Source organism: Eleutherodactylus coqui, chromosome 2 (genome assembly GCF_035609145.1).
Source record: "Eleutherodactylus coqui strain aEleCoq1 chromosome 2, aEleCoq1.hap1, whole genome shotgun sequence".
Lineage (NCBI taxonomy): Eukaryota > Metazoa > Chordata > Amphibia > Anura > Eleutherodactylidae > Eleutherodactylus > Eleutherodactylus coqui.
The window spans coordinates 64,586,028-64,657,385 of record NC_089838.1 but is presented as its reverse complement, the minus strand read 5'-3'; the positions used below and the strand labels follow the sequence as shown (position 1 = coordinate 64,657,385).

Here is a 71,358-nt window from a genome sequence, read left to right as displayed (position 1 = left end):
ACAAGGCTATATCTGTTTTTTCTTCTGAAATAACTTACTAATAATATTACAAATGCATAACAAATATATTCCTAGAGAAAAATATAAAAGAACATGTTTTAATTTTTTCCCACAAGCATGGGGGAAAATATGAAAACTTGATTTCGAGATCTGCTCTTGTTTTCAGCAAAAGAAAAACATAGCTATATACATTATGCAAGCCTATACATATATACACATAGAGAAATGTGTGTATATATATATATATATATATATATATATATATATATATATATATATATATATATATCGTAACTTTTGGAGAATGGAAAATACCACACTACCCCCGTAACAGTTGGAGAACAAAGAAGCTTATAACGGCCTTCATTCACATCAGTGTTAAATAGTGTTCCAACTGTCTGTTCTGCTCTATTTTAGGAGTAGAATTAGTTAGTTAACAGGAGTGCTGGATCCGACATATGTCGGACACCAACAGTGCCCAATGGTCCCTAATGACTAAAATGGGGTCTGGCATTTTATTGGAAAAAAACTGTGTTGCATGCTGCACTCTTTTACTCCTAATTTACCAGTGATAAGCTCATTGCTCATTAAATAATGGACAATGAGCTCATCGTTCAGTTTAATTAGCGGCCGTTCAGTATTGAACAGCCGCTGTGTTATGTCAATGGAGAGGAGAGGGGGAGCGATAGGAGAGATATCTCCTGCATTGCCGTACCCCCTGCTGGCTGCTCCGTGAGCGAGCCAGCACTAGTAGCTCCCGTGTGACAGCACAGGAGTGCGGACACACAAGGACGAGTGTTGGGCATCAATTGCCTGACAGTCGTCCCGTGTAATGGACCCTAAGACTGAATTATCAGAACGGAACTTCTGACACAGATGCAAACGAGGCCTTCTGGTTCTTTTACACGGGCCATTATCAGGCTTGAGCACTCTTCCAAACGCTCGTTCACCCAAAAATTGGGTTGTGTAAATTGAGAAACGTTTGACCAAGAAATAAGCAAGTGCTCACTTCTGTAAGCTTAAAAATCCTCAGTGGTACATCCCCTTGTGTGAACATGGAGGTATACATCCAACCGATGTGGACGGACAATCGTATTGGTGAATTGTTTGTCCTCATAAGCTGATTCTTGGCCCCTGTATTGGCGCTCGTTATATCAGACTGTAAATGCAGCCCATGTACAAAGAGCATTAGAGCTTCTCTGTACTGTACGGTTGGGCAGAACATTCCTTTGTACAAATGTGCCTCCTGTGTAACCACAATCCTGAGGAAGGTAGCGGCACCCTATGAAGCTGCCTTCCTTTAGAGCGCAGCAGACAACTGAGCGCCAACTGTTGCTCTTCAGACATCAGTTGAACATCGTCGTCCTGTAAATTAATATCCTTACATTTGTTCTGATCAATATGCATACAGGACATTGCTGTGTCTAATTTCTCTTCTACTTTTATTTCAGATGATTGACACACTTGTAACATCAGAAGCTCAAGACCTTCTTTACCAGCTGGACTCACTCTTGGAGCAGGAACTGAAATGTCAGCCAAAAGCTTGCGGTTTACGGTTGATTGAAGCTGCTCACGACAATGGCCTTCGGATGACTACCAGACTTCGTGACTTTGAAGTGAAAGATTTACTTAGCTTAACTCAGTTCTTTGGTTTCAGTACAGAAACCTTTTCATTAGCTGTGAACCTTTTGGACCGATTTTTAGCCAAAATGAGGGTAAGAACCATTTTTGTAACCGTAATACAAGTCTTGCTTATGGAATAAATGTAGATTATGTTCCCACACTAAATGCTCACTTCTTATTAGTTATGATAGCTGTGGCAGAAATTACTTTTTATGGAAGACTTACCCCAATATAGTTAATGAGGTCAGTTGAGCGCCACTTGGGTCCAGTATTTCCACTGTTTGACTCCGAGGTTTGAGCCGAACAATGGAAATAGACCAGAAATGCAAATGCTTAATGTTTGTTTTTTTTCCTTTAATTTCAGGTACAACCAAAACATCTGGGCTGTGTCGGCTTAACATGCTTCTACTTGGCTGTAAAAAACACAGAAGAAGAAAGAAACGTTCCATTGGCAACTGATTTGATCAGAATAAGTCAGTACAAGTTCACTGTGTGTGACATGATGCGGATGGAGAAGATTGTGTTGGAAAAGTTGGGCTGGAAGGTGAAAGCTACAACCGCATATCACCTGTTACAACTTTACCATTCCCTTGTTATTGAGAACTTGCCAAGTGAAAGGTAAATACTTATCAATACTGAGATTACTTGAAAGTGTGTAATAAATACTATATTGTGTCTGTCAAGTAACTTTGTAGAACACATTACGTCTGTTGAATTGATCCTGAGTTATAGTACAGACTGTATTATAGCACAGAGCTGCCTTCATTTCTGCTGATTCTCGATACCAGAACCAGTCTGTCAACAGGCAGGTCTCTAGCAGCAAGGCTGAGCTCCAGTAATGGAAATCTCTGTTATGCAATGCATTCTGGGAGGTAATGCAGCAGAATTTCAGCTTAGAAGCCAGCAGAACTGGGAATGCTGCTGTAGATGAAAATGAGAGATTAGCGAAGTCTTTTAGAAGTCTGAATTAATATACACTCACCGTCAAAAATAAAAAAATCAAGCATCTAGAAGGAGTTATTGGAACGGAATAAAACTTTCTCTGTGTGATTGTAATGTTGAAATAAGTAAGTAATTACAATATCAGAGCAAAAGGAGAATTTATTGCGGAAAACTGAACACCTGAAGGGAGGCTACCGTACCCTGTTGTACCGCCTCTAGCTTGGATACAAGATGTGATACAGACAGGCATGGAGGCTCTAGTACCCTGTTGTAGCACCTCTAGCTGGGATACATGATGTGATACAGACTGGCATGGAGGCTCTAGTACCCTGTTGTACCGCCTCTAGCTGGGATACATGATGTGATACAGACGGGCATGGAGGCTCTAGTACCCTGTTGTACCGCCTCTAGCTTTGGGTACATGATGTAATACGGGGGGGCATGGAGGCTCTAGTACCCTGCTGTACCGCCTCTAGCTTGGATATAAGATGTGATACGGGAGGCATGGAGGCTATAGTACCCTGTTGTACCACCTCTAGCTTGGATACTAGATGTGATAAGGGCAGGCATGGAGGCTCTAGTACCCTGTTATACCACCTCTAGCTTGGATACAAAATGCGATATGGGCGGGCATGGAGGCTCCAGTGCCCTGTTGCACCGCCTCTAGCTTGGATCCAAGATGTGATACGGGGGCATGGAGGCTCTAGTACCCTGTTGGTGGAAACATTGATGTGACCCATCTTTGGCTGCAAGGGCTCACTGAGTGGTGTAGTGTTAGCATATCTGGTGCGATTTATTTCTCTCCGTTCTGTTCAGCAGACTCAGACATACATTCTTAACCGTATAAGGGTGCTTTGTCCTGGGCTTTAAATCCATACCACTGGTGAATGTTTTAGGTTCCTACTATCTAGCAGGAGCACGTCAGGTGCCTGGCTGTCAGATGCCTGAGGAGAAGACAGAAGTAGTTTGTAACAGCTTCCATGTTCTCTTTTCGGTCTAAGTGGTACTACATGAGTGTTACCCTGTTTCTCTGAAAATAAGACCTACCCCGAAAATAAACCCTAGTCTCTTTTTTTTTTCGAAGAGGCTTGAAATATAAGCCCTACCCCCAAAATAAGCCCTAGTTACAGTACATAAAAAAATAAAAATACATTACCTATCAGGCTCAGTCCAGATCCCACCCGTTGCTCTCTAGAGGTTCAGCGCACTTCGGAGTGGTTTCCGCAGTCCTCAACCGCTCGTACAACATCACTTCCTGGTTATGGAATTCATAAATCCCACCTCCAGGATGTGATTGCTGTGATTGGTTCTTTGACCGCTGCTCAACCAATCAATGCAGCATTGAATGATCCAATACGATGACTGTGATTGGCCTCGGCTCGGCCAGTTCATAAATCCCGCCTCTATCTTGTGATGGCTGTCAATTGGTTTCACCACTACTTCTCAACCAATCAATGCAGCGCTGGATAAACCAATCACAGCCATCGCATTGGTTCATCCAGTGCTGCAGCGGTCGAAGAACCAATCATAGCCATTGCTTCCTGTATGCAGGATTTATAAATCCCGTAACCAGGAATTGATGTTGTATGAGCAGTTGAGGACTGCGGGAAGCACATCGGAGCTGTGGAGAGCAGCAGGAGGGACCTGGACCGAGCCTGCTAGGTAAGTATAATAAGACCTTCCCCGAAAATAAGACCTTTGGGGCAAAAATTAATATAAGACAGGGTCTTATTTTCAGGGAAACATGGTATGTACTGAATAGAGAAAATGGCAGTAGCATTGCCTTTATTGGACCTGGTGATCGCTGATGTCCCCCAGCACTGCAGAGCTGCTGGGTCTTGGCAAACCCAGCTCAACTCTTGTCAGTGGCGAATATCACCATAGGGGGATGTTTTCACCTGTAACTAGGGCTCCTATGGATGCTGCAGTTACAGTGAAAAATTATGAAATAAAAAAAAAGAATGTTCCCAGAGGACTTCTATCATGTCATGTGGGACATACATGTTAAAAAGGATTTACAAAAATAAGAAAAAAAAGAAGAAATGCTTATTAAAAAAAACACCCTCAGTCTGTGCTAATCCAGACCATTGCCATAGCTGCCCTGTATTCCGAGACTATACAAGTTATATATTAAATGACCAAAACAAAATTGGGAACCTATTTCTGTACTTTATTGTAGCATAAATATACTCATTTTAGACATGAAGAGCTATAAATAAAAACATTTTTAACTTTTTGTACAGAATTTCCATAATAAAAAAGAAAATTTGAAAAACTGTATTAAAAAAAAAAAACAGTCCAATACCAATGTAGGCGATATTAACATAACTTGATAACTTATCAGTTCTTATCTTATGGCATTAGAAAGTTAGTATTCTCCTTAGACAAAAACCCTTTGTAAAGCAATCAAAAGGGTAACTAAATGTGGCACAGAAGTATCATAATGTGTTAGGAGGCAAGCTAAACTTGGCTACATCAGTATGTCACACAAAAAGTAGCAAAACTAATTTTGGTGGCCCAAAAAAAGAAACTAGGGCTATTAAAACACCACATGTGTAAAATGTCTAAGGGCGCGGTCACACGAGCGTAGGCGTATTTACGTTCGCACGTGCGCAGTGTTTAATCGCCGGAAAGAACGTTTTTCGGCGATCATGACCAGAGCTAGAAAGCGTATTATCGTTTGTTCCTACTTTGCAAACTATCTTTTCGGCCATCGAATATGCGTTGGCGCGTATTTCGGTCGCATATGTTCCGTTTTTTTTTCGGGTTGCCGTTTTTACGCGCCGTAAAATCGCCCGTGCGAACGAATACATTGGAAACCAATGCCTCAGATGGTCACGTTTATACCATTGGGCGCAAAAACGCGCCGTTTATGCGCTCGTGTGAACGCACCCTAAAAAGCATCTGGTCACTTAGGGCCAAATCACGCTGGTCGTTAAGGTGTTAAACTGTAGAACGAAGCCATACTACACAGTGGAAAAGAGGTAAGACTAACCTACAAGCCTGTAGGTGTCCTGGGTATAGTGAAGGGGACACCAACCTTGTAATAAAATCAATCTGAATATCTCTAGGTGTTGATTATAGAAATCTCCACAGATACACTGGCCGTTATTCAATAATTGAGCTTCATAATTTCCTAACCGTTTTTCTTCTCCCTCCTCTCAGGCAAAAGCTCTTTACATTGGAACGTCTTGAAACCAATCTTAAGGCTTGTCATTGTAGGCTTGGCTTCTCAAAAGCAAAGGTAGGTCAAGGAAGAGAAATAGGTAAATTCTGTGATCCTCCATGTTTGACTCATAATATGGATAGGCTTATCAAGACTTCTTAAAGGGATTTTCTCACAATAGACATTTATCATCTAGCCAAAAGATAGGAGATAAATGTCTGTTCACTGCAAGTAACACCAATCACTAGAATGGGGTCCCTAGGAGGAGTTTGAATGGAGCATCAGTTGAGTACTGCCCTGCCACTCTATTCTATTTCTATAGAGCTGACAAACAACTAAGCGCTGTACTTGGCTATCTCAGCCCCGTAGACCTTGAATAGATTGGCGCCATGCATGCTCGACTACCGCTCTACTCATAGTTCTTCTCACTGCATGACTGGTAAGCGATGAGGTCCCCACACTTGTGAATGACGCTCATTATCTATCCTATCTATAAGGTGGTTGATATCTAGAAAAACCCTTTTATTAAGCATTCCAAAAACTGGAATCTCAGGACTGATATAATCAGGGTTTTCTGGAACCAGCAGCAATATTAACATCTACATTGGCCATCCATACGTGGGTGAAAGCAGTTGCTCAGATCCCTCTGATCGTGGCTTTCATGAGGATCAGTTCACATTGCTGTTAGGTTTCATTCCGTCAGGTTTTCATTACTTTTGGACAGAGCTATGCTGCTCCCCATGAAGACAAACAATGGAAACTTCATGGACCCATTAAAGGTCAAAGAGATCCATCAAGTTGTGTCGAAAGAAATCCTTTATATTCATAATGGATGTTGTAAAAACAGAAGCCATTATTGCAGTCTGGTCAGATCCACAATGTGAATGTATCTCTGCAATGGAAATATTAGCAGCGTGTGTTTCAATATTTGACATATTGTTCCCTTCTGTCTCTCTTAGCCCTCATTGTTGGCGTTGTCTATATTGGCAGTTGAGATGCAGGAACAGAAGCTGCTTGAATTGACAGATGCAATAGAAAGTCTACAGAAACATTCCAAGGTCAGAGGATTCATCAATGTATTTATCCAATCCAATTAACATTTGGGCTTTCTGGCTACATTTTGTTACAATACTCTGTGGTATATAAATGACTGTCAGGACCGATGCCCTATGGGTATTATTTATACCTTATACCTTCCATAGTAAACAGCAGAATAGGCAGTCATTTAGTGTTAACACTTTACTCTGTTATTTCCAGATCGGCGGCAGAGACCTAATCTGCTGGAAAGAATTTGTATCAAAGTGCCTTGCAGAATATTCTTCAAGCAAATGTTCAAAGCCAAATGTTCAAAAGCTTAAATGGATTGTATCTGGCCGCACAGCGAGACAGCTGAAGCACAGTTACTACAGAATAGCACATCTTCCCACAATTCCAGAATCGGGCTCCTGAAACCCAATGAAGGTAATTGATCATCCTCTGGAATTAGATTTTACAGGGCATTAAAGGAAGGCCGTCAGCACTTTTAGCCTACTGAAATGGTAGAAACGCTAGAATGCCGACACAAAGGTGAACATACCTCCCACGCTGCTCATGCTGGGGCATTAACCCAGAAATCGTTCTATTCCATTCTACGCTATATGCTGATTGGATGAGCGCAGTCCGATGGAACGTTTTAAAATGAGTGAGTGGTCCTGTGGTTTCTTCACTAAACACTCCCTATCATCATCTCCCTTTGGCTCCTGATGGACAGCTTAAGTGGCACATCTATGGGAAGTAGTTGCCACATGGTATGATGCTATGGAACAAGTGTCGGCCAATACGCCTTTTTACTGAACACACAGATGGGCTTTTAATACATACATTTTAAAGGCGGTGGCTTAGCTGACTACTGACAGCCAGGCTCCTGCTCTAACTGTCAGATGCAGAGAAACCTCAAATACTGGCAGTTTAATCCCTTTCATGCCACAATCAATAGCAACTTCAGCATGTAAGCAGATGACAGGGGGAGAGGAGTATTTCTGTCACCCATTGACACCACACAGTGTGATCGCAAGATATCACTAGGTTCCAATGGCAGCTGGAAGACTGAAAAAGGCCTCCATGTGTGCTATGAAAGTCAAGCTATTAGAACTTACCTTTGCCGTAGTCTAGTAGGCTGCTGTCATAGGCTTAGTGGAATGCAATACATAAGTAATGCAGTGTACTATCCTAGTGATCGAGTGGTCACATCTTCAAGTCCTGCTCAGGGACTAAAAAAATTGCATAAAAAAGTGGGGGAACAAAGGAAAAAAAATCCAGTTTAGAAAAATATGCCTTTTCTCTCAAACTTTTTTAAAATAGATAAAATTCCTAAAAAAATTTAGAGAAGCAACAGGTATGGCGCTGATAGGGGATGTGGCAGGGAGTCGGGTGAGGTATTATTTATACTCACTTGCTGCCGTGGCCCAGCGATGTGCCCCTCTGAAGTCGGCGCGCAGCATGAAAATCCGACAGTTTTCAGAGTTTTGAGCGCACACTCTCCCATACACATGCATAGGATAGTGCATGTACGGGACTCGGATTTTTATGCCAAATTCAGAGGGGCACACCACTGGATCGGGTAAGTATAAAAAAATGCGTCACCATATGGTATAAATATTATACAAAGTTATGGTGCAGTCAAGGAAGATGACGGGGAGCCGGCTGATGTAGTTTTTATATGCCTGCTTTCCTGATGCTACGCTAGCACCCGCTGAAGTCTGCGTGGCACAAAAATCTTACTCCTCTCAGATTGCTGTGTGTCTACTCTCCCATACAATTCTATGAGAGAGAGCATACATGGCAATCGGAAGAGTCATATTTTCATGCTGTGCACAGAATTAAACGCATGACAGCGCAGGATCGGGAGAGCAGGCGAGTATTAAATCTACATTGCCCAGCTGCCCATCATCTTCCCTGATAAGTTGGTTTATGGTTCTGTGGGGACATGACCGGCGCTCTAGAGATTTGATTACATCAGCGTTTAAGACCTCCGTCACTGAATTCCATGAAAATCGCAGACACAATAGTTCATGCTGCACTATTCTATCTGGAATAACGCCAGCAACAAAACAGACCCCACAATAAGCAATGGGTCTTTTCCACTCCCAAAAGTAGAGCATAACACTGGAAACCTTCATGCTGAAGTGAAGATGGCCTGAGGCTTTAGTGTAACTTTATGTAGACACTCAATGCCTGGCAGCTGCTCTCAGGAAGTGGCGAGCAGTGTATAAGGATATGCGGAAGGTCCTATGTATCTGTTGTCAAAAATGGGATTTCTACCTTATTACACTTTCAATTACCTAAGTAGAAGAAATCAGACTGGACCATTATATATATATTAATGCGCTTTATATTTCCTCTGCAGAGTCAAAAAGGAGAAAAGAAGTGTGTGAATATTTTATACGGAGAATGGCGTATGTTTGGAATGCACTAAATGTGAAGCCTACAGCTTACATGGCAGCTAGTTTATAGTTCTGTTTCTCAGTTTTGAAACTTCAAAAGACAAAAAAAAACAAGAAACACGATAGAGAGGAGTACTTGGAGAATATGCACGGGACGAGAGGAGCACTCTTCAGTAGGAGATCAAGCGAAAATGTGAAATCTGATGGACTCAGGCTTATAGGACCCCACACCTCAATGACTGCTGTATCTTCACTGTAAGGTCTAGTCTGTGGGCCAGACTATGCAGGAGGGCTAATGAGGTGTTTTACAGTAGCAGCAGCTACTGTACGTTGACTTGTAACTCTCGGTCAGATGTCAAGGAATATTCTTTAACAAGTCTAACCCAAAGAACTTCTCAAGCAGCCATACTGTGTCGGACATCAACTGCAAAGTCAGTTCGTCATGGAGAGTTACAGACAGGCCCAATGACATATAATGAAGACATCAGGGTTTCCAGCAACAAAAGACGATTTAGGGCACTTTTACATGAGCCAAAATATATATATATATTTTATATAGGATTGGCCAAAAAAAACACTAATAGGAGCAATTTTCACCAATGGTTGTCCTGTGTAAGAGCAGCACCGGACAGGGTACTAAATGAGGAATCGCTTGTTAGTCGCTGGTCACTTTGTTTTGGCTCACTGAAACCAAACGACTAATGAGTGACTTCTCGTTCAGTGTAAACAGGGAGTTCTTCATCTTTAATCTACTGCCTGTTCACAGTCAATGGGGGGCGAAGGCCAGAAGAGATCTCCAGCGCCCCCCGCCTTCATTCACTGAACATCTCTAGCTCTGGTGTGAAAGCACAGGAGTGATAGTTGTTGGTGCAACTGTTGGCACTTCTGTACCTGACAATCGTCCCGTGTAAAAGTACCCTTAGGGTGGCATCACACGAGCGTATGAGCAAATACACTTGCCATAGCGCAGCATATTAGGACCATAATCAGTACATTGCAGTACATGTATGCGCATCTGTCATTTTTACGCACGCACGCGTGACCCTTTCCATAGACCTTATTGGCTATTTAAGCCTAATAAAGTCCAGCTGTCTTCTTTTTCCTGCATTTTGCGCAGTGTCACACCCTTCCCTGTGCGAATTTTAGCACCTGCATAGATTCAATAGCACTTTTGCTGTGCAAAACGCAGGCAAATTGAGCATGGTCTATTTTATTTTGCGCGAGCATGAAATACACATGTAAAATGCGCTTATTAGAATAAACTCATTGAAATCAATGGGTTCTTTTCTCTGTATTTAGCGTACGCAAATGCCTTTGCACCCACGGCCGTGTGACGCCGCCCTCAGTCCGTCATGGCCACTAATGTCTGCAGTGAAGATTGTGCTCGTAATGGTATGTTGTCTGGACATAAGATAAGGGTGCGTTCCCATGGCTGTAGCCTATGGTTTCCCCTCTGATGCTTCTGCTACTGTTTTTAAATGACATATAGCCATGTGAATACACCCCTAGCGGCATCACATCAGCCATTAACACGAGCACGCACATTGGCGGGTGGAGTATAGAAGCCTGAGCGAGTGTCCTGTGGATTTTCTTGAGAAAAAAAATGTTTAAAAAAATGCACTTTACTAGTTTTAGATACATTTTAAGTGGTGCCGCAAGATGTTTCAATGTTAGTTTTCAGGGGCTCAAACTCTTCAGTGTTAAGCAATACACAACTATCACACATAAGCTCAGAATGCGAATCAGCCTTTTGACAATTGCGGTTGTGCTGCCGAGGTTCGTGTTTTTTCTATACTGTATACAGCCACCAGAAGTTTGCATTTGTTTAAGTTATTTTAAAAAAATTATATTAATTTAACCTATAAAATCAGACATTTGCTGATTTATCTTGGCCCCCATCCGTGTCTTTAAAGGGGTTTTCCAGGCAGTGCCAGGGTACATCGGCATCGGAGTGAAAGCTACTGCTCCTACCCACGTAGTGGCCGGCCCTTGTAATTGCAGGCGCAGCTCTCATTGACATCAATAGGAGCTGCGCTCTTAATTGCAGGCTGCGGTTATGAGTGCTAGCTACAAAACAGAGGTCAGAGCAGCGGCTTCCGCACCAACCCCCGTGTATTCTGGCACTACTTGGAAAACACCTTTTAATTGACGCATTCTAGATTCCTTCCTATAACCCGAAATATGGCCAAAGTTACTAATGGTACATGAGTGTCTACTGTTAATGCCAGGAGGGAGATTAGAGCATTGCTATAATACTGTACTTGCTGCAACTCAATACTATGAAACTGGGAGGAGAAAAAGAAGTAAATTGTACTGGGGTCACTTATAGGCATATGGTACCTATCAGGAGCATGGACAGGGGTGCCGCCTCCACTATATCAGATACATTTCACTGAATGATGTTGTACGGATGTAATATTTATAGTCTGATATATAAAGGTTGTATAACCGGTCCTTGCTGCAGCTTACGGACAGTGTGGACAATGTCTAAAGCTCAGTTGGTGATCAGACACTGGAGCTACCCACCACTGCAGGAGCTGCCTATAGGTTGGCGTATCCTATAGGGCCAGTGTTACGAGAAAGTGCCTCTAGAAGAACTGGACCTTTCAATAAATGTATTGAAAAGAAACCCGTGTGGCTCTACTTCTGTTACGCTCATGTTTCATATACATAAGGGTGGTTTCATATCTGCAGCGGGAGATCCGGGTGCCTACTCCATTCGAGGAGCAGGAAAGGGAAATCCTCCTGTCCAAAAGGCTCCGTCTCATGACCGAATTGAGCAGCGCCAAACAGACCCCATTGACCATAATGGGGTCCGTTCGCTCTCCGCTCAGCTGCCTAGATGCAGCTCTTTTTCTTCCGTTATTTTGTGCCGAATCTGTGATGGAGGGTGCCATGCAGATGTGAAACTGCCCTATTTTGTTCTTGTACGCAGTCTACTATACTGGCAAACCGGTTACTTCTTCTTCTAAGTATCATTAAAAAGCTTCTGCCTGGACTAATGAAGTCACACACGAGGTTCATCTGCTGCAAAATCTTCTGTTCCTCAACTAATGGGAATATGACGTCAGAAAATGATCTACTGTATAAAGGAAGTTTTTATATTAAGCATAGTTTTTAATAATTGTTGGCCATTTTCAATGTCAGGATCTAGATTTTAAAAAATCCTAATACCCTGCAGTTCTCACACCGACCACTAAGCTTTAAAAATAGTCTGACACTTCCTGTTCTATAGAAGAAATAAAATTCTGCTGTTATCTTATTATAACAGGCAGCAATATAATGAAAGATAACATCTATATATAGATAACACAGGAGCCAGCATTTAGAATAGGTGATCCCAGCTTACCTCCTTCATAATGACCTCTGCATAGAGCATGGCTAGAACTGTCTTGTATTAGCAATCATTGGAACATCTCCTGTCTATTGTGTGAATGGTCCATAATTTATGCTGTAAAGCACCTCTCATCAAGTCAAGCAGGATGGCTTCCCCCATAGTTATGTACAAGCAAAACAATATAAAAAAATCTACAATTGTAGTGTCCCGAAACACCCATTTCCGGCCCCTCCATAAATGTCATACATGTCATGTCTTTTATGCGGATGCACTATGCAAAGTGTCTTGTCTGCTGTTATGTGTATTATACAGCTGCAGCATGCAAGAGGTTAATGTCTGAAAGTGGCTGGGATATGTCTGGGAAAGTATAAATTCTGTCTAGTCAAGTGATGTCTTTCCTCTATTTATGAGTGTTTGTGTGCAAGGTGTGGTCTTTGTCTTGTGGATCTTTCATCACCATCTTCAATGGTTAGGAGTAGAGTGCCGGCCACATGGGGGTACCTTCAACCTTCATGCGGTGAACTGATGGCAGAGGAGGAAAGGTATCCCGAGGCCTTCTGTGTCAGGAGCCACCTCTGAGGAGTGCAAGGAGTGAGAAAGTCCGCGAAGTGAGTGTCCGTGGAGTGTTCCTTACCCCCACCCACCTCTGGAGTGTTCCCTTTCCAGGAGCGGAGCACCACAGATAACTTAGACTGTGGGCCCGGTGTCATCCTGTGCTATCCTCCCTGACCATCTACTGAAACCCTGTCCTTTCTGAACGTGCCAATAAGCTGTATTTCTGAAGCTACAGAGTAAAGTTTCCAGTCACTGTCCATTCCCAGTGATTGAGGTATTCAAGTTTAACTGTGTGTGGACTCTTTATTTACCCGCTGAGGATTTGGCGGTGTGAATGGAACAGTCGCATCACACTTAGTAGCTGTCCACGGGTGTTGCGGGAGCAGGAGCCGGCAGATGGATCTCCGCTATCAACCTATCTGACAGCATGCTGCAATTTGCCAGCTGTGAGCAGAGTGAGGGAGCGTTCACTGCGTTCCCCACGGCTGGATTATCGCCATGGGGAATGCAATTCAAACCTGCCCGCAGACAGGCAGCATTATACAGGAAACAGCCACCCCATGTTGCCTGGAAGAGGCCTAGCGGTGCCTTGGCCAAGGTTGCATGCGTCCCTCCGGGAAGGAGTGTGGTAGAGCCACCGTGACAAGTGCCACCTCTACCCCGTCAGCTGCTTAGTGTGGGCCTCGTGTCTGGGTTGCCGGTGGGGCGCTGCACAATCATGGAAAATCTTTATAAAGTGATGGCGGTCTCGACCTCTGGAATTCATAGTGGTCCTATGAATTAAGAGGCTGCAGTGCTGATTCTTTGTGGTTTCCTTTGGGCTCAAGTAAAGCAGGGTTGCACAACTTTTTCTGGTCGGAGACCCACATTGCCATACTGAACCATTTCCAAGGGCCAAAAGACATAAATATATGCTATAATAAATTGAAGTAACTTCCACTTCCAGGACTCCTACCTATTGGGAGAATGGGGGTCACCTTTGTCATGGAATGACTGGGTTTAAGGGTCCGGGGTGCTCTACATTACAGTTACCAACCTGTAATGTAGAGCACCCAGGGGCAAACTGCAAGGTCAACTCATTTCCAGCCCTCCGGATCCTGTGCATGTGCAAGATGGAGCCCACCAATGACCATTTCTGACAGGTAGGTCAACCACCTCGGTTCCACCAGCCTGCACAGTTCATTCACTATAAAGTTATGGATCGCTTAAAGTGTTCAAGGACGACTAATAAAGTTTTAAGCTTTAGTCTAAAAAGGGTTATCAGTGCTTAGATAAAAAAATACAAAAAGGGTAAGAAGCTACAAGTACATACAAATAGTACGAAAACAAGAATAGAAAATACCAGTCTATGAAGTTGTTACCAATGTCCTTGCCACAAAGCAGGCTGGAGATTTCTTCAAGCTGCTCGCCTCCATTCCCAAAGATTCAACCACTCCTTTACACTGAGAAGCCGCTTGATAGTGAGTGAGCTGAAGCAAAAGGACTACTGAGAGGGGCATAAAAATCATTGTTGGCTCGCTTGGTTTGAAAAGCGCTTATTTACTCCTCTTCATTCATAGTGAATGTGAATGACTGAACAATTTTTTGTTGAACGAGCCAACGATGTATCTGCTGTATAAGCAGGCTGCTCGAGCGAATGAGCTACCGATGACGTTGCTCGCTCAAGTAGTAAATTGGCGCGTCTGGGAGCATTAAATAATGGAAGCACCCTCACGTTATATATTACCTGCGTAAATTCACCAAGCATTCAAGCAAACATTTCAGCTAATTAGATGTTAATGTACAAAACATCTCCGTACAATGAAAGCTTGACTGTAAGTGACATATCTGAAAAAACGCAGTATTGATGCATACTTAAAGCGGTTGTACAGTCACTGGACAACCCCATTTCAATAGGATCCTCTGGGGTAAAATAATAGACGAACCGATTCTGCAAGCAAAAGAAGTGAGGATGACCCCATTGAAATCAATGGATTCTATTCTCTTCGTATTGCATGCGCAAATATGTCCGTGTGAAGCCGCCCTAATTGTAAGGTTCATTTAAATGATCTCTCTAAAGGACATCTGTCAGTATCAGTGTGGCTACTCACACGACAGGGACACTGCCATAGAGGACATATTACACTTACCTCCCTGCTGCTCATACGTCTTCAAGAACCCTGAAATCAGCTTTTGATGTCTCCATATGCCAATGAGGCTTGTCCAATGTGCGGTTCACTACTAGAGCGGTCCTGGAATTTTTTACATGGCCGCTAGCATCATAGAAGAGTCAGAAGGAGGAGTTCAGGATCGCATGATGCAGAAAGCCCAAAACTACTGTCTAGTGATGAACCGCCCATCGGACCATTCTAGCTTCATTTACATATGGTGTGCAGCATTATCAAAAGCTGACCTTAGAGATCCTGACAAAGTTTGAGTAGTGGGAGAAGTATGTGTGTAGCCTGTCCATGTCAGCGTCCCTACTTACTAGCTGCAGGGACACTGACAAGTGTCCTTTAAGGACTAGGCTATTTCAGTCCTAAAAGACCAGACAATTTTTAAGGTTTTTACCCATGTAGCGGTTTTACTGCCCTATTTTTTTTTCTTCAGCTACCAAAATAATTTTTGCTGCGTTATTTTTCTTGACATATAAGGTTCATTTTTATGTCTTTTTTCACTGACTTTTTTCCCCCAATTTTTAGTTTTATTAGGAGTTATAAAGCTTAAAAAAAATATATTTTTTAAATTTGTATATTTAGGCTAAAATAAAGCATGGGAATGACTTCCTAATTTTGTTTCAGACGTTTTTCACTGTAGCTGGGGCATCCATAGGACAATAGTCACTAGCAGAGCTGATCAGGGATCTGCTAGGGCACAAAGCTCTGTTCTAACAGGGGGCACCCGGCCGTCACATGACCGCTGGGTCATATAGTGGAAGTAATACTAATTCAGCGTTATGTAGCCTGAAAAGGAGAAGGCAGAAGCAGTTAAAAACCACTTCATTCGTCTCCTCAGCTGTACCTGACAACTGAAGACCCAACCTGCTCCAGCTTGATTGCAGGAGTAGATGCTTTAATCCCGAGCCATGCTTCTGCTATTGGCTGGGATTAAGGCCTAGGACCAAGCGCAGTCTATTTACAGTGATTGGACCTTAAGGGGTTAAAGAGAACCTAACCTATTCTAAACAGTTGGACTTCGCCCCTGCTCCCTCCTGTCTACACATGCATTCTCCAGTCCTACCACAGGCTACATGGACAGCAGTCCTGGACAACCCCTTTAAAGCACCGGAAGCTTTCTGTATGACTCTCTGGCCCACATTCATGAAAGCATGAACACCAGTTTTTGATGTGGTATGCACATGTAAAGAAAAAGAATAGTGTAAAAAGCGAATTTAAATAGATGGAATTCACCCATTCACACAATCTTTAGCACAGTAGAGGAGCAATCTTTTTCACGGGCCTATACTGCACTAAAACAGCGCACATCTGAACGAGGCCTGAGGCTACCTATACACGGGCGAGTGCGATATAGGGCAGTGAAACTTTTTACCTCCCATCAACGCTGTGGGGGAAAAGAAATCGCTCATGCATAGGATTCCATTCAAAAGAATGGGGTTCATATTCGTGCGAGATCTGATCTCCTAACGCACAAATCTTGCATGGTTTTCGCGGCTGTGTAAAAGCAGTCTAAGTGCGTAAAACCACCCTTACTAAAAATGTTTTAGTCTATCTGAAAAGTCAAACTGTGCCAAAGAAGTAAACACCTCCTATTAAATTGTATGAAAATCTTGCCAACTGCATTCTCCTCTCTGACTGGTGTAAAATAATGGCTTAAGAGTCTGCCTCGGCAGATTTATAGTGAAAAGAAACTGCGCCACCTGGTGGTGAACCAAAATTCTCATTATGCTAGAATGCAGTTTGTTCCTGCTAGGTACTTAAAGGGAATCCTCAACCTGAACTCGCTGTCCAAACTGCAGACATCATGTTCTAGAGCAGGAGGAGCCGAGCAGATTGATATATAGCTTTATGGGGAAAGACTCAGTATAATTTGTGCTTTATTTACTTATATCTCTGCCTGATGAACAGTCAAAAGGGCGGAGCTATCAGTGATTGACAGCTATCTGTGTATGACTTGCAGTCTTCTCTGTATGTACAATCAATGCCAGGACCACCTGTTGGACTCAGCTTGGAGCTTGTTCTACTTTTAAGGTCAAATTGAAAGCAATACATGAGCCCGGCATCACACGACCAGATTCCTATTGTGGAATCTACAATAGTCATCCGCGTGGAAGATTAGCAGCAAATCACTTTTTCGCTCACACCCACAGATGTTAATTGCAGATTCCGCAAGTGGAGGGGGGGAAAAAAAAATAAAAAATCATTGCAGCATGTTCTATTTTGCTGCGGACTCCATGTGGACAACCTCCATTGAAGTCAATGGAGGGCATCCGACCCGCAGTCCATATGCAATTATCTTTACATATTGGCTGCAGGTACTTCGCTAAGTGACGGCGTAGGAAATACAAATGTTGAAGAAAAAAAATCTGTACTGTGCATGACCAAAGGTGAGCCACTGCGGTAATCCGTAATGCAGCATAGGAGGGACGCTTCATGTAAAAAGGAAAGATTTTAGTCCCATCCATTAGACAGACGCACGTTTGCGTGGTTTATTTACATTATTATATAGCACTGACGTACAATGTAATCACCCCGTGTGCCCCTCTACTAAATATTTATTCATATATGAATCAATGTGCTGTATGAGAGACTGGTATAAGGTCACTAAGGAGGGGTGACACGTTACACAACGACAGCCATCCATACATGTCTCCACACCTAGAGAACTCGCATGGCGGCTCATCACTTGCCGGTAAGAAGGGTACTTAATTTGTATTGCTTTTCTTTTACATATGAGGAGTAAAAAATATATATCGTTTCATCAGCTGATTGGTATCCCATAACTTGAAAACGTATAAAATAGTCCTTGAATATTTGGTTTTACTTTTGTAAATTGGAGAAGTCCGGCCCCCCTTTGCTGTAGTTTCCTGAAATTTCTGCTCGACTAAAGTCAAATCCGGGGTTCTGAAAAAGAGAAACGAACACAAGGAGTTAATGGTCTGATAATCCAGAGTGGTTATTTATTAATCAGTCCCAGTTAGAGTTCAACTTAAATAGATTTTCAGCCAACGCAACATTTTGTAACGCCACGAAAACTGGTTTTGCTATTATAACCCCTTCGAACATACATGTACATCTATTGTGTGCAGGGTTAGGATGGTACGGGCAAGCTTACCAAGCCTGGCATTTCTGATACTGGGCTAGTACCATTTTCTGTATGCCTTCTCGGGAATGTATGCCAGGTCCGACCATTTTTTGCCAACTTCTGGCATGAATTAAGCATAAATCTGTGAGCCCTGTGGGTCTCCTGACAAGCCCTGCCCACGTTTGAAAAAGTGCCCTTAAAAGGTTACTCTATAAAATAGCACACTGAACAAGACAAAGTAGGCAAATCATGTTCATAAGAATATTTTTAATTAAAAAGAGACACGCAAAACACGAAAACATCAGACATAGAAAAGCAGAAGCCACTGAAGTCTGCATACAACACATCACAATGGCAAATAATGCATAGGGAACCCTAGAAGAGGAAAGCGTACCAATAGAGAAAGTCAAGAGCCAAAATTATCGAATACAAAACAATTTACAGTCAAAAAACAAAAAAACAAACATGAGTAGATGCTAAAAGGTAAAAAAAAACCTCACCCTATAGTGAAAGAGTAATATAAAAACAAATAAAAACTGATTGTTCCCCAATGAGAAGTTTGTGCGTCTTACAAATTGTAAGATGTTCACTTCTTATTTGGTTGCTCTTTTTTTGCAGGTGTAACCACTAGGCTGGGTTCACGCGAAAAGCAATTGCAAATGATTGCGGAAGATTGCAGATGTGAGCGTTTTTCACACATATGTACGCATATTGTTGAATAAAGCTCCCTCGCTCCTCCCCAGCCAGCATTCCAGCGGCTTTTCAATCTATTCCCCTCTGAAGTTGTAAGCGTTTCCGCCGATCATACTCAACGTTAATTGCATATGGGCGACGGAACAATCCTATCCACTAACTTTAGTGGGGGCTGTCCGGCCAGGAATCCGTGCTGCAATAGGATGTGCTGCGATTTTTCTTCAGCTCGGGGAATTCGCAATTCATACCCATGACTGAACAAAAAACCCTGAAAATACACGCCTTTCAATGCCCACATTTTATCGCAGACTCCACAATTAAAATCTGTTCATGCGAGGCCCCCCATCTAAATGCCGTCAGCCAGACAGCCCTAAGGGTCATACTGAGGAAGCCCGTTGAGGAGTTCCACCATGAAGCCATAAAGCAACCTGTAGTCTGCAGGAAGATAATGGAGGATCTTCCCACGGCCGTATGTGGGGAGAACAGTAACTAGAACTGATCTAGGAGACTTCCTAGTACAGGATGTATAGGCACAGGTTCACACCACAGATCCTCATTCTCGTCTTCCAGGAGAACATATTGCAGTCCAAGGCCGGCTTCCTCCACTATGACCCTAAGGACTGTTCTTTTTTACACCCAATGGGTTATGTCAAAACAGCCTCGTATCACTTTGGGGAAGTAGCGATCCGACAGCCGCGGCTGAGGATCGCAGAGTTTCTTCTATTGTTTGCAATAGGGAAACCTTGCATTGCATCGCGTGCACCTAGCAAGTGGTGCGATGCTGCTGCAGGGCCCATAAAAAAAAAAAAAGAGCAATGCGATGCGAGAGCGTGCAGAACGATAGGACATGCCACAATTTGTTTCCCACATCGCATCGCGAGGAAAAAATAACAATTGCTCATGTATATGACCCCATTTAAAAGAAGGGGGTTCATATTTGTGCGTCTCGCAATGTACACCTCTCGCACGTGTGAAGCCGGCCTGAGTGAGGATTGTTCAGGACTCCTCACCTCTCTCTGGAACCTCTCCAGCGTCAGCTTCTTCTGCATCTCGTCTTGAACCCAGGGATCAGCAGAGTACTCTCCTTCTAGTAAAGATGGCCAACAGTTGCCGGCGTCTCGGTTGGACTTGGTTAGCACTATTCGAATAAGTTTTTTGTCCTCTTCATCAGCCGAAAATAGGAAAAAAAAACTAAATTCCATAATGGTGAATGAATATAATGACAATGACAGCACTGAGCAGAATAGAGATGTACTGCTGTATATGGAAGGTTACAGGGGAACGTAAAAACACACACAGGCCAACGATCAACGTATGAATAACCATAAAAACTAGTAAAAAACAAAACGTAAAGAAAACACACAGCAGGCAGATAGGAAGTATTCCTAAATCTTGACCTAGGCATTTTACATAGATGGTAGTATCATAAATATATATCTACTTAAGATATTACGAGTCTTTCCAAGCAGCCTGCATAACTTACAACGCCCTACTTCACGCGGGTCCTTCTTCTCCTGCACTGTTTTACTGCCAAACCCGGATCCCACATTATCATGCTTTCCAGTTGGCAAAAGTTCAAAGAAATAGTCATTAGTGTGAAATACCCATCGATATGATGGACTGGAAACACTAATACTAGATGATGAAATGGTGCATGATGGGTATCTCAGGTGAGCGTCCAGTAGCTGTGCAGTCACCTGAGTAGGTGCTGGAACGTACTTGTTGATTCCAACATAAAACCAGATTCTGTCCCTTGAGTTCCGGCGAGCACTACGATGATATGCGCATGTAGGCCTAAGGGTCATTTACATGGGCTTTCTGCAGTCCGTATTATGTGTGTAATATGGACAGTATAAACCCCATTGATCAGCAGATTTTATTTTGGTCTGTATTACCGACCAAAGTTGGGCATTAAAGTCTATAGGATAGCAAAAAAATACACAGTGAATATGCATGCTACACGATGAATAAGTCCCAAGTAGTGCACATGATAAACTTTTACATCAACCCATTAGGGTGCATTCAGACTACCGTATATCGGCTGGGTATTCAAGCCGGCCGATATACGGCGTCTCTCTCTGCAGGGGGAGGAGGCTGGAAGAGCCAGGAGCAGTGCTCTGAGCTCCCGCCCCCTCTCTGCCTCCTCTCCACCCCCTCTGTACTATTTGCAATGAGAGGAGGCGGGACAGGGGTGGGGCTAAGTTCCAGGAATTAGCCCTGCCCCCATCCTGTCTATCCTCATTGAAAATAGTGCAGGGGGTTGGAGAGTTGGTGGAGAGGGGGCAGGAGCTCAGAGCACTGCTCCCGGCTCTTCCAGCCTCCTCCCTCTGCAGAGAGAGATGCCATATATCGGCCTACGTCAAAACCCAGACGATATATGGTCGTCTGAATGCGCCCTTAAGGAGCAAGTGCGGAAATATACAAAAGGGGATAAGATTTACTTAAATTTAAAATAAGTGGTAAAAAATGCACATGAGGCGACAGAGTTCTGTGTCAAATACATTTCCATGAGATAATAGTCAAAATCTACAATAAAAACAAAAAACAAAAACAAACCCAACATTTTAAGGAGGGTTTTTCCAATTTTAATGTGACTGTGGGCGGTTTAAAGGGGCGTTTCCATCTTGGCCCTTCACGGCTGAGATGGGAAAACCCAGAGGATGTGCTCCGACCGTCCCTGGGAGGAGCCGAGTACTCAGCGCCGAGCTCTGCTCTTTCCACAGCTCTTGTTGAAGCGAATGTAAGCTACGGAAACAGTTAAGCGCGCTGCGCTATCTCCGCGACCGTAGGCAGGATGGCAGCGATTTCCTGTCTCGGCTAAGGAGTGGGCTGACAGCCGAGGACTTCGGAGGGGAGTGCTGTATCTTCTGAAATCAGCTGCAGGAAAACCACTCAGTTTTGGATACGGAACTGCTGCAGAATTCGCTGCGGACATTGTGCAGCATTTCCGCACCGTGTAAACAGACCCTAAGAAATAACTACGAGAATGACTCATCCGTCTCCTGTGAGAAGTTCTCTAGAAGCGGAGTACAACCGTCACTTTTCAGCTGTCCTCACCTAGCGTCCAAGTGCTTTCATCGCTTATCGTAGAGTCGTACAGCCGGCCCTGGAAAACATACAAAATCAATATATAATGTATCACACAAGCCATTTGCACGCCGTAAGTGGCTGCACACGGACCCGTTACAGTCAATGGCGCTAAGTACACACGCGGTTTTTTCTTCTTTACATGGAGTGCAAAAAAGTTACAAAATGTTCTATTTGGATCCAACTTCTTGGATTCAAGCTAATGGGTGCACAAAAAAAGAAGAAAAATGCAGCAACAGAGGACATCCGCGCGTGCTTCATTCTTCACTAGTAAGGGTAAATACAATCACATGGTGCGGGGAGTCTGTGCCAATCCACTGCATTTTACAAGAAATCCCAACCGCTCACTGCGGACACTGACCTGCGCTGTGGATTTTAAAGGGGCAAATACTACTGGTAACCTATCTTCAGGGACCCCGGCCAAACCTCTGATTGGCCACCTGCTGTCAGCGCCACAACACACAGGGGTACGGAGTAAAAGCAGTTAGCTCCGCCCCTGTGTAGTGGTTGGCGCTAGTAATTGTAGGTGCAGCTCCAGCTCCCGGTGGCGGAGCTAACTACTTCCACTCCGTACCCCTACGTTTTATAGCATTGACAGCAGGCGCTCAATTAGCTGATCATTTGGGGTCCCAAGCGGTGGACCCTAACCCACTGTCATTAAAACAAAACCCCAACTACCAGCTGCACCCTGCATAAAATAATAAACAAGAGTTTACTCACCTCCCTAGAGCCCCGAGCTGCACCCGGCATTGGAGGTAACTCCCAGGTAGACAGGCTGAGTGGAAGCACATGACCCCTGCGGCCAATCAGAGGCATCATGGCAGCCAGGATGTGAGCGCCGGCTGTCAGATGCATCCCAGGGCCCCCGGAGAGGAGAGTATACCCTTGTTTGCTCCAAGATGATTAGCCCTGTGCAGGTCACAGTATTGCCACGTTACATGCGGCTGCGCCCATCTGTCTACCCTTGTAATTAGGGTATGGTCACAGGGCGATTCCTCCCCCAATAACTGCAACGGAGTCTACAGTTGTGCTGCCGCTATGCAAGGTCTGCCTGCAAATCCAGTCCAGCCCTTTTCAGCGCCGAACCTACATGTGGAATCCCCGTCCAGAAGTGACATGTTCCTTTTTTTCTGCAATCCGTATAAAAAAGCCACATAGATTCCCATTAATGGACACGGAATCTGCAGCAGAACTCCTCCGTGTGAACGCACGCTTACCGTTTACACGTAGCGCAAATGCTGCAGGATCTCCGCAGTAGAAAATTAAACAGCAAATTCCACATCCAAAACAGATGGTGCGGATTTGAGTCTGCTGATTTCATATAGCCCCACGGTTAGGGCCGCCTCTAATGAGCGCCGCTGCTCAGGTGGCATCGCCTCCACATCAACTGACCAGCGGCGCTGGAAACGCAGTCGATCTCGAATCCACATCAATGCGCATATTTTGACTCCATTTTACGCTACGTGTAAACATACCCTTAGGGCTCATTCCCACCGACATAATGTCAGCGCGTAATACACGGCGAATGGAGTCAATAAAAGTCCATTGGTTTTTAGTGACCCACTCACACTTGCGAATATTCATTGCATCTAATACGCGCGCAAAAAAGAAGGCAGAATGTTCTATTTTACTGCGTATTTCGCACGATAGAGCCATATTGTTCTCTATGAGTTGTGTATCACGCACGGTGCACACGCGGTACATTGGGTGTGTGTGACGTTGAATACACAACACCACTAGGAGACCGGAAAACAAAAAGTCACACTGCGTATAACCGCTATCCTGCCATACATGGCGGTAGACCGCTGCATTATACGGTGTTTTGCGCAAACGCCTGTGTGAAGGAGGCCTTAGGGTCCCTGTACACAGGACGGCCGCCAGTCGCTTATTGCCTATCCTCCTCTCCTTTACAGCGATGCCATCTTTGTTCCGGCAATGGAGGAGGAGGAGCGCGCCGGAGATGTCTGACGCCCGCCGACCTCCGTTCATTAGACCAAGACTGAGCGCCCCCGTATAACCCCAGGTGAGAAGCGTTCAGTCAGCTGAAATGGAGCGATTAGCAACTACTGAGCTATTTCTCTCATGGCGCCCGCTCCGTGGCTGTGTATGCGGGACGACCAACACCGAAAATAGCCGTTTCAGGTGATTTTTCAGCTGATAACCGCTCCGTGGAAAGACACCGCAGCGTCTACGCTCTCCCGCCCGAGGTCAGCGCACCCAGTGAGCTACACTATTACACGCCCGGAGGTCAGAGTCACATGGGGGGGGGGGGGCGTATTTGCACACGCTTGCGTAGCATTTTTACGGAACAAGCCTTGCTTTTTTGCGCGTGCATTGAGCGTATCTTACTGAACACGAGCATTTGTGTGCGGCAAAAAAACGCACCAAATAAAATGGGTAACCGGTCCGGCTCACACGGGCGGATTTGAATTGCGGAATCCACGATCGGCACCATCGCGGATGATACGCAGTAATATGCGCCAATTGAAAGACATGAACCTTTGGCTTTCTACAGATGTGAGTATAGGAATCGCGGTTCCCGCGGTTGGAATGAAACTCACATCGCAGCATGTTGTATTTTCGCGCAGGCGGCTCCACTGAACGCGAGTGTTCCGTCGCTCATACGCAATTAATATGATGTAGGAGCGGCGGAAACGCTTGCAACTTCAATAGAGCAGCCGGCTGGAGCGCATCTTCCACGCGGACAATACGCCGTGCATAGTGTACAGCCACGCGGACAATACGCCGTGCATAGTGTACAGCCACGCGGACAATACGCCGTGCATAGTGTACAGCCACGCGGACAATACGCCGTGCATAGTGTACAGCCACGCGGACAATACGCCGTGCATAGTGTACAGCCACGCGGACAATACGCCGTGCATAGTGTACAGCCACGCGGACAATACGCCGTTCATAGTGTACAGCCACGCGGACAATACGCCGTGCATAGCGTACAGCCACGCGGACAATACGCCGTGCATAGCGTACAGCCACGCGGACAATACGCCGTTCATAGCGTACAGCCACGCGGACAATACGCCGTGCATAGCGTACAGCCACGCGGACAATACGCCGTGCATAGCGTACAGCCACGCGGACAATACGCCGTGCATAGCGTACAGCCACGCGGACAATACGCCGTGCATAGCGTACAGCCACGCGGACAATACGCCGTGCATAGCGTACAGCCACGCGGACAATACGCCGTGCATAGCGTACAGCCACGCGGACAATACGCCGTGCATAGCGTACAGCCACGCGGACAATACGCCGTTCATAGCGTACAGCCACGCGGACAATACGCCGTGCATAGTGTACAGCCACGCGGACAATACGCCGTGCATAGTGTACAGCCACGCGGACAATACGCCGTGCATAGTGTACAGCCACGCGGAAAACCGCTCGCATCCACCATCTTCTGTGGTCATATTCCGCAAATGATCGCAGGTCTTATGCTGCGCAAATCCACATGTGGAATCTGCCCCGTCCGTGTGAGCCAACCACACGGGCAGGCGCGCATTGCGGTCTGTGACTGCGCAGAATATTGACGCACCAGAATGCACGTTTTTCTGCCCATCTGCAGTCGTTCTCCTCGCGTGACCGCAAGGCGCATTTACACTGCGTTACGATAGAAAGCGCACCGATTTTGTGCAGGAATGCGCAGCAAATGCCCCCCACCTGTAGGATGCCCGCGTCCCGCACCGTCAGCGCTATGTCCCTGATGCCCAGCTTACAGCGGATATCCCGGCTCTGGGTACCGGGGGGCACCTGCACCTCAATGAACACCTCCTCCATGGTCTGGTACCAGGACCCCCACGGGGTCTCGCAGGGCACCACCCCGCTGCGCTCCTCGAAATTCACCGACATCACATGGGATTCAGCGTCCTACTACTACCAACCACCGCGCATGCGCAGTCCTAAACCGTCACTGCTAGCTCCGTCAGACCAAGACATAATCACGTGGGGCCCCTCATTTACATAATGGCCATTTAGGGAAGAACAACGGTTTACAGACTGGTGCCATTTTTATGACGGCGACAGGTGGTGTTGTTACAGCGGATTCTATTGGCTGCTAACGATGTCTAACATAATTTCAACCAATAGACTAACGAGTTATGGTCACTTCCTGTTACGCCCTCTGAAGCCGGTTACACAACAGATAGTGTCGTTTCCTATCTTGTATATGATTGGACGGCTGACCCAGCCGCTCCTGATTGGCTGAGTAGTCAGACGCTGGTCGGGAGCGGCTCTGCTATTGGTGGATTGTTTTGTGCGCTGTTTTTAAAGCAGCGGTTAGAGGGTCTGTACTGGTCAGTGCCGCTTGTGGTCCGCAGCGCGCGGAGATGTCGTTTCCCAAGGCGCCGCTGAAGCGGTTTAACGAGCACGTTGGTGTGTATGAGCGCATGCGCGGCTCCTGGTGCTGTGTAGTGATGGAGGGCTGTACGTCCTAGTTATGTGTGGCTATAGGGGCTTATAGCTGTGTTTTGGGGGTGTTCACACGTAGCTGATTGGTTGCAGATCTCTCCCTTCCAGTTGGCTTTGGATTGGATGTGTGAGATCTGCGCCAAATCGGCTACACGGGACTAACTGCTTCGTTCTCCAATGCCAACCGAACCCGTAGACTGAACTAATGTGCTGTTGTGTGTCTAGGCTGCGCCCCGGCGCCAGGCTCCTACGATGTCAAGGCGGCCGATGGCCTTAAAGGACCCGTGTCGTTTGAAAAATCTCAACGATTTAGAGCAAAAAAAGGTAAGTACCGTATTTTTGCTTGTTCGGATGCACATCGGTTTTAGAGGTAAGGCAGGGAGGGGGGTAATACCAGGAATTAAGAAGTAATGCCGCCCCAGAATGAAGCATAAACCGCTAGGTCAACCAGGGACAGCGGAGTGTAAATGTAATGATGAATCCATTAGTTGTCACCCAACTTTTTAGTTGTCCTGCATGGCATGTCTCATGATGTGGGGGGGGGGGGGAGAAGCCGCCCATAGAAACAGCTGATTACTAAGCCAACTGCTGCTTCCCGCCCCCCCCCCCCCCCTCTACCAATCAGCTGTTCCTAGGGAAGACTTTGCTCTCCTGCTATGGATGCAGTCTCAGCTGGCAGCTGTGTGAGAAGGACTTGCGATCCTTTTCAGCTGCCAGCCGGGTCTGATTTCGGCATGCTCACTTTATAGGACGCACTGTCTTTTTTTTCCCCTCACTTTGAGGGGGGAAGAAAAGTGAATCTTATAATGTGAAAAATACAGTAGATCACAAGGAGTTAAAGTGCACCATGCTTAACCCTTTGCAATCCAATTTTGAATTCAGGATTTCTAGGGAGCTTTCTCTATCTGCCATTATACAATGGCGCCAGCTGCTGGCTAGAGCCAGTACTATCGTATGGGACATGCTGGAGAGGCCCCCCGAAAACAGGGCGGCCAGTAATATACACTAAGAATACCCTGCCGGACGTTTTCCGACATCAGAGGTAGGCTGGATGCCTCCAGCCTACCACTAAGGCTGGAGCTGCTGCCAGATTCTTTTCTTTTTGTTTATTTATTTATCTTGATTTGCCGACCACCCTCTTGAGCCGGGCACTGGTGACTAGTATCAGTGACCTTAGCACAGATAGGGAATTTAGGGGTAGTATCACTATACCTGCTAAAAGAAAGGGTCCTGCAACCTTTTGAACTTAGGGTTAGCACCTAGTTAGCGAGGTTGAAAAACTACCTAGCGTTTATAGATACTGGTGACTGAAACCCTGGTTTCTCTTTGAATCGTATTCTGGTAGCCCAGTTCCATTTTAGAACAGACGCCGGTCTAAGATAGCATTCAGGCTATTAAAAACAAAATATTTGGAATGATCATGCCGAAGTATCATCCAAGTATATAGCCATCTGGTTAATTCCCGAATGCACTTACACTGGCGTACTATATTTGTGTGCACATTATACATTTGGTCCAAAGATATACTGGATCAATGTATTTGCATTAATGTGCTCGAGCCGTACCTATCTGGTTCTATGACAAACAGTGTTGCTCCTGACGAATAGCAAAGAAACGCGTCGAGCTATACACAACAGAACCAAGAGAGATTATACACCTCTCTAGATAAAGATTTATAATTGAATCTTACAAAAAGGATCTCAGTCCTAGACTACAATATTTGTTTCTGTGTATGTCCAACCCCCAGCCGAAAAAAAGCGTACAAAACAACATATGGTACGCTAAAAACATTAAAGCTGGTCGGAAGCTAGCGTTTCTATATGCAAGAGTTTCTGCGAAGTGACAGTTATACACAGCAGATTCTCTTCACTAAACACATCAAGGTGCTTCATTGGACATACAATTATTAATGGAACGCATCACACGCCCATTATAAAAGTTTTTTTATGAAAGCCCTCATATCCGAAAAGGATTTTAGAATAAATCAATAAGTTATATTTTAATTTAGGATTACAGTCTGTGAAAAAAAAAAGAAACCAAAAAGGGCTGCGAGCCTAAGGGGTTAAACGATGAATTCACAAAGTTAACTTTATTCAGGATCTACTTGTATAAACTAAACGGTGGTTAAAGGGTTTTAGATGTAAAGAGGAAGAACCATGTCAACAAGTCACTGGTCAGACCACACATGGGATATTGTGGACAGTTTTGGGCACCAGTACCCAGGAAGGACATATCCGAGCTTAAGGGGGCACAAAGGCGGGCAACTGAAGTAATAAATGGAATGGGCGGACTACAATACCCAGAGAGCGTATCAAAATTGGGATTATTCAGTTTAGAAAAGACAGCTGAGAGGCGACCCAATAACTATACATAACTATATCAGGGGGACAATACAGAGATCTCTCCCACCATCTATGTATACCCAGGACTGTGACTGTAACAAGGGGGCGCCTTCTATGTCTAGAGGAAAGAAGGTTTCTGCACCAACATAGGAGGCTCTTTACTGTAATGCTGAGTTCCCACAGGACGCTTTCACCACGGAAATCCTGCGGCTTTGCCGCAGCGAAAAACCACAAGATTTCCGTGAGATAAGCACAGCTTCAGAACCCGCCGGACTTGGCTATGGGTTTTGGAGCAGCTTCACCGCATGCTTTTCCGTTGCGGCTGGCTCTTCCATAGAAAGGAGCAATACTGCAACCTGATATAAAAAACATTGACATGCTGGGTCCCAGGAATCCGCATCGGATTGTCCGCTCAATGCGGATGAGATTTGTCAAAAATCTTGTCCACATGGCTAGCTAATCCTGGGATTAGCGTCCGCAGGGAAATTCCGCAGCAAATCCGCCCTGTGTGAACCCAGCCTTTGAGCAGTGAGACTTTGGACCTCCTGAGGACGTTGTGGTGGTGCACTTAGTAAGGGGTTAAGAGGGACCCGGACGCCTTTTTTGAACATTACAGTATTGTGTTAAATCATTGATTACTTCAGAAGGGTCGGGGATCATTCTGATTGCCAGATTGGAGTCAGGAAGGATTTTTTTTTTTTCTTTAAATAGTGAAAAATTGTCTTCTACCTCATTGTTTTATTTTAACTTCCTCTGGATCAACACTGGGGGGGGGGGGGGGGGTAGGAGGCTGAACTAGATGGACATGTCTTTTCAGCCTTACATACAATGCTTAATGGCTATGTGAAATGCTACATATAGGGGCCCTATTTTAAAGGCCCCCGCCGGTCGTGCTCACGTGTCACAGGTCCTTTCCAGGCTGAGCTTGGCAATGCAGTCTGACAACTGGCTCTGCGTTGCTAGTGACGCCGTGTAATGCTGCCCTTATAGATATGCCAACTTGCATTATGTCCTACTATAACATCCCATAACGGTTGTGAACTTTACCTTCTAGAATCGAGTTCTGACAGCCAGAATGTGGAGAGAGATGAAGAGCCCTCCTCGCCCGCACGCCTCCGCAAGCAGTCTTTTGTCAGCTCTACAGTAAGTGAAGAATCGCCAGTCATCCATGAGCCGTGGGGGTAAACCTTCCACTTCTGTCCTCCGCCTGTGGGTTCATGGGGACATACCTGGCCTCTACACCAGGGCTGCATAACTGGTGGCGGAGATGGCCTGTGAGGGTCACAGGGTGACTCCATGCTTTTGCTCAGAGTTCTCAGTTACATTGTGACTTGTTTACATGACTTTTGGGTGAGTGTAGTCCTAGACTTAGATCAAGTTTTTAAAAACTTAGGGGAACTAACTAACTAATACTGGCATTTCCAACGCTAGTCTTAGTATAACTTAGCCCTGCACACCTAATGCATGAAAAGGGGTATGCTGCTTCATGTACTGAGTGCATCTGCACAATTTGACAAGTTTATGTATAATTTATGCCAGAAACCTATCGGTCCAGGGCGCCACATCCCTTCCAACAAGCTTCATCCACTTTTCACAAAAGTGGTGAAGATGGCAGAGTGGTAGGCGGGTCTGCGTGCTATTGCCTTTCAGGGGTGGCTTTCCCAGGGCTTGGCCACACTCGGGGAAGTTCTTCCAGTTTTTTTTTTCTCCTCTGGTTTCGGTGGGCAGTCTGACAGCTTCTGGTTGCTGACACTGTGCAGCCTGCCTCTCTGATTTGCCCATGCTTTCAGTTGCCTCCCTTCCTGATCTTTCACATTAGGGTAGGTGCTCATCTTCAACCAGTGCATGATTGGCTAAGACCCACTTCAAGGCGTGGTATTTCCACATTATTGGCAATTGATATACCCTCCATTCTCCCTCTGCCTCTCCTTTTGGAGCCACGTTTTCTGCGGTTCCTCGCAGGTCATGGGAACCTCCTGGACTGTAAGACCTGCACTGGACAGTCTTCGCCACCCTATCCCATCTGTAGCTTCTCAGCTGGTTACTACCACATTGTGCACATGTTGCAGTTGGGTAGCTTTTCCCTTGCACATTCTGCTACAATGTCTGGTTCTACGGGGAAACCCAGTAAATGGAGCACGACCACTGCAATGTATTTTGGATACTCCATTATCACACAAAATTCTCATGCGGTCAGCAGGAGCCTCTGCACAAACTGCCTGCTTACCTTACCAGTCAGAGAACGTGTCCCAGGGACATCACCCACAGGGCACTGAACATAAGTGGGCACATTACCTCTCGGTGGCAGCTTCAGACCTTACAAAAGCCTCCAGGTCTGTCCATTGGGAGATACTGGGCAGGACATCCAGACTGAAGGGTCCAACTGAGGAATTGTTCTGATCAGGATCAAGAATCTACTACTACAGTTTGCAAGGTTATTCAGTCGCAGAGTCTTCTTCCTCTGCCTTAGACCCACCCACAGCTCTCACTCCAAGGGCAAGAGATCGAATTTTGGCTTAGATGAGTAACAGGTTTCCAAAGTTTCCAGCATGATGGACTGTTGTACTACCCTGGCAGATGTCATCTTTTAAGCATCAGCATGATGGATTGGTGGAATACTTCACAAAGTTATCTTTTGAGGCGACTGGATTAGCCCTTTGTCCTTTTTGCGTAATCCGGGGTTAGTAGGGCCAAATCTAAATGGGCGAAGCTACAGTGAGGCATCCTAAGCAGGCAGTCCAGTCGAATTGTTTCCAATACACCGCATTGCTATTCAGCCTAGCAGCAGCTCTCCGAATGGATCTTCAGCAATTTGAGTGGCAGGGACAATGGAACACTCTTCACATGAATGTCCTGGAACTCCAAGCAATCTGCCTGTCTGTAACCCACTAGATTCTGTCTGGTTATCCAATCCATGGTCAAGTGGACGATGCGACAGCCGTCAAACCTAAATCACCAGAGTGGCACAAGAAATGCAACTATTAGGGAGGCTGCTGTCTCGATATCCACATTCCAGGCATGGAAACTTGGATGGCAGACTTCCTCAACAGGGAAACAGTGGGCCCCCGAGAGCAGTGTCTGACACTGATCGATTTTCATCCAGACTCAACCATCAACTTCCACTCTTTGCCACAGACTTGCGATTCTCAAGCATTTGTGGTGGACGCCATAGTGATGCCATGGAACCAGTCCTCTTTCCTGTATGCCTTTCCACTCATTCCACAAAACTTCAAGAAAGCCTAGATGGAGGGTGTCCTGATTCCCATAGTGCCAGACTGGCCACGTTGTACTTGGTATACTAAACACCTGTCCCTACTGGCTGGCACACCCTGACCCCTTCACTAGGACTCTTATCTGCTGTGGCAGGGCCAAGCTCTCTACATAAACCATACTTGACAGCTGTTGAATCTAGTCTTGAAAGCATAAGGGTTCGTGAACCCTGTTATCTGGACTAGGCTTGGGGCCAGTAAGTCGCCTTTCTCTTACATCTACCAGAGTGTGTGGAAGTCCTTATCTGTTATCCTGCAGATATCAATTTCTGGTGCTTCTTCAGGACAAGGTAGTCCTCCGCCCTGTTTTTCCCAGTGTGGTTTCATCCATTCACCTCATTCTGCCCGGAACCTTCATACCCTGCCGAACATCTTCTGCACAACCTGGATGTCAGCGCAGTGCGACTGTATGTTTTGCACGGAATCCTTACGCCATTTGGATTTTGTTCTTCACGTCTACCATTGCCTACTGTGCTAATAGCAGGATTCTGCTCCTTTGAATCACAGCTTCCACAGCTGCCACCTGGTCTTGACTTCATATGTCGACAGTTTTTACAGGGTGCATGCTTTTGCATGTTTTGACGCTGCTCTTGGTCGCCAGATTCATCAGTGTTTCAGGTCCACCCATAGAACACTGAACTGCAGTCCCTGAGATTTTTGCTGTGTCCCGAATGACACAGCTGAGAACAGGATTTATATTTGTTTTTTAATCCTCTGTAAAATCCTCATTCTCAGATGTTCAGTGGAACATTGCACCCACCCAACTGTTGCAAAGGGCCCATTAGTGTCTCTTCTGCAACTTCTCCCACCCCCAATTTACTACTTAGTTTAGTTGTATGTTGTATTCAGTTAACCTTTAGGCTGTTCCTCTCCTACTTGTGTGAAAGCTGATTTAGCTGAGGGGTATAAAGGGTAGGAGTCATCTTTTCCTTTACTCAGTGTTGCCTCCTAGTGGCAGCTTATACCCAAGCTTCACTGTGTCCCCAACGAACATCTGAAAAAAGGATTCTACAGTGAGCCTACAAAGTTCTGTTTGCCTGCATCCTTGCTCAAATTGTGTCCCACTAAAGCTGATGAAACCAAGGGATCCCGCTTAAAGCTGGTGCTGTCATAGATGGGACCTGATGGTGACAATGTACTTACCTGGTGTTCTCTTTGACAGCCAAACCTGAGACAGAAACCTGAGAGGGACATGGAATTCATCCACGAAATGAAGAAACAGAAGGCTTTGGAGAAGCAGGTAAGGGAGGAGCGCTGGAAGGCTTCCAAAGACTGACGCTATAAAGTGTATATGTGACCGGCCTTAAAGGGGTAGTTCAGTTATAAAATAGAAAATCACTGCACATTACTCTTAGATCAGCACAATGGGCCTTATTTATACAGTAGAATAAAACTGCCCATTGTAATAGCTGTCAGTCATGTGACCCCTGGTATTTAAATAACACTGACTAGGCATAGAATGGGGGAATAGTAGTTTGAGGAGCAAAGCTCAGTGTTGTCATGTCTTAGTGTAGAAGCAGCTGCTATATTCTTGTCTCCTCTGGCAGTTTAACCCCTTAACGACCAGCCCGTAGTGTTTTTACGTCCTCCCGACGTGGGCTTTATTCTGTGTCCTGCAGAGAATAAAGCCCCTCGGGCTGTGGACGTGACAGCTCCATGCCTTTCGTTGTCTGCAGGTAGCTGACAGCATGGAGCTGTCATCCCCGGCTGTTCGGACCCCCCCCCCCCCCCCCCCCCCGGCATTGCAATCGGCGCTATGCAATGGATAGCGCTGATCGCAAAAAAAAGTACATAAAACTGCAAGAAAAAGTGACATATTCAGCTGCTCTGATGGATCGGATCCATCGGAGCAGCTGAAATTACTCACCGAGGTCCGCCGCACGACTACCCGATGCTCCGGGCGTCGTAGCCGTCCTTCTGCGCATGCGCGCCAGGCAGGATTACGTCAGCCGCATGCGCAGAAGGCCCGGCGGCGCGGGAGACTTAAAATCTCCTGGCTCCTGTAGGTAGCCGGAAGGCAGGAGATGTCAGCGGGGACCGCGATAGTCGTTATCCAATGGATAACGACGATCGCGGAAAAGTGAAAAAAGTGTAAAAAAAGAAAAGTTTCACCTCCCCCTCATGGATCGGATCCATGAGGATGAGGATGAGGATGAGGTGAAAATACTCACCTCAGGTCCGCCGGTGTCGGGACCCCCCGCTGGCTTCTGCGATGTGCCGATGTGGCGTGCATGCGCAGAAGGCCGGCGAGCCCGGCAAATTTAAAATCTCCCTGCACCCGGCTGTCAGTTAGCCGAGTGCAGGGAGATATGACTGGGGATCGCTGTATGCAGTTTCCAGTCATATGATCACCGTTATCCATCGGAAAACGGTGATCATATAAAGTTAACTTTTTTTTTTTTTTTTTTTGACTTTGTTTAAAAAAAGTTTAAAAAGTTAGTTTCAGCTCCCCTTACGGATCGTATCCATAAGGGGGGATGAAATTACGTACCCAAGGTCCCGGATTTGTTCCCTGATGGGATGTTGATCCGTGGACCTTACCCCAGCTTCGACGCATGCGCCCGTCAGCATGATGGCGGACGCATGCACAAAAGTGAAATATTGCCCAAGAAATGTAAAATCTCCCTGCTGCTGGCTACCAAAGGTAGCCAACAGCCTGGAGATGTCACGGGGGCCGCGGTATGCGGTTACTAGTCACGTGATCGCCGTTATCTAATGCATAATGGCGATCACGTAAAAGTTCTTTAAAAAGTGGTGATCGGTGGGGGGAGATGAAACATCTTCTCGGAGGCTTCCGCATTTGAATCCAGATGCGATTATCCTCCATGGACCCTGCCAGCTCCTGGGTATGCGCCTGCCGGCAAAATGCCGGACACATTCGCAGCCGGGGAGCCCAGGAAATTTTAAATCTCCTTGCTCCCAGCGACCAACGGTTGCTGAGTGCTTGGAGCAGTGACCGGTGGCCTCGTTGAGCGGCCCCCGGTCACGTGATAAAGTAGCGATCTAACATTAGGCAGGTCACGCATGACCCGAGAGGAATTACGGGTTCTGCATGCGCTTGATCAGCGGTAATCCACGGATCAATCCCATGCATTGGATCACACAATTCCCCCCAATTAGCGGGTCGGAATTACATAATCCACTCGCAGAAACAGAACACAGCATGCTATATTTTACCGCGGAGCTTTATGTTGGCGGATATACTCGCAGCCCATGTGCAAATACATTGTGTATGAGCTGCGGGTACCCGGGTCATCTCTAAGCGACGGCGCAGGAAATATAAACAAACAACGGTGTACTGCGCATGACCGCCTGTGTGAGTAGGCAGTTATGCGCAGTACATTACGCGGCCGTACGCAGGGCCACAGTGGGCTCACAGCTGGAATCCGCAGCGGGCCTCCGCAAGCGGATTCCACCTACAGCCGTGTGAGCCCGGCGTTATTCAGACCGCTACCTGTAATCTGTAATTTACAAGAAGCCCCGGGAACGCTCGCCTTCATGCAGTTCCAGGAGCAGCTTGTTGAGCGCCTTCTCTGTGAGACTGCCACACCTCATAAAGCTTACGGAGACTCAAGAGTGCCACTTTTTACACCCCATCCCCACCGCTGAGGTTACGAAATACCCCCAAAAATAAGAGGGGGGATACCCAGTTTTCTTGCCCCATGTGCCCAACCCAACCAGCCTCCATAATTACCCCGGTCTTCGGACATAAAACGCAGTTTATATTACCTTTATCTAATATTTAGGGAACGCCAAAAAATGGGGATGGGGGGGGGGGGGGGATTATTTTTAGGAAGTCAATTTTTTTTTTTTCCGTATAAGTGGGCAATGGGGCCTGGAATTTATTCAGTTCTGCCCTGAAATCCAGCGGGCATTCCCTCCATTATGGCCCTAGCCATGTGTCCTGTAAGTAGATTAGGGCCACAATGGGTTTGTTTCTGAACACGGGACAAACGGGGGGGATCCATTTTGGGGTGAAAGTCTTCATTCCTATGTACACTGTCCAAAAAAAAACAGTTTTTAAATTGACAAAAAAATGAAAATCGTAATTTTTTGCTTTGCTTAGATTCATTCAAATACTGTGGGGTCAAAATATGCAGTACACCCCTAGATGAATGTTAAGGGGTCTAGTTTTCAAAATGGGGTCATTTGTGGGGGTTCTCTATCGTTTTGGCCGCTCAATGGCTCTACAAGTGGGCAATGGGGACTGGAATTTATTCCGTTGTACCCTGAAATCCAACGGGTGCTCCTTCCATTATAGGCCTAGCCATGTTTCCTTTAAGTAGATTAGGGCCACAATGGGTTTGTTTCTGAACACGGGACAAACAGGGGTATCCATTTTGGGGTGACCGTCTTCATTCCTATGTACACTGTCCAAAAAAAGTTTTTAAATTGACACAATTGCCAAAAAAATAAAAATCATAATTTTTTCCTTCTGCTTGGCTTAGATTCATTCAAAAACTGTAAAGTCAAAAAAGTCATCGTACCCCTAGATAAATTCGTTAAGGGGTCTACTTTTCAAAATAGGGTGACTTGTGGGCGTTCTCCGTCGTTTTGGTCACTCAACGGCTCTACAAGTGTGCAAAAGGGCCCAAATCTCCAAGCAAAATTTCAGTTCCGAAAGCCACCATTTGCTCCTTTCATTTTGGGCCCCATTGTGCATACAGACCTAATACTAGGGCCACAATGGCTATGTTTCTGAGCACGGGACAAACAGGGGTATCCATTCTGGGGTGCAAATCCTCATTTTCATGTGTACTATAGAAAAAAGTCCTGTCTTTAAAATGACATATTTGCAAAAATATGAAATTTTTGTTTTTCTCTTCTAAATTGCATTGACTCCTAAAAAAAACTGTGGGGTTAAAATACTCATGACACCCCTCAGTGAATACATTAAGGGGTGTAGTTTTTAAAATGGGGTCACTTGTGGGGGTATCTATCATTTTGACTCCTATGAGCCTTTCCAATCTTGGCTTGGTGTAGGAAAACAAAGTGTTCCTCAAAATGCTGAAAAGTAATGTTACATTTGTACGTCTCCTAAATGGTTAAAAAAAAAGTTTTTCCAATGTGCGCCCAAAATAAAGTAAACGGATGGAAATATATATCTTATCAAAAATTTCTATATTATGTTTGCACATATTTGAGATATTGCAGTTGGAAATGTGAAAAAATGACGAGTCTTTTTTCAAAATTTTCGCAATTTTGGCGCTTTTAATAAATAAACACAAATTCTATCGGTCTTTTTTTCCCCCCTAAATGAAGTACAATATGTGGCTAAAAACAATGTCAGAATCGCTTGGATATGCAAAACCTTTCTGGTGTTTTTCCATGTTAAAGTGACACATCAGATTAGCAAAATTTGGCCTGGTCATTAAGGCGCAAACAGGCTTGGCCACTAAGGGGTTAAAAATAGTCAAACAGGTTAATTTAACTTTACCAGAGGTGACAGGCCAGAATATAACAGCTGCTTCTCCAGACATGACACTGCAGGTAGTATACCTGATCCTCAGTAAACTATTAGATGCCGTATCAGGGGGCTACATAACATTTAGTGTGTCACATGACTGATGTAATTAGTATGGGCAGACCAGTTCACGGACTAGACCATTCTACTCTGCAAATGGAGATCACTACACAGATATAAGAAAGGTAAGTGAGCAGAATTTTAAATGGGCTTATATTACAAATTGGTATTTCCTATTGTAGAACTAAATAAGTAAAAGGCAGACAACCCATTAAGTGCAATATTCCCAATCTCCTTTAGCCTCGTACTTTGTGATCCTCAGCAAGGGCATATGTACCAGAGGAACACTCTTTAAAGCCACTTGGAGCTCAAAACTGAAATGCATGTCAGTGCCTACAGGGGGTGATTGGGTTTTTTTTTTTAATGAGCAGCCAAGGAGCAAGATATGATGAATACATAGCTGGTTACATCCCCTGTACATACTGACTTGCATATTAATCTTGAGCTCCTGACTGGAGGGTCGCTTCAAGGCTTTATTAACAAAGCACTGTAATACCCCTTTTTTTGACCTGCCTACACCACCTGTCCCTGACAATCCCAATACTGGAATTGCTGGCAGATCCTTTCTCAGCACTGGTAAGAGATAATTGGTGTCACTACCAGAATCGGTAGTTTCTGAGATGTTTGTAGTGGACATACATTGACTTAGATATCCATATATACTGGAAATGTGTATTTGTGCACAGAACCGGCATATGGACAAAGCTCTTTTGTGTTTTTTTTTTTTTTGTTTTTTTTTGTCACTTGCTGGGCAATTTAAAAAAAATTTTTTTTAGATGAATGTCTGTCAGATTGTTTTGCGGCATGTAGACCCAACCTTATTGCATCCTGACAATCCTTAGCCTTGGATTTGGAGAAATGTATATAACTTCATTTTTATTTTTGTACTCCCTATAAGAAAATAAAGTCTTTGCCTTTACAGTTTTGGAAGTCAACAGAGCCTTTCTTTGATCAATCGTTTGGTTTGTTTCAGATCCGTGTTCTCTTAAAGGAACGTGCTGAGCAAGACAAGAAGCTTCAACTCCTGGAGGAAGACTTCAAGAGGACAGAGCTTAAACTGGTCACCGCAGTGCGAGAGAAGACGTCGCTTGCTGCGAGCATTGCATCCTTGGAAAGGCAGATGGCTGACCTAAACAAAGCAAACGACCTCTTAAAAACCAAGGTAAACGCAGGATTATACTGAGCATTTACATCCGACCTGTCAGGGATATGCTGGCTGAGGCCGTGCTTGTGGCTTCTATATCATAGGTCTGACTTGCCATGGTATAAACGTGTAGATGTTTACACGGGCGCCGGTGCCATTGAGCTTCTACCAGTAACTTCGTTGACGGGATTGCTTGCCAATCTCTTAGCCACACTGAGATTTATAGGGTGATTCAAAGGGTTTAAAAGGCAGTAGTAATCTTTATGTAGCGCCAACATATTCCACAGTCCTTCACAAATCAGGAAAAAACCTACACAAGTCACAACATACAGTATTGAACCAATGCAAAGCTTGAACAATAGTGGTGAGGGCCCTGCCTGCAGGAGCTTACAGACTAGAAGAGTATACACATAGGGTAATATATTACATACATAAAGCTGAGTGTTTATACACACAGATGAGAGGCGCAATAGAACTGCCTTAGTTATAGCATATTTGTGGTGGTACCACAGGCTGAGCTAGAGATATCTGGTTTAGGTTGGTAAGCAGATGGCAGAAACAAGTTCAGTTCTTGAGATTCACTTTGATACATGACATGGCACTAGACAGCAGACAGACAATTTTTCTAGTAGCGAACGAATGATGTCAGAGGAAAAAGTATATAATGGTAGTGTTGACATACAACTTGCTATAGTAGTGTATGTAGCATACCTGTCTCCTGCCAGGCACTTAAACTTTAACAAAAATGACTTGTGCCAGTCTGATGCTTGTGCCACCACAAAACAGTGTCTACACTTAGAGGCTAGATACTTAGTTTAATTAGACCTGGATCTAAGCAATTGGCACTTAAACCTTAAATACTAGGCAGGGCAAATAAACTTTCAGGCTTGTGTTAATCATAAAATCTAATGACCTCTGATCAAAAGGAGGTGTGTGTCATCTGGAATTACATTTTACAGCAATCGGAATGAAGATTTTGTGCAGACAGGGTAGGGTTAATAGTTGCCTAGGATAGCTGTGCATGCCTGTGTAGAAGTAATAGAGGGATGTTAAAATCATGCCATGGTTTAAGTGCCAGCCCCTGCCATAAACGACCCGTGCAAGCCCCCCTGACACTAAGCTGACTTATCCATGCATGAAGTGACCTGAAAGGAGAGCGCTTCAAGTTTGTAATGCACCTTACGGATGTATCACCAGCAGCGCCCGCTTCTAACATTTATAAGGTGCGTTACAAACTTGCAGCGTTCTATGTCCTTTCATGTAGGAATAAATCCGGACACAAATTACTGTCTATAGGGCTGCTCAGATGCAGTTTTCAAAGTGAGAGTATGCAAATTGAAGATAGGCTCTCCTGGGAATATATGCAAGTAGATCCCATCAGTCTCCCTACATCAACTAGGTTGTCTCCATGAAGAAATGATCGTTCCCTCCAGACACAAAAGAGAAGGTGAACGGTCGTGCAGGAACAATATACCATTAGCACTTGCCTGTGTAGCCATCTGTGTTCTCATATCTGGAGAATGAGGCTCCTTTTGGCACCTGACTGGTCCCTCTGAAAGAAGTAAAAGGTGGCCACATATGTAGATGTAGTTTAAGGGAGTTGTGAAATTAGTCTTGCCACAAAGGCCATGATCTCCACTGGAGAGGCTGCATTCATGTGGTCTCTTTGGGGTGCTGGTTAGGGTAAAAGGGACCTCCTTTTTTTTTTCTTTTTTTTTTTTTTTCTTTGGGAGCAGGTTCCACTTCCAGGACTTGCTTGTCAGAAGTAGACTTTATGAATGTCCGATCTGTCATAAATGTTGCAGGTGGTAATGCCACTTTGTTACACTGTGACCTTTGGGAGTAGTTCAGTATATGACAATGTGGCCCTCATAAGGCAGGGGTGCACAAAACTTTCCTAGTCTGATACTAGAAGCGAAGAGCATCAAGACAAATGGTCAATGCCCTTTGAATAATTTTGCTATATTCTCCCATTTCTAGTTTTCTGATGATGGCTTAAAACGAAAAATTAACAGTCTATGCGCAGAGCTAATGGACGCAAAAAATAAAGCGGATGCGAAGGACAAGGTTTGTTCTGCTCCTTCTCTTTGGCTCACACTTTGTATTTTCATGCCACATTCTGGCTCCAATTGTTTTATATATGTAGAACCCCAGTTCCAAAAAAGTTGGGATGCTGTGTAAAATATAAGTGTACAGAGGAAAAAAAATACGATTTGGAAATCTCCTGTAACCATGTTCCCCATAGAACATAAAACATGTCAGAAGGTGCAGGCAGACCTTTTTCCTCTTCATTTTAGAAAACCTTCTCACTTAAAACTAGATGGCAGAAACGCATCTCCACAAAGTTGGGCCAGGACCATGTCTACAGACTGGAGGGGATCTTACACAGGGGGAAACATCTGGGAATGTTGTTCCATTCCTGTCTGATGGGTCAAACTCTCCTCTGATCATAAGGTGGACTTAAAGGGGTTTTGCCATTAAAACAAAACCCCGTCCCCCTGCTGTGCCCTGCCTAAAATAACAAACAAGTTTACTCTCCTTCCCAGGGACCCTGGGACACAGCCTATATTGGCAGTGACATTTGGGTAGCCAGGCCAGGTAGAAGCATGTGACTGCTGTGGCCAATCTGAGGCTGCAGCATGAGCACTCATACCCTGGCCACCATGATGTCAGGGGTATGGGGACATGATGCTGCAGCCTTTGGCTACAGCAGTCCCATACCCACGCCTGGTCTGTCTACCTGGAATTAACCTCCAATGGCAGCACTGGCTGTCAGTTGCGTCCCAGGACCCAGGGGAGGTGGGTATACCCTTGTTTGTCTTAGGCAGGGCCCATCCTGGTGGATAGGGTTTGCTTCAATGACAAAACCCCTTTAATGCTGCATTGCTTCTAAATTTCCCCTACACAGTGACAAGTAGGAATGTGTAGCTCAGACCCATTCACATCCACTTGATGCCTGGGATTTGGGGGCTTCCTGGAGGACAGTCCACATATCACAAATTCTCTAACTCCCAATTTTTGCCATAGGAAATAAATGGTCTCCAGGCAAACTTTGAAGGGCAAATCCGAATGCTGCAGGCAAGCTTGGCTGCATCCAAGGCTGACATGCAATCTCTGACGGAAAGGCATAAACTTCTAGGTATGTGGATAACTTTTTTAAAAGGTTACCAGGGTTTACAGCTCGATCTACATCTGGAAATTCCATTATCCTACTGTCATAGGAGCAGAACAGCGAAAATGACATCTATGCTGGATCAATACGATCAACAGTGCCTAATGGAGCTCATTGACTAATAATGGTGGTCCACTGGGTTTCCATCATTGTCTGTCGTTCTAGAAGACAAAATAGTGCTGTGCTATTGTCTGGCATTTTTGACAATCTGCATTGGCTTCCAGTACAGCTGTGAACATGAGCTACTTGGCTCTTGGAATCACTAACAATAGACCGCTGTGAATATCTGCTGGATGGATGTGCCACAGGAGATTGGCTCTGCCAATAGATCTCTTCTTGTGAATGTGACTTTCAGGTGGTATTCTGTCCAGTAGTCCCCCATTTTTTTATTTTTTTTTTTCTTATGGACAGCCACAGTTGGCCGATGCAGGTCAAGTATCTATTCAGCCCCTTCAATACAAGTGTGGATTTGGGAATGGCTGAACGCTGTGGATAGGTGCATGTGAATACTGGTGAATGCCTTAATATCTTTCTGTACTCCAGATGAGGAACGACAAGAAACAGCTGAGCAGAATGACACCTTGGAAAAAGAACTCTGCCAAGCACAAGGTAAAGACTGACTTATGACAACCTCTAAAGCCAAAACCTACTACATAACTATATCTGCAAGATGTTCTGCTACCAATTCAATTAGTGTTGGTCTCAGTCGGTGGCCTTGACAGAAGCAAACCCATATACAAACATCTTCAAAGCGGCCAATATGATTAGCCATATTTATGAAGCTCACAGAAAAGCTGTTGAAGATGCTTTGCTTCTCTTGAGACATCCATTCCGCACTTGCATCTGGATGTGATAGAAGGCACTCTGGCCGCTCTACACGGACATGCCAAAAGCCGTAGACAGCTGTATGTAAACTGATTACAAAGTTGTGTTGTCACAGTTGAATGCTTGGAAATACCCACGTGTATAAAATGAATTATCAGACTTCAAACGAGGCATGTTGGTGGGTGTAAGTTGTCAACCTGGCACTGTGCTAGCTGGTGGTGGTTCGATGCTAGTGTGGGGTGTTCTCTTGGCAAGGATTAGGTCCACTGCTCCACCTAAACATCTGACTGGTGCCTGCTACATTTCACAGCTGGGTGACTGTTTGGCAGCCTGTCATAGACTTCATGTCTGTCCATCCCCAGAATGATGTGATATTCTAGCTCCATGCACTGTGCCATTGGGCTCAAGTTGTCCAGAATTGGTTGGAGAAGTATTCTAGAGAATTCCTATGAATGGTGTGGCCTGCATGAACCCAACATTTATGGCATGTGGTGATCCTGCACCTGCGAAGACCATATAGCTGTTGGATATCCAGACGGCATGTCTCAACATCCCTCCAGACCTCTTCCATCCACTTGTAGAAATAATGCCACATCAAGTTGCGCTTTGCCAGACTAGAGGGGGTTAATACATTAATGTCCTGTGAATTTTGTCATGTTTGTGATGAGCATCAAGGGCTTATATCCAGACTTTCTGATTAGGAGACCTTGTCTAAACATGGTGATTTTCATATGCATTGCTATATTAACATAGTATGCGCTTTCCCAAATGTGTTTGTATTTTGTTCCCCTGTTTAACTTAAAGGTGTACTCAGCCCTTCCTTGTCTATAATTAAGTTTGTGGGGGTTCTTCCATCTGCACCACTGCCAATCCGATTGAGGGATCTAAGGCCTCACTGTACACCAAAAACAGGACACTACTCTTAGTGGTAGTTCCTTGTATTGCAGCTCACTTAAATGGGCCTGAGATTCTCTAAGCTGCAATACCAGGCAGAGCTGGTATCAAAAGTTCGGACCTGTGCCTGGTAAGTCGCGAAGAGGGTGAAGCAACATGGCCACTTCAATCAGTGAGGCCGAAAGTCCACAACCAATTGTCACATTTATGACCTATCATAATAGCCCAGCTTTGTAATGATTTTTAGGTAAGATATATATTGATTTAATGTGAAATAATTGCATCAATTTGAGGATCTGTTGCATCTCTTCCAGTGTTGATTGAAGAACTGAAAAGTGAGAATAAAAGTCTTGAGGAATATCTCTCAAATGCCCACGAAGAGATGCAGGTAAGTGAATCCTACCAGGATTGGATTGCTGTCCTACACACCTCTTGGCCTTAGCTGGTAGTCTCCTAAGGGGCTACTTAGGAATATTGTCAGCTGCCTTTCATACCTTGTGAATGATGGACGCAGTCTGACTGGATGTATGTAAGCACTAAAGGCTGTACAAACTCCCTGCACAGCCCCAGGTTTGGGCCAGCTGAACACGAGTATACATATAAATGAGCGCTGCCTATTTGCCGAATAAGCATTGCTTTTTTGCACACAAATTAATGTATTGTACTCTGCCTGTGCAAGGCATGTGCATTTATACACACCAATGCTCCTAGCCACTGAAATGGCTAATCCAATGAATTCATGATGTGTTTTTTTTTTTTTTCCTCTAACGCAGTGCTTCATGCGTCTCCTAGTGGTGTTGGGTGTGCATTTGCACACCAAAAGCCCTCAGAAGGCAGTGGGGATGTTCAATATGCTAGAAAAATAGAGCTTGCTGCGTTTTTTTTTCTTTGCGTGACTATAATGCATAGGAAAAATACACACGTGAACAAACCCATTGAAATCCGTGTTCCATTTACTGCATGTTGCGCACACAAACGTTGCGTGTAAAGCCAGCCTTAGTGGATGTTGTACAGTCTGCCTGTCTAGAATAACTTTTAAAGTCAATCTGCACTTTAGAACACTTTCACACGGGTTCTGCAATTTTCACCTGGCTGCATCGCAGCTTAAAATCACATAAACGAGGAAAAAACCACAACTAAGTCACGGCTAAATCTCCCTTTTCTCAACCATTCAAACGGACTGCATCACAGCCTGGAATTCTGTCAGTCAGGGGGAGAGCCTTTAGTGCTACTAAAGTCTCTTCCCCCTCCCTTTGTGGCAATGGGAGCTCCCAAAGAAGCCTATGGAAGCTGCTGGCAAAAGTGGGGGAGGGACTTAAGCCATGCTAATTTCCCTTCCCTCTCTCCCCAGCCTATGGCAGCTGCTGGTCAGGGGGAGGGGCTTTAGCAATGCAGCTGCTGCTAAACTGCCCCTTCTTTGACAGCTCTCATGGTCTCCCGTAGCAGTCCATGGGAACCGGCTATGTATTCTGGCAAAAAGCTAGGACCAGTCCTATCCTATATGGACGCGTGTAAAAGCGTCTGCTGGAATTCGCACCAATTGGCTGGAAAAATCAACCATCTGAACAAATGTATTGGAATCCAGTGCTTCAGATGGCTGCAATTTTCAGGCAGTATCTTATTGCGATAAAACGCTTGTGTGAAAAAGGCCTAAAAGATGAGAACATTGCTGACACTGCTGCGTGAATCACTTGCTACTTATGGCTGGTTTATATCTGTTGGCAGCACGCCCTCAGTTTACACAAGGGGGTTACTGCCTGCAAACGAGGAACTTCATGCCAACATAAAAGATCTGATCAGCCAATGGATGAGCATTTGCTTGTCAGCCTATCATGGGGATATCTTACAGAAGGCAATGATCAGGAACAAGCACTTACATGAACTCCATGGCTGACCATCAGCTTGTGTAAAAGGGCCTTAACTATTGAGTGACTGCTCTGATCCACAAGACTTCAAGCAGGTCTGCTGTAGACTGAATCGGTAGCACTGCCAAGTCTGAAGGCCCGTCTGGGGGATGCAGGGAAGACAAAAATTACACTGCAAGCTGGTGCTCTTTACATTGATATTGACTGACTGATTTGCAGGTCTATCTGGAAAACTGTGCAGTCACGGGTCTGTTTATGGGAGCAGATTTATCATCTGACTGAGCAAATGATGTCCTTGACTCAGGCAGATACATCGTTGGCTCATTCAATCGTTCCATCCCTCACTCGCTTATACAACGAACGTGAAAACGGAGCGCTGTTTAAACCAAACAAGAAGTAAATGCGCAAAGTACTTTTATGCCTGCATAAAACATACAAGTGGGATTATGTGTTCGTTCGTGTTTAGACCAAATGATTGTCGCTCACTTAAACTATTTTTTGAACAATAATTGTCTAACATCGCCCACAACCAATGGTCTGGCATGTGGGACCGTACCCTTGTGGTGTATGGCGGGCACTCACAGACGCATGGCTTTAAATGGCATGAACTGATGATGCACTAAAATCACTTGTATAATTTAATTTACTCTTCAGGATCTCCGACTGCAAATGAGGGCGCAGGAGCAAGAATATGAGGGCAACCTACAAATCACTGCCGCTCAAGTATCTGAGCAGAGCCTGGTGAGTGTCCGAGCCATGTGCTCTGCATTACTGGGGACTTAAACAATATAAAAAGGGATTGGAAAGTGGGCGGCTCACTGGATGCATGTCTGTTCAGGAGGAGGAGGGGTGAGACAGATCCTCTTAAATAGTTGCATCCTATAAACACCGTTTTGTTCAGGCTTCTTCCTGTAGGAGTCTATGGGAAATCATCTGGAACATTCAAACTTGTTCCAGATTTCATGTAGACTCCTCCTAGAAGCAGAAGCCTGAACAAAACGTGTATAAAACTATACCACCATAAAAGGGTTTCAGAAAAAAAGTTAAGTTACTTGAAATGGTTCCTGACACAATGTGTTGGGCAGAATTCTGAGGTCTCCCTCAGACTTTTTTTTTGTTTAAAGCGTATAGCACTGCACTGAACGCTTTACTACATTTCTATTCATTTCAATGTGGCTGCTCACATAAGCTTCAAAACAGTGTCTTCAAAAGCGATGCATGTTCTCTTTAGCCATTTTCAGCCTTGTGTTACCCATTGAAATGGCCAGCGTTAGCAGCACTGCTAAAAACATGGCACAACTTGGTGCTGCGCTTTGGGCTGCATTACCAAAAAAAAACTATACTCGCCAATGCTGTCTGAGTCCCTGGCGCTGCTTTCTGGGGCTCTGGGCACTTGTCAGAGGATCTTTTGCTAGTGATGGGGTTTGAAGACACCCCCGCCTCCAGCAAGAGATTGCTCTGATTGAATGGCTGTGATTGGTGCATCCAGTGCTAGCTGTGATTGGCTAATCCAGCGCCAAATCAGAGCAATTACAGCTAGCACTGGATGCACCCATCACAGCCATTCAATCAGAGCAATCTCTTGCTGGAGGCGTGGTCTTGAAACTCCATTACCAGCCAGAGATGCTCTGTAGGCACAGACAAGTGCCTGGAAGCCTGCAGAAATGGCAAACGGCGCCTACTAGGTGAGTAGTTGATTTTTATTTTCTCCGCTTCCATAGCTGCGTTATTAGTTGTGCTGAAAATGCAGCCAAAATACATGCCAGTGCTGCTGAAATGGCATTAAACGGGGTTTACGACAAACTCCTGTGTGACGGAGGCCTAAGTCTCTGCTTTGGGTTTCTGCCATGGGTTAGATCTTTATTTTTCTCATGGCAGTTCAATGACCAAAAGCCAAGAGTGGATTGATAGGATATGGGGAATGAGCGCTGCGCAATATGTTGGCGCTATATAAATTATGTACTGGAAGAACTTCCTGCTGGATCCCAGTTTTTTTGGCTCTGACTGAAGCTATATCAAAAACAAAGGTGTGTTTGGTTTTTTTTGTTTTTTCCTTCCAAAAACTCTGAACCACTTAAGCTGGTGATACAGGTTTTCCTTCCAAAACCCCCCACGGTTTGTACTTAATACAGATATGTAAGGCCTTCGTTTCAATTTTCCTACTCATTATACATGAAAAGGGGGAAGTTCAGCTGAAACTTGCAATATTTTGGGTGCTGGATTAAATTGTGTCAAGATAAAGATGCTCTAAAGTCGAAAGACCTTTTGGTGTTGCTGAGACTGAAGCCATAATTCTGACCCACTTTCCTCAAAAATGACAATTATCAGGATTTTGTGGGTCGGCAAGAATGGAAGTCTGAGTGGTACCGCAAGGGTTTGGCCACTACATAGTTTTCGGATTTGCTCAGACACCAGAGATGTGATCTCTTCTTATATCACATAACACTATCTATTATATAGCTGGCTAATGTAATACCCCTGACTTTTTTTAGACTGAATGTCACATAGAAGTTGTCATGTAAGCACTTATGATGGTTCTTGCGTGACTCGTGTTCACCAGAAACCAAATATTTTCTATCTACAACTTTCTGCAACTTTGTCAAGTTCTGTTTTTCTGCAGGTTTCCATAGGGCAGTTCTTCACCTGACTATTACAGTCCCACTTGCCCCCTGTTAGCTGGTATAACAGATGGGGGGGAGGGTGTTCCCTTGTGACTGGCAGAGGAGTGTATCTGGAACACAGTACAAGCTGTAACGCTCCCCTCGGCATGCTTACCTTAAGGCTACCTTTAGACTGAACTAACAAGCCAGTGACACCATCGCAGGTCTTGTGCGGCCTGTTTAGACAGGCCGACTTGTGAGACTCATTCAGCGTTTTACATAAGTGAATGTGTAACCCTAAACAGCCAGTGTTTAACCTGAACGAGCCAATGGCTATCTTTATGCCTGCATAAAATGAATGACTAGTGAGAAGCCAGTCACTGGCTCGTGTTTACACAAAACGACTATTCACTTTTGCTCGTTTTGAACGATTTATTTATTTTTAACAGTTCAGGCTGAAGAGACACCCTTACAACTTGCAGCAAGCTCCCAGTATAGAGGATCTTCAGTCTTTTTATCGTCCCCCTCTACAGGAGAGGACTGGTCCCTTTTGGGACACACATATGGGGTGCTACAATGGCCATTTTTGGCGGATTCTCCCAAGTGTCCTCTCACCAGCTGAAATGTTTGTACTGGCACTATAATAGAACCTCCAAATATATATACCCGGTTTCCCTGAAAATAAGTCCTAGCATAAATTTTCAAGCTTTTTGAGGATACAGCACGATTTTTCAGGATTTGAGGATGCTTGAAATACACCCAAGTTAATAAAAAGTTAATTTATATAGTGTCCAGGCAGCTATACATGTAAAGAAAAATCTTTTAGAGTAAAAATTAGTACAAGACCCTGTCTTGGTTTCAGGGAAACGGGGTATATAAAACTCATAAACTGTGCCAGTTACCATCAATGGCCACTGGAGGGCACTGTGCTTTAGGATGAAGCAATAAAATGTCAGTAGTAAGCCTGTAGCTGGGTTTGCTAGCTCATCCAGGTCTGCCTGCCTCTGTGCTTTTAGAATATATAAAGATTGCATCTGCTAAAGTTTAAAAAAGCCACAGAATTAATTATTCATTTAAAACTTTCCTTCGCAGGCCCTCGCCAGACTGGAAGACCTTGAACATAAACTCCTACAGGCTCAGGCAATGTTAGAAGAAGCTCTGCAAAAAGTCACTCAGCTTGAAGCCCAACTGTAAGTAATAACTGCAGAAAATCTAGTTCCTGTAAATGTGCATGCTCCAGTCAATGAACAGAAGGGTTTGTATAGCCAGTGGCAGTCTACACTGCTGAGCTCCAGTGGATGTAAGGGAACTTAAAGGGGATTGTCAGCTCCAACATGAAATGCAAACTGCACAATATTATAGTTTTATGGGGAAAGATTCATTAAAATTGTATTTTATTTCTCTCCTCCTAAGCTGATCAGTGACTGGCAGCCTTGCCTGTATGTACCGTCATACACAGCTGTTCTCCACCTCTCTAACATGCTGCTTGAAGTTTGGAAGCAAGCTTGAGCTGGCACTCTTTACAGATTTTGGGCCTTAATGGGTTAAATATTCTGCGCTTTATTCCTGGCTAGTAGTAAATATCAGCCAGGAATAAAGCCAAACTGAATTACTCTGGCTTTTAGGGGGTTAAACTCCTAAGTAATTGCATCTGCAGTATTGGGCTTCATGCACACTACTATGGCCACTGCCAAATAAGTAGCAGTTTTTAGAAGCCCCTGCCAAAGATGATCGGCAGGGGCAGACAGTGGGAAACTGACTGCTAAACTGTTATCTGTAAATCTTAGTATTATAAAACCTGTGATTTCCTAGTGAGAAATGATCTTGTGTTCCTTCACACAGTGCTGAGACAAAAGAGGAAAGAAGCCAACTGGTACAAGAGAAAGCGGAGACTGAGAAGAAATTGGCGGCCACGCTGGAGCAGATGAGGTGAATTGCTTGACCCATTTGCATGTCTGTAGCGGTGCTGACAGCAGCCCTCCTATCAGTTGATCAGCCGGGATCTCGAGCGACGGACCCCAGCCGATCAACTGCTGATGAGAGAACCTAAGGCTAGGTCATCAATGGTATTTCCATGGAAAACCCCTTTAATGGTAAGAAATTCATAGCATGTCTGGGAACCTTCATGGGGCACTAGACCACCATGGCAGCTGAATGGTTGGTGCTGACTGCAGCATCTACTGCCTTATTTACCCAACTCCAGTCCTCAGGGACCCCCAGCAGGTCATGTTTTCTGGATTTCCTCAGTATTACACAGGTGATGTAATTATTGTCAGTGCCTCAGATATTGCCGCAGGTGTTCTCTATAGGATATCCTTAGGACTGGAGTTTGGGAAATGTTGACCTAAAGCATTAAGATGTGCGTTCTCTTCAGTCCCTGCTGCTGCAGCCAGATATCGGCTGTATTTGACAGCACCAGCTGTGCATGGAGTGGGCTCATCTGTCAAGCCTGCTTCATACAAACCCTGAGCATGTCCACTGTACATGGATGGTGGATGGCCATGTTAAAGGAGTATTTCAATGTGCTAAACCTCTGAGTGCATCCTCTTGCAATTTTTGATTTCCAAAATACTCAATTCTCCAGACATTCATTCCGCTGCCCTCTTGTTTACCACTCGTTGCCAGGGAAACAACCACCTCTTCTATGGAAATAAATGGCAGATCACAGCAGTAGGTGGGGGCTGGAACAAAAGCTAGTACACATGTGCTCCTGAAATATCAGCCATCAGATTTAATGAAAGTAAGCAGTACACAAGCATCAGATTCCTCGTTCTTTCCATAGATGTGGTCTGTCTTCCTTACAAGCAGTAAACTAGAGGGCTGAGGAATCAATAGCTGCAATATCAGAACAGAGCATTTTGGAAATTCTAAAACAATGCAATCACCCATGAGGTGTTTAATGCATCTTTAAGTCCAAAGTAGTCCATCACTGAGTAGTCCCTTAGTGACGACTACTTTGGACTTGGATGCATAGACTTTAAGGAAATTTTCATCTGTGCTTAAATTATTTTTTTTAGTTATAACTTCATGTCGACGGCATGAGGGCTTGTTTTTGCGTGGCGAGCTTCAGGTTTTTGTTTTTTTTCATCACTGCCTAGAAGGGGTTAACAGTGGGGATCAGCATTCCCACCAATCCCTGCAGCTGCAGCAGGAGGCCATCTGACAGTCCTTTGTTGGCTCCTGCTGCAGGCTCTGCTTCTGAGCCTGCACCATCTGAGGCTTAAATGTACGCCTGTTCACGGGAACTGCTTCCCACCCAGGGTATACATTTTAAGCCTTTAGGGCAGAAAGGGGCTAAGCATATTTTAAAATGTCGTTCTGCAGTCTGTTTAGTTTCTAATTTATCATAAGTCTTCATGATAAAATTCAAGGTCTTGCTGCATACAGTCTTTCACTTCTGGGAAATGTCACTATAACAAGGCAGTGTGACACAGGACTAGAAGGTTACTTGAAGTACTCATGGGAGCTCTTGGAGCGCTGGTTTCTTTAGAATTTTCCATTTGGCTTATATGGAACAAACGTTTAACTTTTCAGTGAAGCCGTTTTGCAAGTTGAAAACTTGAAGCTGCTGGTAGACCAAGCCGAGGAGCGTTTGAGGAAGAAAGAGCTGGAAGAAATGGGCCAAAGAGACAAGTTCAGCCAAAAGGAGGAGGAGTTATTGGCCAAAATGAGAGAACTGGCAGAAAAGTATATAGGACTGCTGCAAGAAAAGGGTGAGCAGCTAATTATTTCCTGCTACTTGTATTGAAGTCGGGTGTTAAAACTACTTGTTTCCATTTACAGAAAATCTCTTAATTGAAAGTGACACAAGAGAGAAGAGTTTATCTGCAGAGCTGGAAGCCTTAAAGCAGAAGATAAGTGAAGGAGATGGACAGTGTCAGAATCTACAGCAGCGAGAGGAAGAGCTGAAGGCGCTGCTGGAGAAGGAAATGGTAACTGCCATCTAGAACACTGAAGCTCGTGTTCCATTGAGACACTTGCATACAATGTCCATCTCTGCTGATATGAACCTCGTTGCCCTTTCTGCTCACTTTAGGAGACTTCCAGTGCTCTGAAGCGGGAGTTACAGAAGGTGCAAGAAGAAATGATGCAAGAGAGGGGTCTTCTGGAAGAGGAGCTGGAGGGGGCGCTGGATGAGCTTGATAGACTACAACAGCAGGAGCAAGCGGCAGACAGAATGATACTCCAGCTAGAGCAAGTAAACCGAAAGAGGGCTGAGGAGCTGACGGGTCTAGAAGAAACATTAAAACGGTGAGCCATGCTGTTGTATAGATGACGCAACTGACTAAACCCTTTCATGTGCACCCATTTCTCATTCACCACCTTCCATGAGCTGGAACATTTTAGCTCTCAATCAATATAGCCATATGAGGGCTTACTTGTGGGGAACCAGGTGGTGTTTTTTTTTTTGTTTGTTTTAATCCCCTTGCTTGAGTGATAATCATTAGAAGTGCCACCCCATCACAAGTTCAAACGATCTAATTTGAGCGCTGCGTCAACCTAACTGTCTATGCGTGGCTTAAAGGGGTTGCCATATTTCAGCATGTTCAGTCACAAAGAAATGCACACACCCATGTTTGTTTCCAAAATGCTCTGTTCTCCATATATTGTAGATATTGATTTCTCTGCTCCTTTGGTTTACTGCTCGTTGCCAGAAAAACCAGACCACCTCTATGGAAAGAAATGGCAGAAGGTTGGCACTTGAACACTTATATCCAGGTCTGATGGCTGGGATATCAGGCACACATGTGTACTAGCTTACCAGCCCAGCCATCACCTACCGTTCTACTTTCTTTCCATAGAAGGGGTCTTCCTGGCAGTAAACCACCAAAGGGCAGAGGAATCCATATCTGGAGGACGAGCTTTTTCAAGATATCTTATGGGTGAATGCATTGTTTTGCCATTTCGAACACCTTGAAATGGGGATTCCTACTTTTAAGGAGGCAATCTGGTTATTAGGAAATGCTACAAACTGGTGGCACTTCCTAGAACCCTTGTCTCCAGCTAGCAGAGAATCTATTCCATAGAACGTTACCTTTTAATCCACAGTGCTTCCTCAGACCCGGACTTGCTGACCTGTCTTTTACATTCATTTTACAGGAGAAATCAAGAGCTAGAAAAAGCTAAAGAAAAGTACAGAAAGGAAATGTCACGGCTGAAGGAAGAACACAGCAGCACCTTGTGTAAACTTTCTGACTATGAGAGGTACCTGCATTATTATACATTCACAATGAAACTGGTCCTGAAGACTTGCCCCATCTGGATACTGAGGGATTAAGTCGGCCCGAGGGAGTCACCTACTAGATATCCAGAATAGATTTCAGCAGTTGTATAGTGCCCCTTATCAATTTGATTGACTTATTCCTCTACTGAACTAAACGCCTATCTAGCAGATCTAGTATTTCCTAAACTACAAGATACTCAATCTTTATTAGACTCCCCTTTCTCTATAGAAGTCGGAGGCAATGACTGCTATGACAAAGGGTAAGACCCTGGGACCGGATGATCTGCCATTGGAGGTGTATTTACAATACAAAAGGGGAATTGTGCCACACTTGCTTTCCTTATACCAATGTTTACTTGAGAGAGGTGATTTCCTGGAGTCTGTAAGAGGCTAGCATAGTACTCCTTTTGAAGCCTGCCAAAGACCCAGAGGAATGGTTCATATAGCCTTAGTAAGGATTAAAAAGAACGATTTAAGATATTGGCCGCTCGTCTGAATCAAACAAAAGAAATTCTACATCCAAGCTAGCTTTATCCCTGAATGTCTACTTCTGACAATATTAGAACAGGGGTAGTCACCCCGCTGGATTGGTGGTGGGAGTTGGACTAGGCCTTTGCTTCATTGGCCCTTACTCACACTCACTCTGCCTAGAGCATGCAGACATGATCATACCACAGAAGTTTTTCAATAAGACCAAACTCATTGATGGTGTCTTTTGTCTGGGGGAAAGCTAGAGGATTATAGAAATATTACAGTGCCCACAAGACAGGGCACGAATGGCACTACCAGACTTTAGGCTATAGTTAGTCACATAAGGCACTGGTTGTCAGGTTCCACCCTTTCAAATTCTGAACATCTAATGGGCTTTCTGTCCAAAGTATCTCGCTGGATCATGCTACTGACAAAGCAGATGTTGCCTATCCAAAAACTGGCAGTTAGTGTGGCAGATATGTGAAACCTTGACCAAGTATGCAGACATCCCCTCTGTGGGATAATGGAGCGCTTCTGCACCTTGTGAATTTAGCAGATGAGCAGTTCTAGCATGGTAATGCCCAAGCTCACCCAGAACCTCTATATATCAATGGAATGCTAGCCTCGTTTTAAGCAGTTACGACAACTTTACCTAGTCCCGAGGACTGGCTTTTATAGATGCAACTCTGGCATGCCCTTACAGTCCAGTTTCCAGAACCCAGACAACCATCTTCTCTGTAACCTTTGATAGGTTATAATGCGCACTCAGGGCCCTAGGGGTCTGACTTAGGTGTTATACGCCTATTACTGCACTCAAATCTCCTATATGACAATGACTGTAATGGGTAGATGGAAGGAGCTTATCCCCTCCCTTACTGGGGAAGAATGAGATATGGCAGTGTCCTCATATACCATGGTATCGCCAGCTGTGAATTGTATATACATCAGTGCTATCTTAACAGACTATGCTCTATAAAATGAATAGGGTGTCTGCCAACCAATGTCATCAGTGCCAGACAATAGGTGCAAATTTTAATGTATGTATGTGCCCTGACTGACTCCCTGACCTCCCTCCCTCCAACTTCCTGATGTAGAAACATAAAATTTGACACAAGCATAGACTATGTCATAAACGGGAAAAGCTAATGGGTCCCAACTCGATTATTCAATTCTATGCACAAAAGAATTAGCATCCAAATTTTCCGTACAGAATCTAATTCTCACTTCCTGATGTCATATAAAGGAAACGCAAAGAACCATGCAAAATGGTGAACATATTTTTTTCCTCGGTATCTCTAAAGTAACAACAACCTCATAAGATTTTCCGTGTGAACATCAGATAAACACCAGTACCAAATTAACTCGGGCGAAGCCGGGTATGTCAGCTAGTCATTTAATATGGCGCTGCCCAGAGATCTATTTCTACTGGGGGGGGGGGGGGGGGGGGGTCAGACTTTCTAACCCAGCTAATGAAATGCCAGTCCACTCGACCCAAGCGTATGCTTATTGGGAGTTTTGGATGAGGAGTTCTGGCAGTTTCAGGACCGCATATTTAGCACAGTTTCTGGCCCGCAAGGCGATTGGCTTTAAGATGGATGGATAGATGTCCTCCAATGCTTACAATGGCATAATATTAATTCCAACTTGCCATGATAGTCTAGAAAAATAGAAAGATGATGATCATTCTATGGGACACTGTAAAATGAAAACCAATTCTTAAATGTTTAACATATAAAAATGTAATTTAAAGGCTGGGTCGTTTATGATGGCGCATTCCCCTTTAGTCGGGGTCACGGTGCGGATTTTAATGCATTTTTATTACAGCAGTTTAGTTTTTCTAAAATTACACATGAGGATTTACTTATGCAGTTGTGTAATGGCTAGTCATAACTTTAACTCCTAGCCTTCTTTTTTTTTTTCCCCATTAGCTTCCAGGTTTCATCAAAAACAGAAATTGAGTCTATGAAATCGACTAATGCTTGCCTAGTGGAGAAGGTTGCTCTAGCAGAAGATAATTATAAAGTTCTACATCAAGAACTTGAAGTTAAAATAAAAGCCATAGAGGAGTTAGAACTGCAAATTTGTAAGCTGAAAGCGGAGTCAAACCAAACCAAGGAAGCCTTGGAACACCAACTGCTTGAGCTCCGGGAGTCGTCCTACAACACTGAAAAAAGTATGAGTGAGCAAATTGTTGAGCTCCAAGAGGCCTCATTAAAAACTGAAGAGACACTGAAACAGCAACTCCTTGAGCTCCAGGAATCCGCAAAGACCAAGGAAGGACTGGAACAACAGGTTGCTGAGCTCAAAGGAGAGAAGGAAGTATTAGAGCAGCAGTGTTATGAGCTTCAAGAAGCCTCAAGAAGAACTAATGAGCAATTGCAGCAACAGTTTGAGTTTCTGGACATTGCAACAAAAGCTAAAGAAATGTTGGGGAGGCAACTCGATGACCTCCAGGAGTCCTCAAAGAAGACCAAGGAAGCTTTGGAAAAACAGTTATCTGATCTGCAGGAGTCATCAAGTAAAACTGTATTTGAGTTGGAGCTTCAAGTACTCGAGCTGCAGAAAGAATCTTCCAAAATGAGAAATGACATTGCACAACAGCTTGAGGAAATGGTGAGGAAAAGTAACAAAACTATGGAGAAGGAACTGCAGGAGCTGAGCGTTGCTTCTAACAAACTCCAAAAAGAACTGGAGCAGCAACTTCATGAGCAGAAAGAATCTTCAAAGAAAACAAATGAACGGTGGGAGGAGCAGGTTAACGACCTCCAGAAGACCTTGGCTACAACTGAACATGACTTGGAGGAGAGAAATGTTGAACTTGAAAGTCTTAAATCTGAAATCCAAGAGCTGCGAGAGGAACATTCAAGGTAAGGTTTATTAAAAAACTGCAATCCTGATTCATGGGTATACATAAATTATTCTTATGTAATTTTTTCCCATGCATAATGACTTCAGTCACCCTGTATATTCAAACTGTCTTAAAGGGGTTTTCCACTGACACTTTTGATGACTCATCAGGATAGGTCCTCAATACTTGATGGGCCGGGGTCTGACCTCTGTATTTGGAACGGAGGTCTCCATGCCAACCTCCCATGTAGTGACTGGTGCGTGTAACTGCAGGCACAGCTCTCATTGACTTCAAGAGCTGTGCCGGCCACTACACTGAGGTCGGCGCGGATACCTCTCCTATTGCGTCGCTGACGGCATGTGCCTGCACAGCTGATTAGTCGGGATTCTGAGCGGCGGCCCCCAGCCGATCAACTATTAATGACCTATCCTGATGGGTCATCAATAGTAGTTTTCAGTGGAAAACCCCTTTAATGTTGCAGATATTTCAGGCCTCCTGATCATAACAAAAGGCATGGTGGTATTTTTTTCAAATGGCAGCAGGGCTGCAGTCTTGTCTGCATTTGCGACTAGCCCGGTTGCTGTTCCACCAGGCTAATTTAAAGACTTGCTTTACATCTAGCAGACATGCTATCATGCTTGTCCCCTGACTAATGTTCCATTTAGACACGACTAGAGTTGTCTAACAGACTGCATGAGTGCCGACATCACTGAGGAACGCCAACTGCTTGAGCTGCGGGAGTCGTCATACAACACTGAAAAAATTGTGTGGTTTTTGTTTTTTTTTGTTTTTTTTTATGCTGCTGCAATTCAGTGATAACTGGAGGTCCTTTTACATGGGATGAATGTCAGGCAAACTATGCCACCTTGTCCCTGTGTTTTCTTGCTGCAGAGCTGGCTTGCTCATGGAGCGGCCAGCAGGGGGGTGGGGCAGTGAGAGGAGATTAAGGAGTAATATGGGGGTGAGGGGCCTGTGGATCAGTCTGCCAATTATGGGTCCAGCTTGTACTACAATAAGATGGGCATGGACCGGAAGTACACCATGCCGCAGTCACATGCGCTGGAAACTAACCCCTGTCATGTGGCCGTGGTGGTGTCACGTGGACACGCTCAAAAGCTTAACTGGTGTGTGCATTGGTTGCCTCCAATTTCTTTTGCTCCAAGTTGTATTAGTAAATGTAGTACAACAGTTATATATACATACTATTCAGATCAAAGGAATGGTGATTAAAATGTAGATTAACGCTTTGCAATCCAATTTTGGATTCAGAGGTTCCTAGGGGGGTTTTCTTTCTGCCACTATACAATGGTGCCATCTGCTGGCTAGACCCAGTACTGCGGTATGGGACATGCCGAAGAGGCTCCCCAACAGAACGGCCAGTAACATACAGCAAGAATACCCTGCCGGATGTCTTCCAACATTGGAGCTGTACAGGCTTCAATCAGAATGTCCGAAGACCTCACACAGTAGATTGGAAAGGGTTAAGTAAAGGAAGAAAATTAGTGTATTCTGTGTATTCTACTTATGCTGGATACAATATAATTATGAACAAAAGCTCAATATGCTGTGGCATTAGAGACATTAAAACTGTGGAATAATTAAACCCCATTATTTCATTGCTTTACAAGTTGTAAGAAGACTGAAACATTTTTAGACATTGTTTTGACTGTGGGTAAAGCTACTGCCACTAGGAGGAGGACACTAACCAGAGAATTGTGTTCGCCCACTAGCCATATGTCCCCTGCAGGCACCAAGCTAACCAGTCTTGTATGCAAGCTGTAGGGGTAGCCAGGTATGGTACACAAAGAAAAACAGTAAATATAGCTAAGAATGGCACCATCTGCAACAAAGGGAACAGTTCAACAAGGAGGAAAAGTATTAAAAAAAAACAAACTTGGTGCTACCCTGTTCCTCACCCCAATGCACGAGCCAAGAATGCAAAAGTCTTGTTTTCTTGTCTGTATCATTGGGGACACTTCTTTGACTGGGACATTCAAAAGCAGTCCCTGAGGGTGGGAAGATGCAGTATATTAAGACTCGTGCAGACAGCCAGTCCGGGCACCCCTGGCGGTAGAACCTACAAGCCTAAGAACTTGGCAGGTAGGACAAATCTCCCCCACAATCCTCTTTGCAGGGCCTGAGCTCTAGCCACAGGATGATAAAGTTGTAATTGGCAGCTATAAAGTAACATAGTTCGTAAGGCCGAATAAAGACAATGTCCATCTAGTCCAGCCTGTCTATCCTCCTGTGTTGATCCAGAGGAAGGCAAAAAACCTCAAGAGCAGAAGCCAAATAGCCCTTTTGGGGGAAAAAAATCCGTCCCGACTCCCTAATGGCAATCAGACTATTCCCTGGATCAACCCCTAATGGTTCCTACCTGCCTGTATACCTGGATTAACAATTAACCTAAGATTTATAACCTATAATATCCTTCTGATCCAGAAAGACATCAAGTCCCCTTTTAAAGTCCTCTATGAATTTTTGCCATCACCACATCCTCAGGTAGAGAGTTCCACAGTCTAACTGCTCTTACAGTAAAGAGTCCTTTTCTATGTTGGTGATGAAACCTGCTTTCCTCTAAACGTAGCGGATGCACTCATTACCGTTGCAGTCCTTGGTATAAACAGATCATGGGAGAGATCCTTGTATTGTTCTTTCGTGTATTTATAGTTATTTGATCACCCCTTAGCCGTCTTTTTTTCTAGAGTAATCCCAATTTGGTAGCCTCTCTGGGTATTCCAGTCCTGTCATTCCATGTATTAGTTTAGTTGCTCTTCTTTGAACCCCCTCCAATAGTGTAACATCTTTCCTGAGCACCGGTGACCAGAACTGTACGCAGTATTCCATGTGGGGCCTGACAAGTGCCTTATATAATGTAAGGATAATGTTCTCGTCCTTTGCCCCCATACCTCTTTTAATGCACCCCAAGACCTTATTAGCCTTTGCAGCAGCTGACTGGCATTGGTTACTCCAGTTTAGTCTATAATCCACTAGTACCCCCAGGTCTTTTTCTATATCATTTTTCCCTAGCAGTACCCCATTTAGAGTATATTGGCGACATCCGTTTTTGCTTCCCATGTGCATAACCTTACATTTTTCAACATTGAACCTCATTTGCTATTTTCCAGCCCAAGCCTCCATCTTATCCAGGTCCGTTTGTAGCCGTACATTGTCCGCCGTTGCATTAATTATATTGTATAATTTTGTGTCATCTGCAAATATTGATATTTTGCTGTGCAGCCCCTCTATCAGGTCATTGATAAATATATTGAACAGAATGGGGCTTGGTACTGAAGCCTGTGTTACCCCACTAGCGACTGTGGTCCAATCAGAGTACGAACCCTTTATTACCACCCTCTGCTTTCTATCATTGAACCAATTTTTTACCCACTTACACACGTTTTCGCCCAGTCCGAGCTGCCTCATTTTGTATATTAGCCTATTATGTGGCACGGTGTCAAAGGCTTTAGAGAAGTCCAGATATACGAGATCAATAGATTCTCCCTGGTCCAGCTTAGAGCTTACTTCATCGTAGAAACTGATCAGATTTGTCTGACATGAGCGACCCTTCATGAATCCATGCTGGTGAGGAGTGATTCCCTTGTTCTCCTTGAGGTGCTCATCGATGGCGTCTCTCAGAAACCCCTCAAATTTTCCCCGTTACTGAAGTGAGACTTACTGGCCTGTAGTTACCAGGCTCACTTTTGGTCCCATTTTTGTAAATTGGAACCACGTTGGCAATGTGCCAATCCAATGGTACAACACTGGTCTTGATAGTGTCTATAAATATTAGATATAGCGGCCTAGTTATCTCATCACTTAGTTCCCTTAGTACCCTTGGGTGTATTCCATCTGGGCCTGGCGATTTTATTGATTTTAATCTTCTTTAATCTGTTCCACACTTCCCCTTGCGTTAGGTATGACATATTTTGTGAGGGGTTCTTTTTATTCCCCTGCATCTCGTGGGGCATTTCCTCTTCGTTTGTTAATACGCTTGAAAAGAAACTATTTAACAAATAATGCAGGGAAGGCACATCTATTAAAGGGCCAGTGCTCTCCCTGCGAATCCTTTTGCTGTTAATATAGTTGAAAAATACTTTTGGGCTGTTTTTGCTCTCTATGGCGATCAGTCTTTCTGCCTCCTCCTTGGCAATTTTGATCCTATCTTTGCATATTTAGTTTTTTTTCCCTGTACCATTTTAGCGCTTCTTCGCTGCCTTCTTGCTTTAGTAGTTTGAACGCTTTTTTTTTTTTTCATTTATTGCCCCCCTTACTGTCTTGTTGAGCCACATTGGTTTCCTTTTAGTTGAGATTCTTTTATTTTTAAAGGGAATGAACTGCTCACATGTGGTGATTAGGATCCTTTTAAACTTTTCCCATTTGTCCTCTGTACTGATATTTTTGAGGATGTTGTCCCATTTAATGATACCGATAGCAGTTCTAAGCTCATCAAATTTTGCTTTACCAAAATAAGGCTTCTTATTGAATGACAGCTGAAAGTTGATTATATTGTGGTCACTGTTCCCCAAGTGCCCCTCAACCTGTACCCCCTTTATTCGGTCTGGTTTGTTAGTTAGTACTAGGTTCAGAGTGGCCCTCCCTCTCGTTGGTTCAGGTAATTATCTTTAATTTCTCTCAACTTATCACCCCTATGAGATTTGCAGGTTTCGTTCTCCCATGTTATATCTGGATAAATAATGTCCCCCATGATAATTACTTTGTTGCGCTTTGATACCTCTTCTATCTGCCTTAATAGTAAGTTTTCAGTTTCTTCTGCTACTTTTGGTGGTCTATAGAAAACCCCTATCAGGATTTTGTTATTTTTTTTCCTCCCTGTATTTCCACCCACAGAGATTCCACCTGTTCGTCTCCTACCCCTATATCCTCCCGTAGTCTCGGCTTTAAGTACGATTTAACGTACAGACATACCCCTCCCCCTTTCTAGTTCCTTCGGTCTCTTCTGAAGAGATTGTACCCCTGTAAATTCGCCGCCCAATCGCACTTATCAAGCCATGTTTCTGTTATTCCAACTATCATCATCAGTCATTCTCGCTTCAAGCTCACCCACTTTACCCTTTACTTCTTGCATTAGTGGTCATACAATTTTTATATTTTTTTTTGTTGTTCGTACTAATGGCTGATCTAACAGTTCTAACTGTTCTGCCCCCCCCCCCCCCCTCGCTTCCCATTGCTTAGACCCAGGTCACTAGCTACACTGGCTACCCCACTATTTCTCATTTTACCCTCCCCCAGTCCCTAGTTTAAACACTCCTCCAGCCTTCTAGCCATCTTCTCGCCCAGCACAGCTGCACCCTCCCCATTCAGATGCAGCCCGTCCCTATGGTAGAGCCTGTAGCCGACAGAAAAGTCAGCCCAGTTCTCCAGGAACCCAAATCCCTCCTCCTTACACCAACTCCGGAGCCACTTGTTTACCTCCCTAAGATCCTGCTGCCTTTCTAGTGTGGCTTTAGGTGCAGGTAGTATTTCCGAGAAAACTACCCTGGAGGTCCTTGCCCTCAGCTTGGACCCCAAGTCCCTGAAATAATTTTTGAGGGCCCTCCATTGACCTCTAATTTGTTCATTGGTGCCAACATGCACCATGACCGCTGGATCCTCACCAGCCCCTCCCAGTAATCTGTCAATCTGATCCGCGATGTGTCGAACTCGAGCGCCAGGAAGACAACACACCGTTCGACGATCCCGGTCTTTATGGCAGATTGCCCTATCTGTCCCCCTATAATTTAGTCCCCCACCACTAGGACCTGTCTAGCCTGCCCTGCGCTCCCCGTCTCACTGGAGCAGTAATCTCCCTGGCGTTCAGAGGGCCTGTCGTGCTGCAGCGGTGCTGGCTCTCTAATGGCATTTCCTCCCCCCCCCCCTAATCTGCCAACTTTGCAAACTTTTTGGGTTGTGCCAGTTCAGGACTAGCCTCCCTGGTTCTCTTCCCTCTAGCCCTCCTTCTTTCTGTCACCTTACTGCCTGCTCTTCCGTACTACCATGTACCCCAGTGAGTGCCGGCTCAGTGAGCACCAAACTCCTTTCCATGATGTCAATGGCTCTCAGCATCTTGCGCAACAGTATGCACCCTCGATCGGCTGCTTTTGCCTTCCTGTATTCTTCTAAAAGATGCGTGAAAACCGGCAACAAAAGGTCAGCCTCCTACGGACACTAAGCTACAACTGGTGAGCATGCCTGTAGGCAGAGTATAGTTAGTGGGGAGAGCTAACACATCCTGCTTAGTGTCTGCCTCCTAGTAGCTTTGACCATGGGTGTGGCTACTGCCGTGTACCCAATGATAGATGAGGGATTTTTTTTGGGGGGGGGGGGGGGGGTGAGGGCTCTAAATTGATCTCTCGATGTCCACGATGGTGCTATTAAAACATGTATTGTGTCTTTAAATATTACTTTTTTGTTTATTTCACAGTAAGGCATCTGAATGTAATGAGGCGATTGCATTGGAAGCAAACAAGTGGCGTACACTGTTTGAGGAGTTGCAAAACAAAGTTCGTCCATTTCAGGTAGGCTTGTTTCTTTAAAATGCACATATGCACATATGCAAAGATGAAGACCTGTATGGATCCTGGTCTGTTAGACTATTGCAAACCAGAAGTATTGGGTTTGTGGACTAGCCTAGTGCATTTGTCCCGGGGATTCCTAACCTGTAATGAAGCACATAATGGGCTGTAAACCAGTTAGTTGATGCTCATTTAGACTACATGTCACCATAAGACTCTTATTTTGCTGGTGGTGTAATCAGTGCAGTCAAAAATGTAACTTTTTAGTTCTTTGTTCTCGTATCCAAACTTCTCCAGGAGTTTAGAGTATTGCAGTGAAACATCATGCTGCTTATTGGCTATGTAGCTGCTTTGTAAAGTTCTTCTGTAATTGCTGATGAAGCTCCAGCAGCAGACTGACTTCTGTATCGGAGACCTATATAGTACTACTCCTGTTGTAATCCCTGGGAGCTGTCCAGCAGATGTTTCCTGGCTGCCTACAGATGTTATGGCAAGCACAAAGAAACACTACCAACTTGTATACCCAGTTACCCTGGAAATAAGACCTATGCTGAAAATGAGCCCTAGCATGGTTTTTCAGGATTTTTGATGTTTGAATTATAAGCCCTACTCCAAAATTAAGCCCAAGTTAGTCAATAAAGTACATTTATGCATGTATAGTAAAATCTTTTGAAGCAAAATTAATATAGGACCCTGTCTTAAGGGAAACGGGGTGCTTAGTAACTTGCATGACATATTGGTGGTTGAGGCAGTGTATAGACATGGGGTTGAGTGCAGGAATCAATAAGTTGAAAACAAGGAGTTCTCATAAGCGGTCAACCCGCAGATCTTCAATAGGATTCAGGTTTGGGCTCTGGCTGGGCCATTCTAATACCTTGACCGTCTGGTGGAGCCATGCTTTTGTTGGCTTGGAGGGGTGCTTTGGGCCATTGTTGCTGTTGTGAAATTCCTCTTCAGCGTTTTAGCCGAGGCTCGAAGATTTGTGCCAAAATGGACTGATATTTGGATCTGTTCATAATTCCTTCCCCCTTGACTAAAGCCCCAGTTTCAGCAGCACAAATACAGCCCTAAAGCATAATGCTGCCCCCACCATCTTCACTGCGGGTATGGGGTTCCTCTGGTGATGTGCAGTGTTGGCTTTGTGCCAAACATAACTTTTGGGATTATGGCCCGAATGTCCAACCTTCATCTCATCAGACATAAAACATTCTACCCCATACTTTTGACAGACTATGTAGGTCTTGGCAAAATAAGCCAGGCTTGTTTGTTTTTCTTTGGACTGTTGGGTAGTGGGGCAAGATGGAAGCCTTTTCTCACAGACATAAAGAATACTGGGGATGGTTGTCACATGCACTACACAACCAGTACTTGCCAGAAACTCCTGCAGCTCCTTAATGTTGTTGTAGGCCTCTCAGCAGCCTCCAGGATGAATTTTCTACTGTTCACCATGAACTGGACATCCCTCAAGATTGATGTCACGGTTGTGCCAAATGTAATCCACTTCTTGATATATGTAATGCCTGGGAAAGCCTTGGGTACCTTCTGACTGGTGCCTTTACAAACTATGATTTGTACTGAAATGCAACTAAGAAAATGTCAGGCAAATCCTCCTAGAAGAGCTGAACTTTATATGGGGGAATCGGAATCCCTGTATATAATGGCAGCGGAGTACTGACTATTTATCATGATATTAAGTGTGATTGGCTAATTCTGAACACAACCACATCCCATCCCTAATACTTGGCAATGTCTATCCCTGTCTTACGCTCGTTCTGTTGCATCTGCTTTCTCTTCACTCCCCAGCAACAATTGGATGCATTTGAAGCAGAAAAAAATGCTTTGCTTAACGAGCATGGAGCGGCCCAGGATGAACTAGGCAAGCTTAGCGAGGCATATGGCAAGCTGCTGGGCCATCAGAATCAAAAGCAGAAGATTAAGCATGTGATGAAGCTGAAGATGGAGAACACGCAGCTTAAGCAGGTAAGGTACACAGTGGCTTTTAAAGGGTTAACACTTGATCACAAAACTGCTTCAGTATATTAACAGCCATTCATTTTGTCATGTATGCACAGGCCGGGCTCCCCATGTGTGTTTTTAGTGCGCGGGGGGAGAAAACAGGGCTTGCATGCACTAAAATACATAAAGGCCTGCAAAAATGTATCTCCCATCTTGCAAATGCGTGTACACCCGTGTGAAGCTGCCCTGTGTCACACAGCTACTGAATAGTTCAAGGGGTTTTCCAAAACCTTACATTGGTCTAATATCTCGTTTGTGCTGTGTATATGGAGAAATCTGGGAGGACCGAGCAATGCATATAAGCTGGGTGCATTGAAGTCTGTTCTGTACCGGCCTGGGGACAATAAGGACCGGACATGTCCCCTAAGAGGGCCGTGTGTGCAGGGAATCCCAGAATATCCAGAACTGGAATGGGCCTCAATGTTATAGATGACTTATTTTGTAGTGTTTTGATGGAATGATTGCTGCTGAAGAGTATCTATGGGTTATTAAACGGAAGGGTTCCCTAGTGGTCCTCAGCACTGGAGGTTTACTCAATGTGCTCAATAGGTACAATGATTTGTCTGGAATTGTGATTGAAATCCAGATGTTCACTTTTTCCTTACAACTCCATATTAAAAATGCCTTTCTTGGTAAATGTCTGTTTTCTCGCATAGGAGGTGGCCAGACTAAGAGCCCAGCTTTCCAAGGACAAGCTAAGTGAAAAGCATCTCCAATCCCAGTTAAATGACTTGCAGGGGGTTAGGAGATTTGATCCATCCAAAGCATTCCAGCATGATGCCAAGGAGAATATTTATCCAAAAGCCCCATTAAAGGATGGTAAGATGATGCTATAAATGGTGGAAGCCTCCTTCATAATGTCTTGTGTGACACGGATTGTGTGGCATCAGTAGTGGTCACTTTCTTGGCTTCTACCTGGTTATACCTGGTGGTAGAGCTCTCAGCCAGTTGATATTGCATACAATTCCCTGTCAAGTGGCTTTGCATTCTGTCCTCAAATATGACTTCATCTATCGGCCGCCTCATCTGATGGTCAAAGCTAAGGCAGGCCATATCTTAGAGAATATAGAACGGTGTAACAAGGCTGAATCTGTCTTTAGATTTGAAACTACGTTTTTGGGTCTGGTTCCCTCTGAGTGTATCTTGGTGACTAGGTACCGGTTTGTTGCTTTCCAAGGGATAGGAACCATATATAGGGCACTGTACAATATACAGCTGGTGTTGCCTTCACACATCCCAATTCCCCATAGGTTTAGAGTTTGGGGGTTGTTGATGTACTATGAGGGTACCCGCTTTGCTAGCTGTTAACATCCCTACTGGTGTCAGTGCATCTCCATTCCCAAAGAATATATATAATTAAAGAATACGAACAGCTATAATTAAAGAAACTTTTCAGTTTCAGGAGAGATTGTCCAACCACCTTGATGTGAATGATGTCTTGAGTCTCCTCAGACAAGATGTTGGAAGAGGGAGAGGGTTTGGTGTGCTGACTTTCGGCATGCTGCTAGACCCTTTTGCTAACCCCCTCCCCCGCATCCCTTCCTCTGCACATGTTTGGGAAGAATGGCTCAATGCAGACCAATGGATTGCCACCAGCTATGGGCAGTGTATGGCAAGCTTTAGGATTCCCTCTCAGCCCCCTCAACAGAAGTTATACTAAAGTGCAAAGTCTGAACTTATTAAGGGTTTGCTCGGCTGTATCCATTAAAGGAAGTCTGACATTCTTAAAGCACGTATATACATGGGGAACTTTATCGTGTGATCTGTCCATTGCAAGATGCACCAAACCCTCTATCCACCAGCTATTGCTACGCATGCTATCATGTACAGCATGACTTTTTTTTTTAAACTCCCCGCTCTCTCATAGTGGTGTTTACGTATTTATGGTCACCCATGCACAATGTTTTGCATATGAACTGCATAGCATATGCTACCCATAGAAAAGAATAGGGCAGTTCCTGTGCAATATGCAATTTAATCGCGTATGCTACAGTCTTTTTTTTTTTTTTTGTTTTTTTTTTGGTTTTTTTTATGCGCATATCTACACGCTCATGTGCATGGAACAATGAAAATGGACTTTCATCGACTCCATTCACTGCATATCATGCAGCCGTGCAATGCATGAGTAATACGTGGTGAAATCGGTCGTGTGAATGAGCCCTAATTTGGAAGATGCCGTGAAGAAAGCCAGCAGGCGGCACTCCTGCAGAGCAAAGTGTGCCCTATGGGAGTTTACTTGTTTGTTTTTTACTGATTCGCCCTGCAGGACTACATTTTAGTTGTGCCCTTGCTAGGAGTTTGGGTGCAGTGAAGCAAATGTCCAAACCTTTTAAGTGGTGGTTGGCAAGAAACCAAAGAGTGCCTTGCGTGCTCATACAGCAGCGAGCAGGATTACTTAATCTACGTCCGGTCTGCCAGCTGCAGCCATGCCACCGTGACTGCCACAGTAGAATCCGAAGTCACATGTCTTCCTGCGGCAGTGATGACATCACATGTGTAGCAGGGCACTGGCAGACTGGAGCTCTGGGGTGATCTGATGAGGGGACTGACTTTTTTTCGCTAAGATTTTCAATGTGTTCTCCCCAGACTGCCCTTTGTAAGGTCCCGTTCAATAATGATGCATATAACCTGTTTTATTGCTTATGTTGAATCTACTAATCTCTATCTTCCATTTCTTTACAGGGAACAGAAACAAGTGCTGAGGAGCCGCTGTCTACCTCTACGCGGCATAGTGGTTTTTTAAATGCAGCCTTTGTATATTTACTGCACAAACCTAATGCGGATTTTAACATAATTGTATAAATAAGTTTTAAACAAACTTTTGTATCTTTTTAATAAACCTTTTAACCATGTATATGAAAGCCTGACCTTTTCTGCTTATAACTGGGCTTCCAAATGCATCGCCTCACCACCAGTGGTCAAAGTGGGTGTCCTAAACATGGCACTACTGTACACCACTGCGCACAAGTTATGTTCACCTCTGTCAAAACTGTCTCCTGAGATGCCCCCTCCAATGCCCACCTCTGTAGCACCAGGTTATGGGGCACATCCCAGTTCAGATGGGAGAAAAGAAATGAGACCAAACTATAAACTATTGTAGGCAAATGGACGAGCCTCCTGTATGGTGGAAATGGCAAGGATTCACATTTATTCACCCCCCCCCCCCCCCCCCCCACCACCACACTTATTGGCATATAGGACTGACTTTAACACTGTATATTCTAGTATCCGGCTAGCACACATCCTAGTAAGTCTTATATTACTGTAAGATCACAAGATAACGTGAGACAATCACTATAAAGTATACTTGTCCCTGTATCGGGTTACCTACATGTGGAATGACTTGTAGCCCCATTTTTTGTAATCACATAAGCAATGTATTTCCTGTGACCTAGCATTATGTATCCAGTTGTGGTGACTAACTGTAACGGACCTGCCCATGAAAAAGGCAAAACCCTCCTACTGCCATTAAGAGATGTTCCCAATACTGCGGATGGTTTTGTGTATATACATACAGAATGCAGTGATGTAAAGTGTTCTATACTGAGAATTAGAAAACAATAAGGCCTCCCTCATGCAGGTGGTTTTGGACAGCATTTAGCGCTGCCTTTTCAGCCCCCCCCCCCCCCCCCCCCCAAACGCTGTACAACGCTCCCATTCATTTCAATGGGGCTGCTCACACATGGCTGAAAACGCAGCGTCTTCAATGCTGTCAAAGCGTTGCATGTTCTATTTTTGGGCGCTTTCAGCCCTGCGTCAGCCACTGAAATAAATGGGCAGCGGTTAGCTATACACAACTTATATTGACTTGATTGGAAGGGCAATTTGATTCTACTGGTTTACAGAAGTTACAGATAAGGGCTCCTACCCACTAGCGGTTTTAACACTGCGATATCGCTGTGGTTTTTAATGCAAATGTCAATGGGACTTTCTAATGTTAAAATTGCAGCGCACAAAAATTGCAAGTTTATGCTTTGCAATTTTTATGTTTTTTTTTTTGTTTTAACATTAGGAAGTCCCATTAAAAAAAAACACCGCTATTGCAGTGTTTAAACAAAAAAATAAGGCTAGTGCATAGGAGCCCTTAGAGTCGTCTAATGCTATTTTTTTGGGGTGTTCAGCTCAGACTGGTGCAGAGTCTTGATGTTATAAGCCTGTTATGACATGAGCTCCTCAACAATCCACTTCCACTGCCTTTTGTGCAGAATTGTGTACACACAGCACTTGTGTTTGTCTGGTTTGCATGTAAATGTGTGCAGTGAACAATCAGTGATAAATTGTTAAGTTGTGGCTGATCGGATCTTTCCTGCAGACCTTAATGATTGGCCTCTGTTTCTACACAATGCAGCAGCAGATGGACATATACCTTCTGGATAGGAAGCGGCTGGAGAAGAGTTGATTAGAGGCACAATGACGTTCCAGCGAATGATCGGGCGGTGCTGGTGCATGCCTAGTGAATGATTGACTAGAGCATGTAATCAGCAGTGACGGAACCATCCATCTTCTGTAAAAAAAAGACCTTTACAGCAAATATCTTACGAAGACCTGTGGGAATGGAGGAGAAAAAAATAATTTTCTGAGCATAAGGTTTTAACGCAGAGAACAAGATGAACAGGTGTCTCTCTTTTTATCGTTCCCTCTCCTGCACTCCCCCACTACCACCTAGCTTGGCTCTCCCAACGCCGTGGCGGGGCAACTCACCCAGCAGCCCCCGTAGGTTCTGGGGAGGGTCCACCATTCTACGCTCAAGGCGCACTGCCGGGTTATAATCTGACGAAGATAGCGACCACGTATACCAGTTGGCTGGCCAGGTAGTAGTAATAGAAGTGTGGTAGGGCCAGTCCTCCCCCGCTCGACAGGAGGCACAGAGTCTCCAATTTAATCCTGGGTGTAGTGCCCCTCCACAGTATGCGCAGCACGAACCCGTGGAGCTTAGTAAAGATTTGTTTTGGGACTAACGTAGGGGAATTATGCAGTGTATATACAGGAATTTTGGTAGTTTCATTTTTAGTACGTTTATTCTGCCCACCAGCGTGAGCAGGAGAGGGGCCCAGCGCGTTGCCACCTCCCCAGCTCAGGAGAGGGACCAGATTGAAGTTGTAAAAAACAGATAATTCCGCTGAGACCTTTACGCCCAAGTAGGTGGTCTGGGTTGTCTAACTCAGCGGGGCGGGCAGAAGGAGCCCACCGCCAATAAATGGGTCTTGTACCAGTTGACCTTAATGCCAGAGTGCGTGCCGAATGCGCCGAATATAGTCAGGGCTGCGTCTAGAGATGCCTCCGGGTCTTGAAGGAAGAGAAGGGTGTCATCTGCGTAGAGCGTTATGCGCTCTTCGTAATTGTTCAGTTTAAATCCCTTCACTGTTGGTGACGTTCGGGTTTGGATCGCAAGAGGCTCTATGGCAAGGGCGAACAAGGCGGGGGACAAAGGGCAGCCCTGTCTTGTACCTCTACTCAAAAGAGAACTGGGCAGAAACATGTGTATTAGTTTTAATGTTGGTCACTGGGGAGTCGTATAGAATCTCGATCCATTTAATAAAGGTTGGCCCGAATCCGAACCGCCGCATCACCACCCATAAGTACTTTCACTCTACTGAGTCGAAGGCCTTTGCCTGATCTATAAAATACCAGAGTACGCTTCCCGCAATTAGTGTGCTTGTACGACAAGTGGTTAAAGAGCCTCCTCAGGTTCATGTCCGTGCTTTTGCCAGGAATGAAGCCAGACTGGTCAGCGTGTATGACCTCGTTCAGTACTGAGTTTATACGCGTCGCCAGTATTTTTGCAATTACTTCTACATCGTTATTGAGAAGGGAAATGGGACGGTAAGAGCCTCAGTCTGTGGGATCTTTTCCTGTTTTAGGGATCATTATTATTAGGGCTTTATGCATTGTGTCCGGTAGTGCCTCCTCCCGCAGAATAGAATTTATATAGTGTGAGAAGTCATGGGGCCAGGGCTTCCACATTTTTTTTTTATACCATTCCCCAGGAGCCCATCTACGCCTGGTGACTTCCTATTTGGGAAGTGACTTAATGGCTTCCGTTATTTCTTCTATACTTAGGTCTCTGTCCAGGTGGGCCACGCTGTCTCCACTCAGTGTGGGGAAGGGAATGTCATCTAGGTACGCCAGGAGCTGCGCTTCAGTGTAGCTCAGTT

General features: G+C 44.7%; 3 protein-coding genes across 6 annotated transcripts in view; 2 read left to right on the top strand and 1 right to left on the bottom strand.

Moving 5' to 3' along the window:
* Positions 1–11,782, top strand: part of CCNG1 (cyclin G1) — a 14,967-nt gene extending 3,185 nt beyond the window's left edge. Inside the window, exons 2-7 of the mRNA XM_066591076.1 lie at positions 1,452–1,715; positions 1,988–2,241; positions 5,731–5,809; positions 6,691–6,789; positions 6,989–7,192; positions 9,117–11,782. Coding sequence (XP_066447173.1) covers positions 1,452–1,715; positions 1,988–2,241; positions 5,731–5,809; positions 6,691–6,789; positions 6,989–7,180 — 888 coding nt within the window. The 3' untranslated portion in view covers positions 7,181–7,192; positions 9,117–11,782. The remainder of the gene's footprint in view (positions 1–1,451; positions 1,716–1,987; positions 2,242–5,730; positions 5,810–6,690; positions 6,790–6,988; positions 7,193–9,116) is intronic.
* Positions 11,783–17,663: 5,881 nt separating this feature from the next.
* NUDCD2 (NudC domain containing 2) lies at positions 17,664–25,988 on the bottom strand. Of its 2 annotated transcripts, none has more exons than XM_066591074.1 (4): positions 25,748–25,988; positions 22,037–22,085; positions 19,990–20,141; positions 17,664–18,105 (listed from the first exon to the last, which is right to left on the bottom strand). In XM_066591074.1, exons 1-4 carry the CDS (start codon positions 25,934–25,936, stop codon positions 18,022–18,024), a joined length of 474 nt encoding a protein of 157 aa, XP_066447171.1. In that variant the 5' UTR covers positions 25,937–25,988; the 3' UTR covers positions 17,664–18,021. The 2 variants fall into 2 exon arrangements, with proteins under 2 accessions (XP_066447171.1, XP_066447172.1); XM_066591075.1 differs by having other exon boundaries at positions 25,844–25,988.
* A 328-nt stretch (positions 25,989–26,316) lies between these two features.
* HMMR (hyaluronan mediated motility receptor) lies at positions 26,317–68,055 on the top strand. 3 transcript variants are annotated; one of them, XM_066591071.1, is made up of 21 exons: positions 26,317–26,458; positions 26,720–26,818; positions 29,891–29,979; positions 33,268–33,345; positions 38,603–38,791; positions 40,754–40,840; positions 41,801–41,912; positions 42,489–42,554; positions 43,979–44,052; positions 46,184–46,270; positions 49,222–49,319; positions 49,972–50,058; positions 51,664–51,842; positions 51,913–52,061; positions 52,166–52,380; positions 53,230–53,334; positions 55,753–56,691; positions 63,097–63,190; positions 64,991–65,167; positions 65,860–66,022; positions 67,886–68,055. In XM_066591071.1, exons 1-21 carry the CDS (start codon positions 26,413–26,415, stop codon positions 67,903–67,905), a joined length of 3,153 nt encoding a protein of 1,050 aa, XP_066447168.1. In that variant the 5' UTR covers positions 26,317–26,412; the 3' UTR covers positions 67,906–68,055. The 3 variants fall into 3 exon arrangements, with proteins under 3 accessions (XP_066447168.1, XP_066447170.1, XP_066447169.1); XM_066591073.1 differs by lacking the exon at positions 55,753–56,691; XM_066591072.1 differs by lacking the exon at positions 26,317–26,458 and having other exon boundaries at positions 26,782–26,817; positions 29,889–29,979.
* The last annotated feature ends 3,303 nt before the right edge of the window (positions 68,056–71,358 follow it).

What these genes read in the sequence shown, in the direction of transcription:
- NUDCD2 (XM_066591074.1), bottom strand. Translation starts at nt 25,936, where the DNA reads ATGTCGGTGAATTTCGAGGAGCGCAGCGGGGTGGTGCCCTGCGAGACC. An exon ending in GGGACGCGGGCATCCTACAG is followed by an intron (nt 22,086 to 25,747) that starts GTGGGGGGCATT and finishes TATGTTTTCCAG; the next exon opens with GGCCGGCTGTACGACTCTAC. An exon ending in TGAAAGCACTTGGACGCTAG is followed by an intron (nt 20,142 to 22,036) that starts GTGAGGACAGCT and finishes CGGCTGATGAAG; the next exon opens with AGGACAAAAAACTTATTCGA.
- HMMR (XM_066591071.1), top strand. Translation starts at nt 26,413, where the DNA reads ATGTCGTTTCCCAAGGCGCCGCTGAAGCGGTTTAACGAGCACGTTG. An exon ending in ATGCCCACGAAGAGATGCAG is followed by an intron (nt 44,053 to 46,183) that starts GTAAGTGAATCC and finishes TTTACTCTTCAG; the next exon opens with GATCTCCGACTGCAAATGAG. An exon ending in CTAGAAGAAACATTAAAACG is followed by an intron (nt 52,381 to 53,229) that starts GTGAGCCATGCT and finishes TTCATTTTACAG; the next exon opens with GAGAAATCAAGAGCTAGAAA.